General features: G+C 42.7%; 2 protein-coding genes across 5 annotated transcripts; one reads left to right on the top strand and one right to left on the bottom strand.

The window, feature by feature from the left end:
- The first annotated feature begins 17,109 nt into the window (after positions 1 to 17,109).
- Positions 17,110 to 22,162, top strand: s1pr3b (sphingosine-1-phosphate receptor 3b). The gene is made up of 2 exons (XM_072661815.1): positions 17,110 to 17,309; positions 19,298 to 22,162. Exon 2 carries the CDS (start codon positions 19,488 to 19,490, stop codon positions 20,571 to 20,573), a length of 1,086 nt encoding a protein of 361 aa, XP_072517916.1. The 5' UTR covers positions 17,110 to 17,309; positions 19,298 to 19,487; the 3' UTR covers positions 20,574 to 22,162.
- Positions 22,163 to 26,069: 3,907 nt separating this feature from the next.
- Positions 26,070 to 68,477, bottom strand: shc3 (SHC (Src homology 2 domain containing) transforming protein 3). Of its 4 annotated transcripts, XM_072661343.1 has the most exons (14): positions 68,280 to 68,477; positions 66,927 to 68,075; positions 65,595 to 66,512; positions 54,663 to 54,733; positions 49,637 to 49,700; positions 46,274 to 46,393; positions 45,910 to 45,963; positions 43,706 to 43,757; positions 40,488 to 40,617; positions 39,498 to 39,645; positions 38,246 to 38,300; positions 36,176 to 36,370; positions 34,200 to 34,507; positions 26,070 to 33,197 (listed from the first exon to the last, which is right to left on the bottom strand). In XM_072661343.1, exons 3-14 carry the CDS (start codon positions 66,237 to 66,239, stop codon positions 33,066 to 33,068), a joined length of 1,974 nt encoding a protein of 657 aa, XP_072517444.1. In that variant the 5' UTR covers positions 66,240 to 66,512; positions 66,927 to 68,075; positions 68,280 to 68,477; the 3' UTR covers positions 26,070 to 33,065. The 4 variants fall into 4 exon arrangements, with proteins under 4 accessions (XP_072517444.1, XP_072517442.1, XP_072517445.1 ...); XM_072661341.1 differs by having other exon boundaries at positions 65,595 to 68,075; XM_072661344.1 differs by lacking the exon at positions 66,927 to 68,075 and having other exon boundaries at positions 65,595 to 66,509.
- Positions 68,478 to 72,089: the final 3,612 nt, after the last annotated feature.

Below are 72,089 nucleotides of genomic sequence, written 5' to 3'. Positions count from 1 at the left end.
TCCAAATTCTAGTTGCTTTTTACCTTCATTAACTTCAGTTAACTCAAGTTAAGTCTGCACATTGATTTCATGGTAAAAATCATAGGATTCGCTATAAATGTGCTAATATCTTCTGCTTTTCATTTAGATTTGCTTTTTTTTTTTCTTTAATTTACCTCTGTTCACAAATAATTTACGGTAAAGTACGCTATTATTATTTACAGCACACTGTAATCTCTGTAGTCTCAATGACTGTGTATTATATGAATAATATCCAGTAATTCAGTATATTGATGATACTGATGATTCATATTTTTAGTTAATTAAGTATATAAAGTAATGATTAAGTCAATCCTGATGCCTTAAGTCTCTCCTACATGGTGAGGAATATGGTTTATTAAAATACCAATGGTATCAGATCCCATGTCGGATTAGATATGCCAGGTTTATGTTAGAGATGCACTGATCCGGCTTTTTCAGTTCTGATACCGATACGATACCCAAACTTTGCATATCAGTCGATACCCGATACCAGTCCAATACCATTGCCGAATTAATAAACCGTATATCTCACCATGTGGGAGAGACTTAAGGCATCAGGATTGACTTAATCATTACTTTATATAATATAAAAAATTTACACAGATATAAATGTACTAAATTACTATATCATTTATTTATTTATATTTAGTGCAGTCTCACACCAACTAATTAAAGTGAAAGGATCGGTTCTATGGATCAGCCTAATTATCTGATACCTGATCCAGCTAATTTTGTTAATATTGGGACTGATACCCGATCCTAGTATCGGATCAGTGCACCCCTAATTTATGTATCAGTATCATGGAGAATTCTCCAGCCAAACTGAAAGGATTCATGTAAAGGAAGAGATTTTATTTTGTGTTTTTTTGTTTTCTTTCAGTCCCCCAAAGTACATTTCAGTAAACTGCTTGTCATCAGTCCAGATGCCAAGTGCTTCTAACAAAGAACACACGCAACCGAGGGAAGGTTCCCCAGCTAGAGAGCATCCTCTGAGGAAACTACATGACAATACATCACAGGCCCAACCCAGACCTCCAGAACAGCATGCAGCAGACAGCAGGCACAGTCTGCTCAAACACGGCCGTATAGGAAACCCCTCTCACAATGCACTTTGTCTGCTTATCCACACACACACACACACACACACACACACACACACACACACACACACACACACACACTTACTTTAGACTCAAACTCATGGTCGCTTTTGCAGACCTGGTGGCTTTTGGTCAGAGGTAGAGCGGAAAACAGGATTCCTTTGAGATTAATTACAGACTGACAGACGGTTTCCCACGGCAACTGGGACCAGAGATCATTCAGCACCACGTATTGTTCCAGCAAATCATCTGCAAAGGTTCCTCACCCAAGAACAATGCCTTCTGTAGGAGGACATTGCGTCTGTGAGAAGGTGGTGACTCATTATTGTATGGTATTTTTAGAGTTTTTGAGATGACACACATCATACAGCAAAAATGATGGACCAAGGAAGGTGACAAAAGTATTGGGACACCTGCTTATTTACTGTTGTTTCTGAATCCAAGGTTTTTAAAAAGCGTTTCTCCTGCTTTTGTTGAGGTAACTCTCTCTACTGTCCAGAGAAGAAGACTTTCTACTAGATTTCGGAGGAGCATTGATGTGAGGATTTGATTGCATTCAGCAACAAGAGCGTTAGTGAGTTATGGATGTTGGATTATCACCACTCCACAAAACCTAACTGATACTCTCATTCTGGCTCATCCTAATCCTAATCCTAACCTCAACCCAAAAACATAATCCTTACCCTCATCCTGGCCCTAATCCTAACCTTAACCTCAACCCAAAACCTAATCCTAACCCTCATGCTGGCCTTACCTAATCCTAACCTCAACCCAAAAACATAATCCTTACCCTCATCCTGGCCCTAATCCTAACCTTAACCTCAACCCAAAACCTAACCCTCATCCTGGTTCTAATCCGAACCTTAACATTAGCCTAAAGACTAACCCTAACCTTCATCTTGGCCCTAATCCTAACCTTAACCTCAACTCAAAACCTAATCCTAACCTTCATCCTGGCCCTAATCCTAACCTTAACCTCAACCCAAAAACATAATCCTTACTCTCATCCTGGCCCTAATCCTAACCTTAACCTCAGCCTAAAACCTAACCCTAACCCTCATCCTGGCCCTAATCCTAACCTTAACCTCAGCCTAAAACCTAACCCTAACCCTCATCCTGGCCCTAATCCTAACCTTAACCTCAACCCAAAACTTAATCCTAACCCTCATGCTGGCCTTATCCTAATCCTAACCTCAACCCAAAATCCTAATCCTTACCCTCATCCTGGCCCTAATCCTAACCTTAACCTCAGCCTAAAACCCAACCCTAACCCTCATCCTGGCCCTAATCCTAACCTTTACCTCAGCCTAAATTCTCTGAAATTTCGGAGGGGCATTGATGTGAGGATTTGATTGCATTCAGCAACATGAGCGTTAGTGAGTTCTGGATGTTGGATTATCACCACTCCGCCTCATCAACCCAAACTTATCCCAAAGGTAGTTCCTGGAGCACCATCCATGATTCCAGAGAGCACAGCTCCACTGCTCCACAGCTCAATGCTGGGGGGCTTTACACCCCTCTAGCCCACAACTGGCATTAGGCAGCATGGTGCCAATAGATGTGTGTTTGGTTTATCTGCTACAGAGAGTCCTATTCTATTGGCAGTGCTTTTCTACAGGGGCTAGACAAGCTGTGCCAGGAATGCCAGGAAGGTAGCTGAATGCATTCACTATAGAAGGGTTGTCCAGAAACATTTGTCCAATACTGAGAGATGGAGGTAATCTAACTAAACTCACACAACTGGGTTATCATTTATAAAGATGTAGAAATATGTAGAATTAGAAGCAGGAGCAGAACATCAGCTGCAGATGATCAGAACATGGTTGGAGAGGATTATTCTGGAGGAGTCTGGAGTCTTATTTAAACCTCAGACGTTTAGTCTGGTCTGATCTTGATTGATGGTTGTGGAAGTGAGGGGTGAAGAAGATCACCATCATGGCCAGATCCAGGGAGCTCTCTGAGGCCTTCAGAAAGAAGGGTGGAGATACAGAGGAGTCTGGGAAGGGGTTTAAGAAGATCTCAGAACTGTCCACAATGGAACAACTGACCAACATGGTGAGGTCAGGCCGAGGTCTGCCCAAGAGCAGAACCTCAAGATGAGTAAAGAGGCCTCCAACAGTCCTAAAATATCATCATGGTAGCAGGTAGATCTCACCACTGTTGATCAGAAAGAGACCAAACCAGTTAGATCTTAAATGGGAGGTGTGTCTCAGGCCAAGAGAACACCGAGACTAAGACCAGGACTAAGTGCTCTGGACTTATGTGATTTATTTGTCCATAACCCAAGCAGGCCGTTTGGCGGTGTGGTCAGAAGGTGTTCCATGTCCACCAGTGTGTAATCACGGCTGACTGTGTTTGTGTGGTGGGACTGTGTAAGTGTAAGTTCAGGGTGGGCCAGAGTCTAAGAATTACAGCTCTGACAGAATCATTTACAGCAAACGTACACCACAGCACCCACCCTCTGCTTCACACACAGACACAATGAGAAACAGCCGTCAACTTCCTCTCACTGTGGCTTCCGTGAAAGCTGTGCCTTAATCTTCACACATAGCCCTGATCTATAAACGTGGGCACAAATACAGACTCCAAAAAGCCCAGTAAAATATGGCTGCTACTGTTATAGCTACACTATACGGACAAAAGTATTGAGACACCTGTTCATTCACTGTGTATTCCGAATTCAAGGATATTAGTAGCTGTCTTAATCTGTCCACAAAGGAAGGCACTTTCTACTAGGTTTTGGAGGGTTTGATTGCATTCAGCAACAAGAGCTAAAGTTAATGGGCTCAGGATGTTGAATGAGCACCACCCCACCTGATTCCGAACTCTCCAATTAATCTCAAAAGTCCTGGATGGAACACCAACTCAATGCAAACCACAAACACCTAATCCTAACCCTCATTCTGGCACTAATCCTGACCTTAACCTCAACCCAAAGCCTAACCATCATCCTGGCCCTAATCCTGACCTTAACCTCAGCCTAAAATGGTTCAGTGTACCAGGCCCTAGACTGGAGCAATATCCAGAAATCCAAACCAAACTGAACCAAGTGTGAAACCACTGCCTTCAAAGTCCTATTTTATGTGACTTTGCTGTTCAGACCACAGGTAATCTGTCCTAGGATGACGAGAAGGCAGAATTGGTCTTCATTCAGGATGATCCTAGGCTGGGTTCACACAGGCAGCTCAAATCTGATTTGCATGCGTGTCTGATTGCAGCTTTAAAACTCATCAGATTCTCTTTTAGATCCAGAATAAAGTCCTGATCCTCATCAGGAACGAAGGTGCCATCCTGTCTGTCGCTCTGAGGAAAGCACCAGTACCATTACCAGGCACCAGTAGCCTTAGTGTTTCTTATGAAACATGTACGAGGGCTGACACACAGCCTGCAATAACTGAGATCAGAGTTACGATAAGAGGCCAGCGGATGTTACTGAGCAACATTTCCTCAGAATATTATATATCACAAGATTTCAATATTTAATCCAACAGCCCTCTAAACACACATACTATACTGTAGGAAAAGCCCTCTGGACTCCAACAACGTGGGAGAAAAGGCTACGGGCTCTTAACTTGCCTGTTTCAGGGAAATGAGCTTATTAGGCATGTTTTTATTACACATTATTAGTTTATTACACATTTATAAATGTATATTTTTGTATATAAGGACGTGCAGCTAGCATTTTAACTCATAATTATCTAAATTAATTGCTGAATACTGTCATCTTAACTTTCAATAGAAGTCAATGTAACAAGATTTTATTCATTAAGTCATTTTAAAGCATTTCTATTGGTCCAGATTTCCATTATGTCAGAGAATTCCACCCTTCCTCTCTAGAGAGTCGCCCAGGTGTTCGTTCAGTCTCTCGACTACTACTGCAGCTCTCTTCTGGCTGCTCTCCCTCTGCTCACCATCAGACCCCTGCAGCTGATCCAGAACACAGAAGTACGGGTCGGATCGGGTGGGTTCGTCTTTAACGCTTCTAAGTTCAGCCATGTTCCTCCTCCTCTGCTGCTGAGTTCTCTCTTCACTGTAGCTTCCTGTAGCTGCTGCCCAGGTCATCAGATTCAGACCCCTGACTCTGGCCTACAAAGCCAAGACTGGACCAGCCAGCCCCTCCGTACTTGATGGCGATGGTCAAAAGCCTGATCTGCACTGAGAGCCCTTCCAGCTTCAAGTACGGCTCGGCTCGACCTGCCATCCTTTAAGATCCACGGAAGAAGAGCGTCCAGACTGTTTTCTGTCCTGCACCAAAGTGGTGGAACGAACTTCCCCTGGGTGTCCGAAGAGCAACCAACAGTCCAGCGCTCACTGTCTTCAAACCCAGACTGAAGACCCTCCTCTTCTGAGAGTACTCAGGCGAAGAGAAGAGTATTATGGTCTCCTTACTGACTTGTGTTTAGTAGAGTCTAAGATTAGAGGATCTTTGGGATTCTAGAAGTCACTCTGGAGAAGAGCGTCTGCTATATGTTTTTAAAGTTATTGTAAATGTCAAAAAGTGACATTTACATTAATTTCAATCATCAATTGAAGGTTTTTTGTGCAAGAGTGACGGGTTTACTCATTGTTCGTGTGCATTTCTGAAAAAATAGATTGACCCAATGTTGACAGCATTACAACTGAAAGCAATTGCCTGTAGCTCAAGGAAGTCCCCCATTAATCATACTGTCCATGAGGTAATGTACAATTCCAGCCACGCAGGTCAAGACCAACCACATACTAAAGTCATATATGGTCAGATACTGAACACACATTCACACAGAGATTCTCTCGACACTAAAATAATGAAAAAGTAATAAAACCTCTCAAATGGGGAAATATGTAAATGAGTTCATCCTCTACAGAGACACATTTCTGCACAGGTTGATACTTTATTACTGTTTATTTACTGAATTAAACAGATTTAAAACAAAAAAGGGCTCTATTTTAGCGACCTTTTTAGGTGAGCTGTCAACCGCCCACCATGCAGCTTGATTTAGGGGGCGTGTCGGTGTGTCTTTGCTATGGTAACAACGGGAAAAGTTCACCTTGTGTGGCTTGAAACATGCAAAAGTCATGTACTCCTAGTCTCCTAATGAATCATGGGTGTGTTTGTTTTGGGCGTAACGTGCAGTAATAAACTAATCAGCATGTCTCTCGCCGCCGCTCCCTTTAAGAGCCAGGTGCGGTCAGACTGACCTTGCCGGGTTGCTATTTCAGTGGTGTAAAGCGTGGGGGGGTTGTACGAGAGTCGGGCTGCACGCGCCTGTGTTGACAATTCACTGTCGAGATAGCAACGAACGTCTGACTGTTGATGAACATCTGCCTGGGTTGTGTTCAGTCAGTGGAGCTCCTGCTGTGTTTTCTGTTGCCAAGACAACAGCAATACGCCAGAAACTGACCTGAACACCTTTCATTTCGAGATCACTAACTTTTCCCATCGACCGCAAACTTTCCCCATCGTTACCATAGCAAAGACTCACCGACATGCCCCCTAAATCAAGCTGCATGGTGCAGTGTTGACGGCCCGCCTAAAAAGATTGCTAAAATATGGCCACAAAAGTTACGCACTCAGATGAATGACACCTTTGGGGTGGAGCACGACATTGCTTTTAATGAGTGTCGATCTGTGTAGTTGAAACTGCGGCGTTCTGTGACCAAGGAGCCTTGTGCAGATGTGTGTCTATGATAATTTAAGATAATAAATTATTTAACCATCAGAGGTATGAAAATATGAGACACTTGGCTCGTACAGGTTAGGTTGAAGACCCCTACTATAAGGCCCGGTGTTATGGTGTATGGATAATCATACAAATCTGTTCTTCATTAGAAATGGATGGACTGACGCCAATAGAGCATTAAGAATAATGTCTTTAAAATAAATCAATACCATTTTGGTAAACAGGCAGGAGGAGACTACATCTGCAGAAGCTCCTTCACGTGTCCTGTTTAAGTGGACTGAACGCTATGATCTGAATACAAGCCACACATTATGTCTCGCTCTCTCACCGTCAGCAGGGAGAACGGGGGGCCTGAGGGCAGAAACCACCAACCTTTTTCCGTCTTCATTTCCTTTGCTATTCTTATACACACGCACACACGCACACGCACACGCACACGCACACGCACACACGCACACACGCACACACACACGCACGCATGCAGGAAACTTATGCAGGTACATTAAAATGGTAATCAATAGTCATCTGGGTGTACAGGCCATTTCCTATCAGTAAGAGCACTACATAGCATCGTACAGCACAGTCCCCTAGACCTTAATGCGATAAACACACCTTTAAGAATCCTCGTATAGCGTCTATTCACTAATGCATTACCCACACTATATGGACAAAAGTATTGGGACACCTGCTCATTCATTGTTTCCTTTGAAATCAAGGATATTTTAATAAAAAAAGAGCTGCTCCTGCCTTTGTTGGAGCGACTGTCTCTACTGTCCAGGGAAGAAGATTTTCTTAGATTTTGATTAGGAGCATTGCTGTGAGGATTTGATTGCATTCATCAACAAGAGCTGAGCTTAGTGAGGTCAGGATTTAGTCTGGTTTGCTCTTAATTGATGGTGGAAGGCCAGAAGATCATGGCCTTCAGAAAGAAGGGTGTAGATGCAGAGGAGTCTGGAAAGGGGTTTGAGAAGATCTTAGAACTGTTAGAAATCAGCCACCGTTCCACTGTCCACTTAATCAGTTACAAGTGGAGAGGTCAGGACGTCTCCAGCAGATCCACGAGATGAGAAAAGAAGAGACCAACAGTCCACGTACAGCATCTACCATCAGAAAGAGACCAAAGAGACTTTCTACTAGAGCTGTGAGGATTTGACTGCATTCAGAGACAGAAGTGGAAGTGAGGTCAGGATGATGGATGATGATCTCAACTCCAACTCATCCACAACTTACCAACTCCTCATCCCAGAAGTATTGGATGGAGCTCCACCATCATCCATCACTCCAGAGAACACAGTTCTTCCACTGCTCCACAGCTCCTCAATGCTGGGGGGCTTTATACCCCTCTACTAGCCCACGCCTGGCATTAGGCAGCATGGTGCCAATAGGCTCATGTTTGCTCTATTTGCTGCCCTTCTTTACAGGGACAAGACTAGCTGTGTGTGTGCATTTGCACATCTGTGTCAGCAATGGGTGCAAATGAGTGCAGGTACAGGTGGGAGCAGGAGGTTTCTCTGAAACCTCAAGAAAATGGTCATTATGGGTTAAGCGCCCTGACTGGTTCACTAGCTCATGGAGTATGTTGCTGAGTAGACTACGCTCTAATAACATGACATTAGAACCCCCAATTTTCTTCCATTTAACCAGTAGAAATGTTGGTTCTCTAAACTTTACTGGAGTAATTATTGATTTTTCAGACTTTTTACTTCTACTTCTCACATTTTCCCCCAATTATCTGAACTTTCTCCTCCTTACATTTTAAAAACAGCCTCGTTCCTCCTATTTCATCTCCCTTAGTTTTCATTCCGGCTCGTCATCAATAAAAACCCTCTCCAGATAAATTTCTCCATCCGGAAAGTGTGAGTCTGATCCTGATTGGATGAGAAGTATAAACAGACTCCATTCTGACTCCCTATTGGTTTATAAGAGATCATCACACCTGCACACGTCCCGTCACTCTCCAGCAGCTCACAGCAGACGTCTGTAGTCTAGTATGAAGACTGTGTCCGTGGCAGAGACTCAAGAGAGCTGCAGTGAAACGTCCCGACTGAGCCCCACATTTACATTCCAATAAAGCTTATTGATCACACGCCTCTGAAGTCTGACTTTCTGCAGCTTTACAGAACTTCTAGACAACGACTCCTCATATTTTCCTCCATGAAGCTCATGTTGATGCTCAGTAGAGCACAGAGACGCTCCTTTAATAGAGCTGATATTACTGAAATGCTTCATTTTCAATGGGCAGATCTGCAGCTGAAACAGGAGCCTAGTGCAGCCCAACATTTTTAACATCAACATTTTAATAGATCATTCTCCTCATTATGACTTTTAGAGAAATGGGGTTTTGGGGGGGGGGGTAGTGCACTATAGACCCCTGTGGTGAGGCCTAAGCTTTCAGCCTTTGTTTTACTTCCATTACTTTTACTTTTCTACTTGAAGTCGTTCTGAAACCAGTACTTTTACACTTTTACTGGAGTGAAAAGCTTCAGTTGATACTTCAGCTTCTATAGAAGTCTTTTAAACCCTCGTATCTCCACTCACTTCTACCTGAGGAATGAATGGAAATACTAACTGACAGAGAATAAGCGACCCTGAGCTGCAATGTAGTCATTTTCACAAAGAACAACACTCTTGCACAACCCACCCAGTACCAGAATCCATTCCCAAGCAAGGCCATGATGTTCTGAAGGCCTAAAGAAGTGATAATGATGGAGAAGGTTGGTATTTTTGGTGCTGAATCTTTGCTGAATCTACCCCTCTGAAGCAGCACCTGGTTAATGAAAGAGCCTTACTCAACCATCCAGGTGGGAGCAGGAGGTTTCACCTGAGGGGTAGTTATGGGTTTGGTGGTCTGTCTAAGGGCACCACCAGGAGTAGCTTATCGGTTCACTAGCTCACAGACTAGGATGCTGAGTACACTATGCTCTAATAACGTGACATTAGAACCTTCCTGGAATATCCTATGGAATATTTTACACACCAAACATCAGACGACATTCAAGCAAACAAACACCGACCCTGACATCAGCAAAAACCCCCCGCTCATTTATTAGTGCCTCACGTCACACGTGCTGGAAGCAGTGGATGGAGCTACAGTAAAAGAAAAAAGGCCTCCTGAGGGACAGGCACAGGCCGGCAGACAGCAAGCGTCCGCTGTCTCGGACCGCTCTCTTTTAAAACACGGTCAATAAGAGTCCCATGGCGCAAGACTAAGAGATTAATGGACTGAACATCAAACACTAACAGTAACCGTCTCGCCAGAGTGCGAGTGTGCTCTGAGTGTAAGAGAAGAAATGATGGACAGACTGAGACTGCTCTGGTACAGCTGTGTCAGCTGTGTCCAAGGCTCCTAATATTAGCTAAATTATCATAGCAGGAGGGGGGGGGGGGGACACCCATGAAAACCTAGGTATTTTTAGCATATTTAAACATCTGGACGTTTGATCTCCATGTGAGCGCATATTGTGGTCTGCTCTTGGGATGACCTGGCCATGTTGGTCAGCTGCTCCACTTGTAAATTGAATCGGCTTCGAGAGTGGAAGGTCTGATTTCTAACAGTTCGGAGATCTTCTCAAACCCCTTCCCAGACTCCTCTGCATCTCCACCCTTCTTTCTGAAGGCCTCAGAGAGCTCTCTGGATGTGGTCATGATGGTGAGCAGACCAAAGTTAGGCCAAGTGTCTTCTAACCCCATTTTTTCTAACCAATTTGGAAGGTCAATCACCCAATCCCTGTTACTGTGAACTCTCCCCATCACTAGCAGTGCCCCAACACTAGGAGAGTGTCTCCGCCTCTTTTCCAACTGCCACTAAAGCAGCATCGCGGGAGGAAGTGGCATCAGAGAGAGCGAGGCCGGTTGTGCTCTCCCTGACTCCGGCTGCTGATGGCAAGCAGCACGACCCGGGATTCCGACCAGCGATCCTCAGATCATAATGGCAGCGCCTTCGTCCACTGGACCACTCAGAGCCCCTATCCGATGTTTTTAACATGACCCGACAATCATCTGAACAGCTCACACTTCCAGCTCCCTGTAAAAAAGCCACGTAATTCGGCCACGCCCACTTCTTTGGTTTCTTTAAACTTCGCTTTTAATCCTTTTATTACTTTGACACTGCAGCAGCGCCCTCCTGTGGCCACATTCTTCTAAGTGGGCTTATATTGGACGAAAGCGCTCCCACTATGATCTGAGGGTCGCTGGTTCAAATCCCGAGTCATGCTGCTGGTCATCAGCAGCCGGAGTCAGAGAGAGCACAACTGACCATGCACTCTTAGGAGTGGGCTGATGGCACCCTCCTCCCCCACATCACTTCTAGCATGATGTTGGTCAGCACAGGCGTCCGTTAGCTGTTGTATCGGAGCTGGGGATCTGCACTGGCTACGTAGCGATGCTACCTGCATCAGGGGCAGTTGGAAAATAGGCGGTGGCTGGCTTTGCAGGTGTCGGAGGAGACGTGTGCTAGTCTTCACCCGTCTAGTGTTGGGGGTATTGCTACCGATAAGGGGATGGGGTGATTGGCCTGTCAAATTGGGTAGAAACCTTTCGTGAGGTGTGTGAGTTTAGTTAGATGACCATCAAACGTCCAGATGTTTAATTATCTTCAGAAAGACAAAGGATTTCATGGAATGTCCTCATTCTGTCACATGACCATACAGGACAGGGTTGAAAAGAAAGGAAGGGAGAAGGAATACCAAGGTTACAGATGGGGGTCATTTATTTACGACAAGTGTCCATTTCTCCATCCCTGTGCACTACATTATTAACGCCTGTCTGAAAGAGCTTGTGGCCACTGTGGCGACCCCTGGTTCGATTCCAGGACCAGAGCAATTAAAAGGCTGAAGCCACAGCAGCTTAAAAGCCCACCAGGTCCTGACCCAGGCTTCTAATGAGCTGTAATCAGCTGGAAGACCTCCAGAGTGCTTGCTCAGTCAGAGCTCCACAGTCTGGCCTGAGACAGTAAAGCATGACGAGATTCACAGCCACGCTGATTAAAGCCAGAACGAAGAAATAAGTACGGAGCGGAAAAAGCAGCCATGTGATGTCGGAAAGTTTGAATTAGAGAGCGAGGGGAGCGCTGAGGCCTGTGGCAATCTCACAGTCCCTGGAGGACTGATTTTCCATGAGACACACAGAGAGAGAGAGAGAGAGAGAGAGAGGGAGAGAGGGAGAGAGAGCTCGTTCTGAAACTGGCTCAGTATGTCATTATTGCAAATGGAGCACGGTTTGCATGGATATAAACAGCATGGGGTTCATGTGGAGTTTAGTCTAGCAGCAGAGCCCAACCAGAGGAGCAGAGTTGTCTCTTTTTATGATTATTATTTCAGCTGAATTACAGGGCAGGGCTTTCGCCAGATGAAGTTGTGGTCAAACATGAAGAGACCCCCCACCCCCAGTTCCAGGATTTGATGGACTAATACATCCAGCACATGTGAAACCACTGTATTAACCACTGCGGAGGGAGAAACCCAAGGAAGATGGTCAGTGACTGAATGAGGTAGAGCTCAAATAACGTCAAAATGAGCCAGAAAGGCCTGGAAACGGGCAGAGTTGAGCGTTATAGGAGCCAGAACTGACAAACTCAAAAACCTGTTAGCTACCAATCCTGAGGCAGCCGTGCATTGCATGAAGTGATCCAGCCTATGGTCCAGCAGCTTCAGGTAATGTTCAAATCAACCATCAGGATCCATCAGAACATGAGATCTCACTGATTCTGAGCATGGCGTAATTGTTGGCATCAGAAGGGCTGGTTTGAGTATTCCTAGAACTTCTTGAGATTTTGATAAGAGAGGTCCACAGTGAATGGTCAGACTGGTTGGAGCCGACAGAAAGGCTACAGGAACTCAGATAAACACTCAGTACAACTGTGGAGAGCAGAAATGCATTACCACCACCTCCAACCTTGAGGAGGATACCGAGCTACAACAGCAGAAGACCACGTCAGGTTCAGAAGGCCACTTCTGTCAGCCAAGAACAGAAAGCTGAGGCTGCAGTGGCTCAGAACAGGCTCACCAGCACTGGACACACAGCTGAAGACTGGAGAAGAGAAGCGTAGCCTGGTCTGATGGGTCTGATGATGATTTCTGTTCTGTGAGGGTTACAGGTGGGGCCTACATCATTTCACAGCCTTGTGTGAACAGCCCAGGCCAGTGGAGGTGGTGTAATGATGTGGAGAAGGTTTTCGTGGCGGACTTTGAGCCTGTTCATGCCAATCGATCATTAATTGCATCCCTTAAATATCAGCTATTAAATTGAAATGCTGTAGGACTGCCTTTAAGCTTATATGAAGGAAAATAATGATCAATGTGAGTAAGGCTAAGACTAAGTCTCACCGCATGTTCCTTTCCCAGAAAGCACATAACTGCCAGGACATGGAGTGTCCACCTGCTACATTAGCCTGGCTTGAATCTTCACAAATCATCAGGATATGACAGTTAGAGGATCAATGCATTTGCACTGGAAGGAATCCTGATCGAAGCATTGATTCAATGAATAAATCATTACACTTCCACAGGCAATGCAAGACTTGGCATGGTTTGCATGGTTTGCATGAGAGGCTGGAACCACTGGAGTTAAATATGTACCTTTGAGTGGAGACGGAAACCTAGGTCTAAGGAGTCTCTTCAGACCACGGCTGAAGGAACTGTGCGACTCTTCAGGGAACATTTGGTCGATTCCAAGGACATTTAAATTAGCGAGACCCAAGCTGGAGTGTGGGTTGTGATGACAGGCGACCGCAACGTCAATTTGATGTAAAATAGTGACGCCGGCTGATGCTGATACTTTGCTGGTTTTAAGGGTTTTAAGGGTTCTGAGTGGTTCAGAGGTCTAACGCACTGCCACTATGGCCTGGGGTCGCAACTTTGAAAACCCATGCCAGGCTGCTTTACCATCAGCAGCCGGAGCCTGAGAGAGCACAATTGGCTGAGCTCTCTCCAGGTGGGTAGATGGCGCTCTCTCCCCGCTTCATCACTCTTATGTGATGTTGGCTGGTACAGGCGTCTGTTGACTGCAGCGGTGGAGCTGGGGACATGACGCTTTTCCTCATTGCAGGTATCAGAGGAGACATGTGTTAAGTCCTCAGTAGCATCGCTAGTACTAGGGGGCGCAACGGACGGGTGGGTTCAACCAAATCTTTACGAAATCTTTACGAAGGGAAAAATTCGCCAAACATTTGATAAAAAAGAGAAAGTACACAAAACCCAACCCAACATCTTCCAAACATCCTATGCTGACGCCATATTGACATAAAATTCCAACATTTATAGTGACCAAATCACAATGGTCTATCTAATGTTGGAGCTTAATGTTGCTTTTTTAATGGATACCTGACTTTGATTTTCAACCAAAATTCAACATCTGCTCAATGTTAGGGTTTTGACATCAACCCAATTAAATTCTCAATAAAAATTTAACATCTACGCAACATTAGGGTTTTGACATCAACCCAATTAAATTTTCAATAAAAATTCAACATCTACACAATGTTAGAGTTTTGACATCAACCCAATTAAATTTTCAATAAAAATTTAACATCTAAGCAACGTTAGGGTTTTGACATCAACCCAATTAAATTTTCAATAAACATTCAACGTCTGACCAATGTCTTTCTGATGTCATATTGATGTAAAATACCAACATTTAATTGTGACGGTTGGTCAGCAAAACCCATCGTCTGCTAAACTTCATAATCTTAACATTTACACGATGTGAAATTCTAACGTTATTAGACGTGGTTTTAAGTCATGTTGTGAGGTAACTAAAACTCAACGTCTGTCTAAAGTTGGAGCTCGATGTTAAGCGAATGTTTTTTGATGGATATGGAACTTCCATTTCCAACATCTGTAAAAAGTTGGGTTTTGACATCATACCGATTTTCATTTCATTGACCATCTGATGTCATATTGATGTAAAATACAAAGATTTATTGTGAGGTATGGCAACCAAAACCCAACGTCTGCTAAACATCATTATGTTAACGTCCACACAATGTGAAATTCTAATTCTGTTAGATGGATGCTAGAGCATTAGTAGGTGGTTGCTTTGACATTTTAAGTAGTTGCTAGGGTGTTGCTAAGCAGTGTTACAAGCTGATTGCTATAGCCTTTTAGGTGGTTGCTAGGGTGTGGCTGAATGGAAATGCGTATGTTTTAATGTTTATGATCATAGCTGCATGGTTTGTGAGGTAATTAACTTCATCACAACCTCACTCACACCCACACACACACACACACACACACACTACTCTACAACTTAGGCCTACTTGAAACCCCACTAACCACAACACCCCAACCACGGGTGGACGTCTGTGTCCCCAGTGTCCTCTTTCTTGAATAATATGGACACCCTCCTAACAAAGAACTGGAATACTGATTTTCCATTAACACAGCACTGTTAGCAGCGTGTACTGACATGCTAGAGCACCATACACACATTCCACTCACCAGTGTACCACCTCAAAGTGTGGTACCACACACACACACACACTCATTCATGGCAAACAAAGGCAAGAAACCGTCTCAGCATGTTTAATCAGAAACAGAAATCACATGCTGTTTTAATAAACACTAAAAGCTGATTTTCGGAAGAGTGATCGCTCAGCCAAAGCACTTCCCTGGAAGCAGCAATGCACTGACCACCCCAGAGTCCAGACCTCAACATTACTGAAAGTGTTGGATTAGGGTAGGTGGCGCTCTCTCCCCTCATCACTCTTAAGCGATATTGGGTGGCCCATGCTGATGCGGCGGAGCTATGGGCTTTTTCCGGTGTGTGTGTCGGCAGCCCGGCGATGCTGCATTGGTTCAAAAGGAGGTGGTGGCTGGGGTTACATGAATCGGAAGAGTGCCCCCTAGTGTCGGGAGCATTGCACTGAAGGTTGAGAAGGTTGGGGTCAGAGGAATACTGACCGATAAGAGACATACAGCTATAAAGTCTTCACATCTGAACATGACCAGAACATATGAACATTTTAGTCTCCAACTAAAACCCAACTGACTTCTAAGAACTTGTGGAGGTCTGGAAGAACACATACGGGGGTCACCAGGGTCAGTGATGGGACCAGGAAGGGTTAAACATAGGCCTAGAAGGTCTAGATGGGCTGTAACAATGGGGTCCATTTGGGAAAACCCACTCAGAGCTTGTGCCCATCTGGAACCCACCTAGCCCACGTCCAGCCACCTATGTGAGCCCTACAGGGCCCCTGCAGAAACCTTGAAAGCGTGTCTACTGAGAGGTAAAGGTGGGCGCTGATAGTAGATCCAGATGCTGAGGCTTAAGTAAATGTGTCTGCATTTGGGTCTGACGCACAACACAGCTCTTGATTTAATACTTGTCATAAATGTCATGATGATGTAGTGTTTCTAGAAGGTACGCTTCCTTTTTTAGAGCTTCAAGCTGTAACATGAATTTCCGCTGCTCTGGCTCCTCACACTTCCCGTAACGAGAGTTAGCATAAAAGCCTCTTTACTACAGAAGTGTATCAGAATTGCTCATCAACGTCCTGATGATGTCCACTTCTGAGGAAACCTAGTCACCACTGATTACCTCCCACACCTGCCACTCCCAAAAATACTGGATGGAGCTCCACCACCATCCATCATTCCAGAGAACACAGCTCCTCCACAGCTCAATGCTGGGGGCTTTATTATACCCCTCTAACCTATGTTCATGGAGCCATAAGTACACTATATGTCCAAATGTTTGTGGACACCCCTTCTAAGAAATGCATTCAGCTACTTTAAGCTGCACCCATTGCTGACACAGATGCGTGTCTAGTCCCTGTAGAGAAGAAGTACTGCCAATAGAATAGGACTCTCTGGAGAAGATAATAAACATAATGAACCTGTTGGCACCATGCTGGCGTGGCCTAGTAGAGGCAGCATTGAGCTGTGGAGCAGTGGAAGAAGTGTTCTCTGGAATGATGGAGGGTGGTGAAGCTCCACCCAGTACTTTTTGGATGAGCTGGGAATGGTGGAGGTGCTGAATTGATCAATCCTCACAGCAATGCTCCTCCTCCAAAATCTAGAAAGCCTTCTTTCTTCCCTGGACAGATAAGCAGGATCAGCTCTTTTAAATACCCTCGACTTTACAAGCCAAAGTGTGTGTGAGTGAGTGAGTGAGCGAGCCGGCGTCCCAATACTTTTGTCCATCTATGTCTGCAGCAACAACTGCAGTGGTTAGGAGGGGTGTCCACAAACATTTGGACACATGGTGTATACTATCCACTAGCAGTGCAGGAGGAGGAACAAGTGCAGCAGCCAATCATAGCGCAGGGGGGCGGGGGTTGTACGGAATACGGGTGGGGAAGGAAACAGGGCCAGAGACGGTATTGCTAGAAGGTTGCTGTGGAAGTGGGACAGTCCAGTTCAGCCCGTCTTTCCCTGGAAATGTGGACATCAGGGCGCATGCAGTGGCTTTTACACGTGTACTGGGGACCTGTCTGCCTTTGCTGAAGTGAAGAAAAGTTGCAGGATGAACTTAAGAGCCTCCAGGTTCTATGAGATCAGCTAGAAGACTGAAGAATTTGGGGATTTAGATGGTAAGTGGTGGGAAGAGCATGGCTTTAACCCTTTACACTGCATATTTTACTGAGAATGCCACAGACAGACAGTTATTAATGGAAAAGCTTCTCAAATACAGTGGATTTCATGCATACTTCATATTTGAATACTTTTCTAGACTTGATAAAGCTGCTTATTGGATGAGTTTACATTATTAGATACACTAATGTAGAGATTATACAGAATTTATATGGATATTACACTGTTAGGTACAGTTATGGATGCTCTAAAACATGGGCTGAATCCCAAACGGCTCTCCACTGGACACACAGTGTACTATTTAGTCCAGTGGTCCCCAACCCTGCTCCCGAAGAGCCGTCTTCTCACTTTGAACCCAACCCTGATCCATCTATTCGCTGAATGGAGTGTGTTAGATGGGGTTGCTCTCCAGGATTGAAAGATAGATAGATATATACATTTAGCAGCCAGTAGCAATTGCACAATACAGCACAGTAATGCAATACAATAATTACAATAACCAACACTGCACCAACCAGAATTGAAAGGCAGTGACTGACATAGACTGCTCTCCAGGATTGAAGACCACTCCTTTAGAAGGTCTATAGATGTTTTTATGCCCAGGATGTTTTGTGCCGTGTCTCCATTTGAGATCCAGCTGTACACTCTTAACAATAAATGGTGCTACAAGTGGTTCCTTAACCCATTAGAGCCTGTATGGAAGCCCACATTTCATCATTCTCAGAAAAAAAGAGCATTACTGACAGAATTAGCATGAGTTTAATTGGCCCCAGGATAGAGCCATGTGGGACACCACTAGATATACTAAACTAAATGGTTACCAAATAATTTACAATAGATTCTGCATTAGGGTTTATGGCTGAACCTTACACCTAAGGTTCCAGAGCTTAAGCAATGCCGCTGAAGAACCACTTTAGGTTTAAGAAGTTTAGAAGAACCATGCTTGTTGTAGAAATGTTAGTGTAAAGATCATTATAAAGGATATAAAGGATGTAAAGGACGTCTTGGGACGTCTTTTAGGACGCAGTTCAAATGGATGTCTGTAGTGATGTAAGACTTGGACTGAATCCTAAATGGTCTCCAACCCTGACCCTGAAGAGCTATATGATCTTCTCACATACTTTGGATCCAACCAACCTAATCCAAGTCCTTGATTGGCTGTTTTGTCCCACATAGTACAGATCATTTTGAGATCCAGCATTATACTCTTAAAAATAAACGATCCTAGAAATGGATCTTTGAGCGATGCCATTGAAGAACCACTTTTGGTTCCACAAAGAACCATGATTATAATAGAGATGAGTGAGGAAATGGTTCTTCACATAAACACACACATCTTTATTACAAGCATGGTTCTTTAAGAAAGCTGTAAGAGTCCAAATGGATGTCGAAAGACTTGGACCGAATCCCAGTTGCCTCTCCATTGGATGTATACAGTAGTGTATTATTTGGATCAGCAGTCTCCAACCAAGATCTTGGAGAGCTACCTTCCCTCAGCCTTTGGATCCAACCCTGATCCAACTAATTACTGCCTTCCATGTAGATCCCTTGGCTTGTAACAGACATTTCACTTGGTTCTTCAAGGTTCTTCACATGCATACATCATACATCTTTGTTACAAACCTCAGAGTACCATACGTAGCATCCTTATATTTAAGTGTAGAAGCTAGCTGTGATTTGGATTGGTCCAGGACCCAGGTCCTCAAATCTGGACCTTCAGTTTGCAGTCCTGGATTTTATATTTTTGCTGGAAGTTTTTGCTGGTAACAGTCCAGGATTGGAGCTTGGATTCAAGGTCCAGATTTGAAGGCCTGAGTCCTAGACTAACGTCTAGCTTCTACACTTAAAAATAATAGTATTTTGAGTGATAGCATTCAAGGTCCAGATCTGAAGACCCCTGCTCTGGGACATTATCATCCTATGTAAAGGTGGGTCTGCGCTCAGTGGCTGTAAATGTGAGGTAAAATAAGCTTTTTCTCTTCATCAGGGAAAGATGTTCTCCTACCAACCTCTCAGCCTGGACGGTGTGCTCCTCGCTGACAATGATGGGATGAAGTAGAAACACCGTGAATCTCCAAAACACAAACAAAGCCAAGGTTGCTCACCTGGAGCTTGGCTTCTTCCTGTTAAACCATCTCCTGCACTGCGCTGCCCCCTGCTGGAGCCACACTGCAGCAATGATAAACCTACACATTTACAAACACTACAACTACACAGGAAAGCTGAGCAATCGCAACGAGACCGCCAGAGGCACCTTAGACCCTGAGAAGGTGGCCTTTCTGGTTATATGCAGCTTCATCGTCCTGGAGAATTTGATAGTTCTTATAGCAATATGGAAAAACCACAAATTCCACAACCGCATGTACTTCTTCATCGGCAATCTAGCACTGTGCGACCTGCTGGCCGGAGTCGCCTACACAGTGAACCTGCTGATGTCAGGGGAGAGGACTCTACACCTGTCCCCAGGTGAGTGGTTCATCCGGGAGGGGAGCATGTTCGTGGCGCTGGGGGCTTCCATCTTCAGTCTGCTGGCTATAGCCATCGAGAGGCATCTCACCATGATCAAGATGAGGCCTTATGACGCCAGTAAGAACTACAGGGTGTTCCTGCTCATAGGAACATGCTGGCTGATAGCAGTAGCTCTGGGAGCGCTGCCTATTCTGGGCTGGAACTGCCTGGACAACCTGCCGGACTGCTCCACTATTTTACCCCTCTATACGAAGAAGTACGTGGCCTTCTGTATCAGCATCTTCATGGCTTTGCTGCTGGCCATCTCGGTGCTGTACGCCCGCATTTACATCCTGGTGAAGTCCAGCGGCCGCAAGGTGACGAAGCACAGTAACTCGGAGCGATCCATGGCCCTGCTGCGCACCGTCAGCATTGTAGTTGGGGTCTTCATCGCCTGCTGGACGCCCATCTTCATCCTCCTCCTCATTGATGTGGCCTGCGGGCCCAGGCACTGCAGCAGCATCCTTCTCAAGGCTGACTGGTTCATCGCGCTGGCCGTGCTGAACTCTGGTATGAACCCTGTGATCTACACCCTGGCCAGCAGGGAGATGCGGCGGGCGTTTTTCGGGCTGGTGTGCGGATGTTTGGTCAAACAGGGCCCCGGAGGCCCCAGGCCGAACGGGGATGGCAGCAGGAGTAAGTTGAGCTCCAGCCAGAGCCAGAAACCAGCCGAAGAGCAGGAGCAGAGCCCCCAAATCATCGTCAGTCATACTTCACAGCGGAAGCCGGACTGCAGCCATGGAGGGGAGTGCTGAGGACTCCAGGTGAACTGAGAGTCCTGGAAATACTCCAATACTGCCATTTAAGTGAGAACTTTGCACACTGTAGTAGACTGTCTATTGTATTTTGTCATGGAGCTGGGTCTCATCTTCAGACGATGAAGCAACAAAAGTAGATCCTGGATGTATCTAGATCCTGTTACCCTCATTTCAGTGGTATAAACCAAAATACTCAATAATACTGGAGTAAGAAAGGAGGGGAGGGGGGGTCTCCCGTAATTGCCAATCTCATGTAGAGCTTGATTGTCCACACAAAATGCAACAATAGATGGTGCAGAAGCAACCAGGCTTTAAAATGGACTAAAGGTTGCCGCTACCAAGTGTAGTACCAATAATGCTTAGAAGGAGGCGTCAAAACACTCCTCACTGACTGAGTACCAAAGGCCTAGTCTTCGACTAACAGGCCAAGGGCCATGGCTCGCGAGTTCGAATCCCGAGCCATGCCACTTTGCCATCGGCAGCCGGAGTCTGAGAGAGCACAATTGGCCTTGCTCTCTCCCGGTGGGTAGATGGCGCTCTCTCCCATCGTCACCTTTAAGCAATGTTGGCCGGCACAGGCATCTGTTAGTTGGTTGGTTGGTGGTGATGGGGACCCTGTGCTTTCCTCCAATCGTGTCGGCTGCTCAGTGATGTTGCAAAAGAGGCGGAGACGTGTGTTAAGTGAAAAAGGGTAAGCTAAAAAAAATTATAAGCTAATTTCTTATTTAAATACAGTATTGAGAATTCAATTATTTGCCAAATTGCAGTATTAAAAACCACACTTTCCACAGCTCTGAAAGGCCTGAATTAAGGTTCGGGTCAGCAAAAAACTCAGCTGTTGATCCACCAACGTATGTGTTTACACAGCAGTGATTCATGTAAGAAGCTCTCCATTGTCTCTGTGCCTATAAAAGTATTCACCCCCTGGGGTATTTTTTTTTAGAAATGGAATCATGGTCAATGTAATGTGGCTTTTTTACAAGGTGGCCTTCCTCAGTAGTCTCCAGCTCCTAACTGAACTCCAGGGGATCTATCCAGGAGGTTCATCCTCTGACCTCCATACTCTTCAATACGCTTCTCTCTGAGTTGTGGGAGTGTTCTTCGGTCTTCATGGCGTCTTCATTTGTAGGCAGGAGTGCTGATTAAGCAGTGACTTCCAGGAGCTTCCAGACAGGCGTATTCATACTACAGTCACTTGAGACAGTCACTCCGTTACACTACCTGTGAGACTAGTAGCACCAGCTGCCTGCTGGACCTCCGCCTGTTGAAGTGGGCCAGTCAATATTGTTAATAAGGGGGTCAGTATTTCACCCACATCAAAAACACCTTGAGGAACTTCAAAGATCCTATAGAACCTTAATTCAAAGGTCTGGTTCTTTGAGGATTTCATACTGAGGAATCCCAAAGGTTCTACGGGCACCTCCAAGAGCGTTGAGGAACGTTAGAGGTTGTTCTATTAACTACTCGTTTTTTATTTCCTCTGTTAAAAGACAAGATACTACGGAACATTTGGAGGAAACTTTTAAGAAAAGCTCTTTATGGTACTTTAAGAGGTTTCTCCACCGTTCAAGAATCAACAGTGGAGAAACAAATGGAAAAACCTTAAAACGATGAAGGAACCTCTTAAGGTGCCATTAGGAACCTCTAAGAAAAGCTTCTTAAGGTACCTTAAGAGGTTCCTCCACTGTTTCAAATTGAAGAACCTCCAAACGGTGAAGGAACCTTCTAAGGTGCCATAAGAAACCTTCAAGAAAAGCTCCTTACGGTACCTTAAAAGGTTCCTCCACAGTTTCAAATTGAAGAACCTCCAAACGTTCCTCAAGGATCTTGTCCTTAAACAGAGGTAATAATAAATAAGCAGCTCTTTTAGGAACTCCAACATTCAGTGCTCTTAGAGGGGCCCATAGGAACCTTTGGGATTCTGCAGTATGAAATCCTTAAAGAATCAGGATCTTTAGTTTAGTGAATTTAAGTTCTCTTACTGATATAAACTTTTGCAAAGGCTTTCATCCATTTCTATTGACCCTGTTTCCATTTATTAAAGTTTTTAAAGGGGAAAACATCCAAGGGGGTGAATACTTTTAATGGACAGTCTGAACGAGATGTATCAATATCGGTAAATTGATATTTTTGAAAACACTATCTAGGACTTAGTCTTCTGCCTCCAGTCTGGTCTTCTCAACAAATTGAGTCGGGCCGAGGAACCTCTTGGAGTACTCTGGGAGCAGGGTTTCCTGGAACCTCCAGGCAAGAGTTCCTCCTCAACACCGTCCTGCTCTGGAAAAACTGCTCCTGGATGAATTCTAACGTTCCTGCCCATGAGCAGTTCCATCACCACAGAGAGCTGGCAAAGACCTCGAAAGGGTGGAGGGGATGCGGGAGCGGGGGCCTCCATTTCCCGGCTCCTTCTCTCCGTTTGGTCTCCGGTTTAGTAAATGACACGGTAGCTTAAACCGACTGGACATACTTCACAAAACTGGAGCCATGGCAGCACTGGCTGTTTGCAGCTGAGCATGAAGCGAAAATCCAAACAGAGCTCCTGACTATATTTAAGCTTCTGAAAAGTCAGTTACACTGAGAGCGAGAGAGACACGGTGGGTTTGCGTTGCTCACACAGTCGTGGGCTTTTTTCAGACCACTCCACAGTTCCCAGTAGGTTGTTTATGGCCACTTGAAGCGCACTAATGTACTGTATGTGTTCCCTCAGCGTTCAGTGTTTCTGTTATTATAGCCATGTAAGCATGATCTACATGTCAGTGTTGTCTGTAGTGATGGATTTAGGAACTCTGCTATGATGTGAGGTATGCCTGCATGATTATGACTTTATAAAAAAAAGAAAAAAAAAGAAAGACGTTCTCCAGTCTTATTCAAGTACATGGTTCATGTTCTGGCTGGTAAAGTGCTTATCTGAGGTCAGGCTCTACAGTAAATGCACAGTGTGGACTGGCCGGTACATCTGGTATAAAGGGTTCTGGTAAAACGTAGGCCGCTGAGTACAGTTAAACAAATGCAGCCGTGTCCAGTAAAGATCTGGCTCCCTCTGCTGGACATAATCACACAGTGCAGGGATTGGATTTTAAATTCAGTTAATTTTGTTAGCAAAACCCGTCTTGAGGAACTTCAAAGATCCTGTAGAACCTTCATTCAAAGGTCTGGTTCTTTGAGGATTTCATACTGAGGAATCCCAAAGGGTCTACAGGTACCTCTGTTAAAGGACAAGATACTACTGAACACATGGAGGAAACCTTTAAGAAAAGCTCCTTAAGGTGCCTTAAGAGGTTTCTCCAAACGGTGGAGGAACCTCTTAAGGTGCCATTAGGAATCTTTAAGAAAAGCTCCTTAAGGTGCCTTAAGAGGTTTCTCCAAACGGTGGAGGAACCTCTTAAGGTACCGTAAAGAGCTTTTCTTAAAGGTTCCGTATGGCACCTTAAGAGGTTCCTCCATCGTTGAAGAACCAATGGTGGAAAAAATTGAACAACCTCCAAACGGTGAAGGAACCTCTTAAGGTGCCATAAGGAACCTCTAATAAAAGCTCCTTAAGGTACTCTAAGAGGTTCCTCCACCATTTTAAATTAAAGAACCTCCAATTGGTGGAGGAACCTTTTTAGGTGCCATAAGGAACCTTCAAGAAAAGCTCCTTAAGGTTCCTCCACTGTTTCAAATTGAAGAACCTCCAAACGGTGAAGGAACCTCTCAAGGTGCCACAAGGAACCTCTAAGAAAAGCTCCGTACGTTACCTTAAGAGGTTCCTCCAGTTTTTAAATTGAAGAACCTCCAAATGGTGAAGGAACCTCTTAAGGTGCCATAAGAAACCTTAGTTCAAAGAAGAACCTCTCAGCTCTTATAGGAACTCCAACACTCTTCAGAGGTCTTAGAGGGGCTCATAGGAACCTTTGGGATTACTCAGTATGAAATCCTTAAAGAACCAGAACTTAAGGGTTCCTACAGGATCTTTAGTTTAGTGAATTTAGATGTCAAAGTATGAAGATCTTCCTAAAGTTCTCTCATTGATATAAACTTTAGGCCTTAATCCGTAACAGTGGGTTCTTCTAAGTACCTTTCCTTGAGGGTTCCTTAAAGCACCTTCCACAGTTTGAGTTCTTGGAGGAACGTCCAAGAGGTTTTGTAAGGAGTTACTCATTTTTTGGGGGGGGGAGGAGCCTCATAAGGTGCTCCAAGGAACCTTCAAGGATTTTTTTTCTCTCATAGAAATGAATGTAATTATTAAAACTACAATTTTACAAGTCTTTGTTTTCTGCCATTCAAAGCGAGGGCCAGGAAGGATATACTAGTTGCGTCCTCCAAATTGCTCTGGACGTAGGCCGCCTTTCTAGGCTGGATACAAAGGGTCCTTCACTTCGGCACACCTTCTAGGCCGAGAAATGGAGCCTAGCCTTTATATATAAGATCATACAGAATATGAGAAGCAGATCATCATTTTTATGAGGCAGCAGTGTCCCGTGACCTCTGCCAACAACGGGCCTGTCTATAGACAATTGAAACAGTTCAATTAATAAGCTGTTTCGGCACCAGAAGGTCACTGGTTCAATCCCCAGGACTGAACTGTTCACAGACTGCTCAGGTTCAACCTTTCATTGGTAGCACCAATAAGAGTTTCAGAGGAGGAAGAGCTCCAGATAAGAGCTTTAGACAAATGCTGGAGATGTAAGAAGTTCGGTAATACCCCACTCGCCCTACGCTCTGAAAAATAGGGTGCTACACAAGGTTCTTGGAACAATACCATGGAACCAAAAATGGTTCCTCCATGACATCGCTCAAAGAACCTTTTGTAGTACCTTTATTGTTCTTAAGGCTGTACTTACTGTCAATCTGTTCACATTCAGAGCTCTTACACTTGAATCATGTTACACAGTATGGTACACCATATGGACAAAAGTATTGGGACACTTCTCTTGCTTCACTTTTCTTCTGAAATCAAGGCTATTAAAGTTAGAGTTTCTCTGTCCAGAGAAGAAGGTTTTCTGCTAGATTTTGGAGGAGGAGCATTGCTGTGAGGGTTTGGTTGCATTCAGTGACAAGAGCGTTAATGAGGTCAGGATGTTGGACGATCACCACCCCACCTCATCAGCCCCAACTCTGTAGCTCATTCTAAAAAAAAAACAGAAGTCCAAACAGTATTAGATGAAGAACCTTCATTACACTTCTCCACAGCTCAATGCTGCTGGGGCAATAGGGTCATTGTGTTTAGTCCTTTTCTATTGGCAGTACTTTTCTACAGGCACAAGACAAGCTGTGCATTTGCCACAACTATCTATGTCAGCAATGGGTGCAGCTTAAAGTAGCTGAATGCAAAAAAGGGGTGTCCACAAACATTTGGACACACAGTGTAGGAGAATGTAGGGTGTAGGGTGATGTTGCTATGTCCTACTATGGTTTATGCCTTCACTACGAATGCTGGTATGCACCACTGTACTCCTTCAGCTTGTCCTGAAACGGGACGGAGAACACCACACACACACACACACACACACACACATTCACCATTTTATTGCCAACAGTCATACAGAATAATGATAACCCATACAACCAAAGATTAACTCTGTAAACATTGGTTTGGACTTCCTCGCATGTTTGATTTCCGTTACCCATTCCATTCCAGCCAGGTCTGAATGTGGTGCTATGGACTACGTGGTGGCGGCTGTGAGACGAAAAAGGAAACCGAACGGGAGCCGTACGCGAACGTATCTCAGGCAGCAATATGTCAGCAAACTCAGCTCTCCACGGAGGGTACTACCCGCGTCCGCGGAGAGCTTCTGGCTATTGCACTTTAAAGAGATTAAAGACCATTGGTACAAATAAAAGGCACATTTTCATGAACAGAAAGCTGGCAAATCTATGATCGTACTTTGGGCTTCTGGGAAAGGCCTGTTATTTAAAGTAACGTCTTAATATGTGGTTATCTGATAGCTGGGACTAGTAGTGAGAATCTGTAAGAGCATCTTCAGCATGGTGAAACTCTTATCTGTCTCCAAAGAAAACCTAAAACCTGACACCGCTCATGAAGGTTCACTGTAACCTCGTCTACTACAGCAGATTTAAAGGGAGCTGATATTGCCAACTACTTAAACTCTATGCAGGACTTTGCAGGTCTAAAAAAAAACTAGTCGCTGCAATTTTGCACTAATTTTAATTGGTCTAAAAATACATACAGCTACGATTAAGTCCTGTGATGTGGTAATATATCACATATGCAGTAAAATATACATATCTTTCTGATTCCACTGGCTGGTAAATATGCCACCTGGTCATTTCATGCGAGTAGTAGCTGAATTGTATCCTAATGAGATTTTAGCTGAGTGCATTTACACTTGGCAGTCAAATGCGATTGCTGTGTGGGACGGAATATGCAAATTTGTTCATTGAGCAGTAGTTATTAGTGGTTTTTCGGTTGTACTAGGAGGGGTTTCAGTTGTACTAGGAGGGGTTTTGGATGTCCTGGAAGGGTTTTTGGGTGTACTGGGAGGGATTTGGGGTGTACTGGGAGGGATTTTAGTTGTGCTGGGAGGAGTTTGGGAGTACTGGGAGGGGTTTTGGTTGTGCTGGGAGGGGTTTCACTTGTATTGGGAGGGGTTTTGGTTGTACTAGGAGGGGTTTTGGTTGTACTGGGAGGGGTTTCGGTTGTACTAGGAGGGGTTTCGGTTGTACTGGGAGGGGTTTCGGTTGTACTAGGAGGGGTTTTGGTTGTACTGGGAGGGGTTTCGGTTGTACTAGGAGGGGTTTTGGTTGTACTATGGAAGGGTTTCGGTTGTACTAGGAGGGTTTTTGAATGTCCTGGAAGGGGTTTAGAGTGTACTGGGAGGGGTTTCTGTTGTATTGGGGTTTTTTTGGTTGTACTAGGAGGGGTTTCGGTTGTACTGAGAGGGGTTTCGGTTGTGCTGGGAGGGATTTCACTTGTACTGGGAGAGTTTGTGTTGTACTAGGAGGGGTTTTGGTTGTCATGAAAGTCATGAAGTTTTGGTTGTACTAGGAGGGGTTTCGGTTGTACTGGGAGGGGTTTTGGTTGTACTGGGAGGGGTTTCTGTTGTAATGGGAGGGGTTTTGGTTGTACTGGGAGGGGTTGTGGTTGTTCTGGGAGGGGTTTTGTTCATCCGGGAGGAGTTTGGTTGTACTGGGAGGGGTTTCACTCGTACTGGGAGGGGTTTCGGTCATACTAGGAGGGGTTTCGGTTGTACTAGGTGGGGTTTTGGGAGTACTGGGACGGGTTTGGGGTGTACTGGGAGGGGTTTCGGTTGTGCTGGGAGGGGTTTGGGTTCTACTGGTGGGGGGGGTTGGTTGTGGAATGCATCTGAAAATGCATTTACCCTGCTATAACATGGCTCAAAAGCATCTCAGACCACTTTCTGAAGACCCCATCTACACCTGGTCACTTCATATGACTAATTTGGCAGTCAAATGTGATTGCTGTGTCGGATGGAATATGCAAATCTGCTCATTATTAGTGTTTTTTTGGGTTGTACTGGGAGCAGTATTGTACTGGGAGCAGTTCAAATGCGTCTCAGACCACTTCCTGAGCACCCTGTTTACACCTGGTCTGAGTTTTGAGTATCAGGATTAGATCTGGATCAGGCTAAACCACATAAAAATGCAAGTGTAAACACATCTGTCCCTCCAAGATGCATTCCATAACCAAAACCCCTCCCAGTACAACTGAAACTCCTGCCAGTACAATCGATTGCCACTGCAACAAGCAAATTAGCATATTTGTCCCACACAGCAATCAGATTTCAGTCTGACTGACCAGAGACGCACATGACTACCCAGTGTGAACACATGCAGCTAAAATCTAAATCAGGATACAGTCCAGATACCAGTCACAGGAGATGGCCAGGTGTAGACGGGGTCTAAGTGGTTTGAGTGATTTCAGATCTGTATCTGGTTTAAATGAGTCTAGGCTTTGTTCACACTTGTATTATTATTTTTTTTTTTTTGTGGCTCGGCCTGATCCAGATATAATCCAGATTAAATACTCAAGATGCATGAACTGACCAGGTGTAAACAGGGTGGTAGATTTTGAGTTTCTGGACTAGAACTATCCAATAAGTGTGTGAGATTTATGGGTGGTAGGGACTTAAAAATATCTTCCGTAAGTCTTTTGTTCGGGGAAGAATAAAGAAAACTACAGTAATAAATGCATATAGAGGCCGGAAATGAGGCCGGTTTATCAACCAAATGTGTGAAAACAGATCTTTCCTCTTTAGACCGTTCCCTGTAGAGCCAAACCACTCATTCATAACTCATAACGGAAAGCTCAATTTCTCTCAGGCTTTGCTACCAGTGTTTTGCGTGTTTTATGTGAAAAATATATCAATACATCAATATTTAGTGTCCAGTGTGTGATTCAGAAATGATCACAATATATTCAATAGGTACTTAAGAAGTGATAAGAACAATCTTTTCTTAAATCTACTCTCCAGCTTATATGAAAATAACCATTTTGCCTATGCAAGTACTAGGGTTGCAGTATAAGTACCATAAGCCTACTGATTCACACTGATAAATGCAGTTATCACAAATTTATCTGAAGCTTCTTCATGGGTAATATACGGTTGCTAATTCTATGTATTTCCATTTCCGTACGATTCGTTTCTATCTACATGTAATTGCATAGGTAAGCGGTTAGTTTCATAAGTTGGGTTATACTGTGAAGGCTAAGGAACATTCTCTGACTTTTTGGGAAAAGTCAGAACTAGCAGGTGCACTTTCGTGACGTTTGTGATTTTTACTTTGGAAAGACTCGTCAAGTAGTGCGGTTCAGTTTTCCTCAGCATGAGGACGCACACTATGAAAACCCATAACCGTCTCTGATCCATCGTTGGCACTGTGCATAAAACCTATAGGCGTGCATCCCCGACCACAGCGCTCGAAGTGGTGCCGGCAGAGAAGTAAGAAACGAGGAGGCCGGTCACTGGACCAAATACGAATGAGAGAAAGAAAGAGTGTTCTCGTAACAATAAAGTCCCGCCCATGTACAAAAAGAGCCAATCAGCTCCCCTGGTGGGAAGCGCATACCCGTTTTCTCCAATTACCCAACCCATATGTATTGTCCCCCCCACCCCCCATCACACGCAACACTCCCGACACTAGTGAGACGAGAACTGCCGCCGATGTGACGTCACCAGTCAACCTACTCGCCGTGTATCCCGGCTCTGACGCACCGGCTAGCGGACGCCAGTGAGGGCCGGCGCCACACTACAGTGATGTGGGGGGAGAGCGGCATCTACCCACCCTGGAGAGAGCAAGGCCAATTGTGCGCTCTCTCTCTCGAGGCCCCCGGCTGCCGATGGCTAGCAGCGTGATCGGGATAGGAACAAACAACCCTCTGATCACAGTGACAGCGCCTTAGTCTGCTGGAGCACCCGGGGCCCCATTTTTGTGCATTTTTGAGACGAACACTACAAACGATTCATGAGGTTTTTGTCAGATTTTAAAATTTAATTTCAAATTTTGGTACAGTGATCTGACCTTCAGTTTCCAGCATTTTGGTCTCTCCCTGTTCAAAGAGATAGATAGGAGCCTTGGGGCCGGATTCACAAAAGTGTCCTAAGAAAGAAATTCTTCCAAGATGCTTAAAAAAATGTAAGATAATCTGTTTTTCTTCGTAAATCTTTTTAAGAATTCTATGATTTGTCTTCATAACTTTACTTAAAGCAATATTATGTGAGAACTGGTGTTTCTTGCTCCTGGGCACCCCCTATAGCTGGGAAGTGTAATTGGCATTTTGAGCCGCCACTAAAGGACACACATTTCTGGACATGCTGAAAGGTACGGAAAGTTATTTTTTACGTAACTATGACTCGGATTACGCAGCGCTACGCAGGTCTTGTGCGTTGTCCTGCCCACAAATACATACAGCCGTTTTGTGGCGTGCTGAGCCCGAAGTAGCAACGGTAATGGTGCTACACTCACATTCCCAATTTGTTACTGCCAAGTAACCCACCCATTCGTACCCCTTTAAATGGGTTAAGGACTCCAAATACTTCTCGAATTGCAGCCGATGAGGCATCGCCAGGCAGCCTACATGGTCTGAGGAAAGTTCCAGGTCCCCAGCTCCAACGCACCACCTAACAGATGCCTATGCCGGCCAACATCAATTAGAGTTTAAGGGGAGAGAGCGCCATCTACCTACCTGGAGAGAGCATGGCCAATTGTGCTCTCGCAGATGGCAAAGCAGCATGGCTCAGGATTCAAACTGCCGACCCCTGGGCCATAGTGGTAGCGCATTAGAGCCCATCAGAGCCCATTAGAATGATTTTGGAGCTTCTACTTTCATATAAAATGCTACAAATTCTAAAAACTAAATATTGGTTCTTAACCTTACGACAGCCCTACAACTGTCTTAGACTGTAAGAGGTCAGAAGGTAAGCCTCTAAAATGTCACTTCTATCTTCGTTTACTGATAATTATCCTCCATTTTGCTCTGTAAGATCGGCACAGATTCAAGAGGTGTTCTGAATACTAAATTCTGGGAGGAGGAACATGCCTGAAGCCCCACCTACCAATCTACTGTCTTACTGTCCTACCAATCTACTGTCCTACTGTCCTACCAATCCACTGTCCTTTAAATACCATCTCTACTTAGTTCACGTGTCTATGACAAATTCTTCACGACCCTCCACCACCCCGTCACCTCCCTTTAACTCCACCTTCTCTCATTCCTGCCTCCACTTATCAGAGGGCAGGGATAGCTTCCTACCACCAAGCAGAAGCCATCCCAGTTATCTCCCCTCCCATCAGTCTCCTCCAAATCATCATGCTGAAGGCATGGTCCGGACTAACTAACTGTTTTCTGTAATACTGGAAAATGAAAAATGCTATCTCGCACCCTTTATGATCCCCAATAATAAAAACAAAGGGCGAAATTAAAAAATTAAGCCTTTAATAAGAGAATGTTTGGGAACTTTTTGGGAGATCTGCTGGAGATCTGCATTGAGGAACATTGTGTTTATCTTAAGATCCTTCATAAGTGTTTGCGTAGGAAAGCTTTTGTGAATCCAGCCCCTGGTCCTTCGTGACTGGAAATAACTGCCCGGTGGTGGCAAAGCTGGCCAAGGAGCGAACAGACTTTCCTATGAGGACTTTGGCACCGACCCACTTCGAGCACTGCTCTTCCACATACAGACGATCTGATCTAAGCACCCGATTCACTAAAGTCATTAGCATGCGCTGAGTTTCTCAGACTGCCCTGAATCTGAAGTTCCAGATGTTCCTCTAAAATCGCCTACAAATGTCAATAGGCACTAATTACCTTAGTAAATCTGGGCTTGAGCGTTGCTTGTGCTATCCACTTGTATAGTTTCATAGAAATTATGATAATAATAATAATAATAGTAATAATAATAATCAGAATATCAATGTATTTTTGTGTTTTTTAAGCCCACAATCAAGCCATGAAAGCCAGAAATGATAGAAACATCCATGGTATAAAATAAGCCCTGAACATATTAACTACACACCTTTTACAAGTTTAAAGGAACCAAATTCAATAAATATCCGGAAAAGCATAAATATTTTACAGTGTGAGCATACACAAGCACCTCTCATAAGGCCTTGAGGGCTACCGACGATGACCACAAGAACAAGTTTTTCAAATCATGCGAGTGCGGTGCCACAGATTCAACATCATAGAAAAGTGTCAGTACTTTAAAGCAGTGTGTGTTTCTCTGTGTGTGTGTGTGTGTGTGTGTGTGTGTGTTTGTGTGTATGTGTGTGTGTGTGTGAGAGAGAGGAGACAGAGAGAGAGAGAGGAGAGAGAGAGAGACTACTGTTAAAGCGAACACATTGATATCTTCCTCCATAAAAGCAGCAGCAGACCCATCAGTGATTTGATTGGACGCCTGTCTCAAATCGAATGACCTGTCTGACGCACTAGCTGCGGTTACGCTTAAAGAACGATTCCTAAAATAGTTCAATATAAACAACTTTTTTTTCTCAAATATTTGTTTCTCGTCTAACTCTTACCAACGAACGTGTAAATCCGGTTGTGCTTGATAGACAAAACTAAAACTTTTTAGGTTATTCTAAAATACTTTTTTTTCTTTTTTTTGTGAAATCTCATCCCTCCTGGAGGTTGATTCGCTTGTCATCTAAACTACATTTGCCTTTTTAAGTTTAAAACACCAAATCAACATATATGTCCAAATGCACCTATGTCTTCTCAAAAAATATAGAATTTCAGTCATCACAGCAAAATAAGTAGAACAGTTCTATAAATCAGCTGTCGTCTTCACATCCACGGATCTTTCTCACACAGTCCCAAGTGATCAGACAAGGACCTCGCCGCTGCCGGAACTGACTGGCCACTCTCCATCCGCTCTGGTCTTTTCTCTCGCTCGCGACCGCCGTTCGACCGCCAACAATCACCGTCATCCACCGCGCTCTCGTTACTCATCTTCAAGTATCAGGTTTTCTGGGCTTTTTCGGGGTGACCCTGTTCCCCTCCCCCCATCCTGCGGGCTTGGGGGGAGGCCGTCACTGCTGTTTTCGTGCGACGGGCTGCTTCAAGCACAGTTCGCTCCCCGCCGAGACGATCGGCAGGTTGTTGTCACGGTGATGGCCAATCAGGTGGCTGATGCTCTCGAATATGTGATCTTTAGTTCGTACCTTTTGAAGACAGAGATTCATTCAGAGTGAGTCACACAGTTGACCGAAGCACTGATGATGGACAAAAGTATTGGGACAAGGCTATTGAAGCTATTGAAGAGTTTCTCCTGCTTTTGTTGGAGTGACTGTCTCTACTGTACAGGGAAGAAGGCTTTCTACTAGATTTTGGAGGAGAAGCATTGCTGTGAGGATTTGATTGCATTAAGAGTTTTAGTTAGTGAGGTCAGGATGTTGGATGATGATCATCCCCAATGCACCATCCATCATTCCAGAGAATACAGCTCTTCCACTGCTACACAGCTCAATACTGGGGGGCTTTACACCCCTCTCCTAGCCCACGCCTGGCATTAGGCAGCATGGTGCCAATAGGTTCATGTATTCATTGAATGCATTCATTAGAAGGGGTGTCCATAACCCCCATATGGACAGACAGTGTAACAGAACTGGGGTCAGTTATTTAGATAGTCTACTAACCTGACTCCTGATTGGCTGCTTTCTATGATAGCTGTTATGTGGGAAAGCTGCATGGAGTATTATGTGATGGATGTGTGAATAAATATAACACTGTTTATCAGCTCAGTAAAACACTAAAAGTGGTGGAGGTTCTCCATCACTGTGTTCATCCTTAGAACATCTCCAAAGTTCTCCTCATGGAGTCTAGTATTATTTAGAGTTCTCCTCAGATCAACACCTGGTTTGGTGGTAAATCAGGGCTTAATGATGGTGCTGCTGCTGATGGAGTTGAACACATCCTCCACGCTGTGCTGGCTGGACTGGGAGGGGGGCGTCCAGGAGAACCCTGGAGGAACCGAGCTCTGTTCTTCAGACTAGCTCACCGACAAGATCTCACTACTTTCTTTCTTCAGAATGAGAAGCTCTTGTTTCTCCTTTTTACTGGATTTATGTTCAGCTGCTTTATCTGTTCTGATGAGATCTGGAGCTTCTACAGTAAAACTCTCTCACTGCTGAAAGACGGGGGGTAGAATGATGACCACTACTCACCGTGCCCTCTGGATCCACCAACAGCAGGTGCTTGGCCAGTCCGTTGTGCATCCCCGTCAGCACGTATGAGCCCGGGTTGGTGGTGCTTTTCCGCACCAGGAAGTCCCCGTCATTAAGCAGCAGCTTCTCGGCCTGGCGTCGGCTCATCTCGCCATGATACCAGGCCTGGCCCTCCAGTTCCTCCAGGGCCCGTAAAGCTGCTGAGCGAACCAGCAGGGGGCTGGAGTTATCCACCGAAGCCACCTTATGCAGACCCGACGCTGAAGCCGCAGATGGAGACTGCGTCAGGATTGCATCTTCAAATGGTTCTGCAGAACAACATGAGGAACATGAATGAGATGTTTCTCTGAGCTTTGCTATGGGAATGTATGCATAAAAATATATAAAAAGTTTGTGGACGCTAACTGAAATCTATTGAAAAGCAGTCTGTCCCTTTGTCAGCCTCTGCTCTTCTGACAAAGCTTCACACTAGTTTTTGGAGCATTACTGTACTGTTACTGTAGGTACTGATGTACTGATGTTGGATGATTACTTCTGGTGCTCCAACTCATCCCAAAAGTCCTGGATGGAGCTCCATCCATCATTCTAGAGAACACAGTTCACAGTTCTCACTTTTTACTAGGGATGCACTGATCCGATATTAGAATCGGGTATCAGTACCGATATTAACAAAATATATCGGGTATCAGAAATTAGGCTGATCCATGGAACCAATCCTTTCACTTTAATTAGTTGGTGTAAGACTGCACTAAATGTCCAAATCAATAAATGACAAATGGCAATTTGTCAACCCTAATGCCTTAAGTCTCTCCCACATTAGGTTAGGTATATGGTTTATTAATACAGCAATGGTATCGGATCGGTCTCTGGTATCGACCGATTTGCAAATTTTATGTATCGGTATCGTTATCGATACTGAAAAAGCCGGATCGGTGCATCCCTACTTTTTATCCCTCTAGCCCAAGATTGGCATTATACCATATAACCTTAATTAATTAACTGTAACTTTTGTGCATAAGTAACTGTATCCTTAATCATATTAATATTTCCTGCAGCTTTACATTTACATTATGTGTATTATGTATACTAAGACTGAATTACTTGGAATCAATAGTACTGAAGTAATTTACTGTAGGTGTTAAGGTGAAAGTATCTCTCTCTCTCGCTCTCTCTCTCTTTATATATATATATATAAATAAAATGTATAACACACATATACACACAAGAGCTGGGTGCTGAAATTCCATACAGTTGTTAAATCTGACACAAGGCTTTGTCCTAATAGTCTTAAAAAGAGTAAACACACTGAACTTCCAACTGAAGTGTAACTCTAGGGGAGTGGCTTCTCTAACACCTAGCCCTGCCCCTTCATCAACTATCCCAGGTGTTTCTAGTCTAGCACTGTGTATGAGTAGTCCTTGGCTTTATGAGCAGCAACTTGGTCCTTCTGTGGTTTGTGTTTCTAATTTTGTGTTCAGTTCAATTTCGGTTCTTGTTTCAGTAAACATCTGCCCATGCTTGCATCCTGCCTTACATCCTAAATAAGAGTCGATTGGCATATTTCGGCATTGTTTCCTGCACACTGTGTTCGTTCAAACATCTCCTCATTCAAAGTTCTCCTAATGGGAGTCACCTACTTTCTTTCTTCAGAATGAGAAGCTCTTGTTTCTCCTTTTTACTGGATTTATCTTCAGCTGCTTTATCTGTTCTGAGGAGATCTGGAGCTTCTACAGTAGAACTCTCTCACTGCTGGGAGAAATGCCTTTAAACATTGTGCTCAGGTGCCCACCACCTCTGTTCAGTACTGCTCATACTCGTACTCCTTCCTTGCTCTCACTTCAGGCCTCCCTTAATTGTGGCAGCAATTTCTATGGATCCAGAACTTCTGGAGTCATGACGGCGTAGCTGTGCAGATGGATGTGTCCTGCTGTATCTAACCCATGCATCTCCACCCTATAAATCTTAGTCAGTCTCACTCATGTCGAAGAGGTCTTTCCTGGGGCTGTCTTTGGCCGCAGAAGACGCGCATGTCTCAGAGGCTGCGTCTGCTTCCCCCTGCAGTGCCGCCAGAACCTGTGTATCGATGTGCTGCGTGTTCACATACGTGGGAACCTCTCCTGGCTTACAGCTCTGACCTTTGACTTCAGGCAGACTGTATATGTCACAAGACCCTAGGCAAGAAGGCAGATATTAGCATACATGTGTGGATTATGGAATATTTAACCGTTAGAACAAGAGATGATCAGGGATCAGGCATATTTTAAAGGTTTGGGTATTGATTAGTTGAAGCCCGATCCAGTTCCAATTCAGCGTCCTCAGGGTGCCATTAATGGACATTATTCTCTAACATTATTGGCAGGGAGGAGCGTTTAGAGTCCGGAACAGAACATTATGACCACCCTTTGCTCGGATTACACTAGCAGGACATCATGGCATGGACTGTATTAGGTTGCTGGAAGGTGTTCATTATAGAGGTTATCTGCTCCACAGTGGGGCGTCGATTGCTCTGTACCATTCAATGGAGCTGTCGCTCCTCTCTGGCATCAATGCCCCGTGGGGCACCACTGTTATGCCATCGGGAGGCGCTCACTCAATGTGTGAGTGTCTATTCTTGGTATACCTTTACTAGAGCGGCTCTAGAACCAAAATGCAAAAATGCCAAAGTGCCAAAGTGCTACCACCCTTCGCCCAGCACCCTATTATCATGTCTTCTTGGACCTCAGTCAAATCTCGTCCTTTACCCATGACCAAACGTGCTCGCTTATTTACATATGCAGTAAACCCAGTAAATACAGTTACACTGTGACAACGTTGAGACAACCTACTGATTTGATGTGTTCATCATATATTTATTATATAGAGACAATTTTACCCAACGATGAAATGAAAATAAGGGACGCCCACCACGGGCCAGCCTACAAACATTTTTCATCTAGGAAATTTATATATTTATATAGATTTGTTCTTTAAATGGTCATTTATAATATTAATATTAGCTAATACTACTGAATATTAAATAATTGATCATTAATTCGACTTTAAAAACTCAACATCCATCAATCAAACCACAACAGTCTACTAAAATAAGCTTCGCTCATTTTACAATTTGCCGTGTAGTCATCTCCACTGACGCTGTCCAGCCGAGGATGTGCCTCCTCCCTCTCACGTCTGTACTGGACATACGAAACAAAACTGGTTCAATGCGGGACGCAACATTTAAGAGCCAAATAAAGGACGATTCTGTATTTTACGAGGCGGGTGGCAACCCTAGATGAGGTCGAGACGACGTTGTTGAGAAAACGTCGTAAGAATGTAGATACTGTAACAACATTGTGTGTTTGGTGGGAAATCCGATCATGTGGATGTCTGTACCAGGCGTCCCAGGCTCTGTTCATTCCAAACCAGGGGTGGTTATAATGTTTTGATATGACTGTGTATCTAAGCACTGAACAGGCTAACGCTAATGCTAATACACACACACGCTACAGAAACCCCAATCACACACACACAGCACATTCTCCCACTATAAACGAGTTATTACACATCAGTAGACCAATAACACAGATACCAGTCCAGAGTGTGTATCACTACACACACACACACACACACACACACACACACACACACAGGAAGAGATCAGACTGCAGTGCTGTAAAGGAGCTGGGAGCTGATTGGTCAGGGAGGAGATCAGACTGGATTATCAGATATTAAACACTATAAAACATCATTTTAAGATTTTAAGTCTCGACTAAACTAAATCAGTCAGTCCAGAAAGTCTGATTATAGAATCTGATCCTGAAAATAAAGGATTTTACTGAAGCTGTTAATCAGCAGCTCGTCTGATCTAAACTGTGGAGCTGGATTATTATTCATACGCACAGAGATCAGAGCGGATTGGTATCGGCTGATACTCGGCTTTAAGAGACTCGGATCGGGGGGCAAAATAGTTAGAGCCCATTTAACTGTTTCTGTTGTTCATATTAAAATATCTAAAATTCAACCCCACCTCAACCGTGAAAACAGGAGACAGGAGGAAAAGCTCTCACCTTGCTGAATGAGTATAGGCCTGCCCTGGTAGTATGTCTGGTCTACTCCGACCCCCTGCGATAAAAGAGAATCAGCAGAGAGAGCTTATGAGTCATCCCTAGTAATAAAGCAGCTACGCCGCATCACTGCAACTGCAGGCTGCCATGCTAATGTACTGCAAACAAGACCTTATGTAAGACCAGAGTCACCACATGCAAAATGTATACAAGGGTCCTTTCCCAAGTGGACAAGTGACCCGAGTGCATTAAAGGTGTTAAAGAATATCAAAATACACTAATACAAATGATGGTAAGGCTGTGCAATGTGACCAAAATTTCATATCCTGAAATACCCTGTATGGACATAAGTATTGGGACACCTACTTATTCACAGTTTCTTCTGAAATCAAGACATACTGTTGCAAAGCTCAAAATAAATAAACAACAGAGCATATATATAATATTTTTTCTGTCCTGCACCAAAGTGGTGGAACAAACTTGTTTACATACGTAAAACAATGTACAGCTAGGGGAAAAACTGTAGAGACCGCCCTACATGATCAGTTTCTCTGGTTTTACTATTTATAGGCAGTGTGTTTAAGGGAAATTAACATTTGCGTTATATTTCATAAACCATGGACATTTTCCTCTAAATTCCAAATAAAAATATTTACTATTTAGAGCATTTATTTATTTGCAGAAATGACAACTGCTCAAATCAGCTGCTCAAATAATACAAATAAATGATAATAATAATTATAATAATAGAAGTTATTATTCAGATTTAAACACAGTACTAATATCTGAACTTTGAGAGCATTCAGAAATCACTATGGTGAAATAATAATAACCTTGACCCTAATCTTTTACATTACTGTTGGGACTTCATAGTCATAGTCATAGTCTGCAGATTCAGCTAACTCAGCTTTGATTGATGAAACGGCTGGGATAAAAATGCTGCCGTACACGTAGAGATGCAGATTTAAGAAAACAAATCATGCAGTCTCTTAATTTTTTTCAGAGCTGTATATCATCATATGGCACAGCCCTAATCCCGGACCACTATCTCAAGATCAATCGATTCAAAAAATGATCATCATTTTAAAGTGGAGTGAATCAGGTAACATCAGCACCATCAAGCTTCTCTGGGTCAATACACAAAACAAGAAGCATGAGGGATAATATCACTATGAAGGCAGTTCCAGTGGTGGCATTTGGAATAACTCTGAACGTTGTTAGAAAACCGTGAAACTTTGATTTTTTGGAATTTGACCTGGCTGCTGTCTGCCGTCTGATTGGCTAGTCGTGCATCAATGAAGCCACCAGGCGGGGGCATCTTTCCAGGGATGTTGTTGTAATAGGGATGGTCGGGAGGCTCCTCCCCTTCCTCAGTCCATGAAGGTTCTTCCACACTTAGCACCCTGGCAGGTAGACAAGGGGGGGGGTAGTAGAGAGAGAGACAGAGAGAGAGAGAGAGAGAGAGAGAGAGAGAGCGAGTTGCTTTGAGTCTATAGCTGTCACACTATATAGCAGCAGAGTAGTGTGTTTACCTGTCGTGTTTACCTGTCGTGTACAGCAGTAGAGAGTAGCGTGTTTACCTGTCGTGTACAGCAGTAGAGAGTAGTGTGTTTACCTGTCGTGTTTACCTGTCGTGTACAGCAGTAGAGAGTAGCGTGTTTACCTGTCGTGTACAGCAGTAGAGAGTAGCGTGTTTACCTGTCGTGTACAGCAGTAGAGAGTAGTGTGTTTACCTGTCGTGTACAGCAGTAGAGAGTAGCGTGTTTACCTGTCGTGTACAGCAGTAGAGAGTAGCGTGTTTACCTGTCGTGTTTACCTGTTGTTGTTTACCTGTCGTGTACAGCAGCAGAGAGTAGTGTGTTTACCTGTCGTGTACAGCAGTAGAGAGTAGTGTGTTTACCTGTAGTGTTTACCTGTCGTGTACAGCAGTAGAGAGTAGTGTGTTTACCTGTCGTGTTTACCTGTCGTGTACAGCAGTAGAGAGTAGTGTGTTTACCTGTCGTGTACAGCAGTAGAGAGTAGTGTGTTTACCTGTCGTGTTTACCTGTCGTGTACAGCAGTAGAGAGTAGTGTGTTTACCTGTCGTGTACAGCAGTAGAGAGTAGTGTGTTTACCTGTCGTGTTTACCTGTCGTGTACAGCAGCAGAGAGTAGTGTGTTTACCTGTCGTGTACAGCAGCAGAGAGTAGTGTGTTTACCTGTCGTGTTTACCTGTCGTGTACAGCAGTAGAGAGTAGTGTGTTTACCTGTCGTGTATAGCAGAGAGCTTGCTGGAGGGACACTGAAGATACTGCTGGAAGCGCAGGTCAAACGCTTGCCCTATCGTACTGATCACATCCTGGGCCAAACCATCCGAACACTCCAAAATGTGGCATGCTACAAAACACAAAACACACAGATCATGTACAAACACACACACACACACACACACACAGTCACAGATACACACAACCGATCCACGTACACACACACACACAGTCGCACAGCCAGAGACACCCACACAAGAAGATTAGATATCAGCAGAAAGCCAGAAAACGGAAGAGGATTTGCTGACTCATTCTCCACACCGCACCCGTTATCGGATATTCCCCATAACATCACCAGAAATGCTTTCTGGAGCACAGAGAACCTTTGCAGAACGTGGCCTCTGCCCATACAGGACGCTGAAGACACGCGGAACGGAAAAAAAAGAGACAGCAGCAGCAGATATTGATTTTCTAACAAAGCTAAATACAGCCTAACCGGATCAATAATCCTGTGTTTTCGAATGCAGAGTTGCACATTATAGAGGCGGTGACGGAGGTCAGAGAGTGGCCAGCACAGTGCAAAATGGCCCCATTCACAAAAGTAGGTGAGATATTCGAGGTATGTGGTTTACACAGTGTTTTACCTCGTCTTACCTGATTCAAAAACCTCTTATTGTCCCCTTCTTATTGTAAATGATTTAAAATCTGCCCCCAGTAGTGGGTGGGCTGCATGTCCACACTTGGACTGGAGCTTTCTGTGAGCTTCCATACTTCCATGCTTCCTTTATTATTGGATGCACTGTTCACATCTCCCCATATGTTTTTTTATTCAACAAGAATTTCCAGAACATGCTAAATATGCTAAAAATATTGTCAAACATATTGAAAAAATACATTATTATCAGCAGATTCTTCAAAACTGCTACTGAAGTACCTTTGCATATTTATTCAAAATGTGCTGCACTTCATTCAATCAAACAGAACCAATTACACTGTAATGAAATGCAGTCAGTCAGCTGGTCAGTGTCTTTAAGCATTGACAATAGCCACTATACGTTCAGATGAGTGCATTGTGGGTCAAGAGAGAGAGTCAAGAGGCGACGATGGTGGTGGTTTTGAAGCATGTTGGGACGACTGCAGTGCTCAGAGAGATGTTGAAGATGTCTGTAAAAACATCTGCTAGCTGTTCTGCACATTCTCTGAGCACTCTGCCAGGAATGCTGGCTGGTCCAGGAGCTTCTGAGGAGAGTTCTGTGCTTCACCACTGATTTCCCGGATCGATTCAATTCCGATTCACAAGGTCCCAATTCAATTCGATTTCTGATTCAATTCAATATTGATTCTTTTAGGGATATTTCAGTTACAGTATGTTTTGTTTGAATATGAAGAGATTTACTCTACTCTACTCTACTCTACATTGTAAATGTATGATGAACACTTAACCTACCACTTTTAAAACTGTTAAAAAACTTTTAAGAGCTGTCTGTCATGATAGCTGGATCAGCTAGATCACTGGCCATGTGATTGGATTCAAGTGCCCTTGTCTGTAAAACATGAGTCATGAGTCTCCATTCGTAGTCGATATAGTGAACCGTAATTGTTAGGTACGAATCCATTGCTCTGGATGTCCAGCTATCACAGGCGGGTCTCTGACGACTGAAGTGGGGTTGGGGGTGGGGCGGATATGCTAATTTTAAAGATCGATCATTCAAATGAAGATCAATTTGAATCAAAAAATGTATTTTCGTAACGTACCCCAAGTGCATTTGTGTATCACAATAACAGAAATTACCACGATGCGATAAAATATTGTCATATTGGCCACCCCCAAGTTACACCCATCATTTGCTTCATGTTTTCTCCATATTTTTAGAGGATACCGACCTTTCTCCACCCAACACACTTCAACCTTAGTAAAGATAATAAAAAAAATAAGTTAAACAAAACAAAACCTGAACAAAAACTAAAAGCATTGCATACTACGACACGACCCTCTGGGAACCTGGGAATCTGGTAGTCAGCCAGGCACAGAGACAGAGACTTCAAAGGGACCTTCATTAACTCCACCTGTCACCGACACCAAACCGTAAGAAGCTCTACTGAGGGACGGGTTTCCTCGCTCCTGGCTTTTTTCTTTGCCGTACGTTCACCGGTCCCTTGCTTAGAGTCTCTGCTTCCTATTCCCCTTTCCCCTGTGAGGGCTAAACTAGCCTTTATGCTTCACCTGGGGCTTATACTCGTCCTGATCGGCCCCAGGTGCGCAGCATTAGGGCAGTGCGCATGGCACCATGGGGGCTGGCCCACAGATCCACTGCCTCTTCACCGCCACAGTACACGTACATACACACCAGTCAAATCCAGTTGAATTTTCCATACACATATGTTTAAATGTATTTGTATGGCAAGTATGGCAAATTTGTTATCAGGGGATTAAAATATATATATTTTTAAAGTGTTAGTCGCTCCTCTTATGAAGTATTTTTTGGTTTTGGGCACTGAAGTGGTCTCTTAACCTAATGAGACCCTGCTTTCTCATATGGGGACATCACATTTCTGCTTCTCTGCACCATGGCACTTTATTTTTTAAAGCTTTCACCTTTGGTCTCATTTGAGGACATTGTTTTTTGCAAAAACGACTTTCTGTACAAAAACTAAAAAATGTAGTTTTTATACTTGTTCGGTATAAAAAAAGGAGAAATTAAAAATGCACACCAAGCAAAAGTCTGGGTCTCAGGAGGTAAAAAATCCCTAAATACTGCAATTTCAGCCCTAGGTTCTTAGATCAAATGTCTTATTTAAAATTTTAAATGTATAGGATGAAAAACCCCTCGGCTTAAAACACAATTCATATGTTTAAAGGGATTATCATTGATTTGTCCAGTCAGAATGTGTCAGAATGCAGGTGTTTGCTAGTTTTGTCAGATCACAGTCTTTTTATTTAAAAATCATGGTAATAAATGAAAAAGACATTAAAAGCTTAACTGCTTTCTTATTATTTAAATAATATTATATTATATTACACATTTATCTGTAGGATAGATGTTTTATAGAGTGAATCCATCTAGCAGAGCACTAGTATGAAGTTTTAACCAAATCCACAAAAAGAATCTGGTATCTGAAGTGGATCGAGCTTTAAAAGCCGGTACCTGATCCAATAAAAATGCCTGGATCAGCCCCATTCTCAGTAAAAACACACATAGAGAGGGAAAACAACTGACCTCTCCTGTTCACCGGATCCTTCGCTACGTAAGCAACGTAATCCGTCGTGTCCTGCAAACAGAGCACAGATAAGATACACTGAATTTTACACCCAGACACTTTGAACTGTACAGATACAGCTATTTAATGTGGCTAATTTTGGGTCGACTACACACAGGAATGTGATTTATTTACCAGTGATTCCACCAGATTTCACCAGAGTGCATGACCACTTGACCACTTGCTCACAGTGTGTAGAATAGGCTCAATATTATTATGTTACTTTAACCCAATTTTATCTTTCAGAATTTATATAATTTTTAGTATGTGACAACACAGACCTTTTCTTCTATGGATGAACATATTTATTTATTTATTTATTTATTTAAAAGATTTAAATGTTTCCCACAAACAATAGCCAACAGTCTTATAATTACATAAACATGTTTACCACGTTATAAAAATGTCAACAAAATCAATTAAAAAGTTTTTTGTTCAAAAAGGTTTTGGTTTACTTTTCTTGTTAATTACATGATTATGATGAAAATAAATAAATAAAAAAGGAAAAAAATATATGTACCATAACCTTTTTTGAAACGATTTTTATTTGAATTAATCATTATAATTATTGATGTAGTATGTCAATAGCATGGACAAAAAAAATACTGTTTAAGCATTAAAAGTGGTTTAAATTAAATTAATGATATAAGCATGTTATAACATATACTATAAGTATTTATAATTATATTTCAATTAATTATTATAGATATGATGTAGAATGTCAATAGCGTGGATTTATATATAAATTTGACAACACAAGTATACCATAATATTTGTTCAACTTTATTACATTATACTATATTTATTTATTATGTCAATATATGTTTTTAAACAAAATATATATACAAATATATTTCCCCCCTTATAATTATTTAATTTAACAGCAAATATGCTATAGCTATTTATATTTATATTTCAGTTAATTATTATAATTACTGATGTAGAATGTAAATAGCGTGGACTAAAAATGACTGTTTAAGCATTAGAAGTGGTTAAGGCTGTTATAAGCTTTAATGTATATTGAAAACTCGGTTAAACTTGTGTGATTTGGTTCTACATTAAAAGATGAACAATAGCCAACAGCCCTATAATTACATAATTACATAAATATGTTTACTACTGCATTATAAAAGTGTCAATAAAATAAATTAAAATATTTTTTAAAAAGTTATATATATATTTTTTTATATATATATGTATAACTCTCTCTCTCTCTCTCTCTATATATATATATATATATATATATATATACATTTTACAACAAAAGTATACCATAACATTTGTTTAACTACATTATACTACATTTATATATTATGTCAATATATATTTTTAAACAACATATTTTTTTCCCTTATAATTATTTAATTTAACAACAAATATATACTATAAATAATTAATAAATTAATTAATTATTATAATTACTGATGTAGAATGTCAATAGCATGGACTAAACATTACTGTTTAAGCATTAAATGTGGTAAAAGCTGTTATATTGAAAACTAAGCTGATTAGGTTCCACATTAAAGTATGAAGAATGAAATTCGTGTTGATGTAATATTTTGTCTGTGTGTCTTGGTGAGCTGGACCTTCACCAGGAGTATCCGTGAAAAACCCCTCGGCTTAAAACACAATTCATATGTTTAAAGGGATTATAATTGATTTGTCCAGTCAGAATGTGTCAGAATGCAGGTGTTTGCTAGTTTTGTCAGATCACAGTCTTTTTATTTAAAAATCGTGGTAATAAATGAAAAAGACATTAAAAGCTTAACTGCTTTCTTATTATTTAAATAATATTATATTATATTATATGTTTATCTGTAGGATAGATAAAGAGTGAATCCATCTAGCAGAGCACTAGTATGCAGTTTTAACCAAATCCACAAAAAGAATCTGGTATCTGTAGTGGATCGAGCTTTAAAAGCCGGTACCTGATCCAGGTACCTGGTAAAAGCTGTTATATTGAAAACTAAGCTGATTTGGTTCCACATTAAAGTATGAAGAATGAAATTCGTGTTGATGTAATATTTTGTCTGTGTGTCTTGGTGAGCTGGACCTTCAACAGGAGTATCCGAATAGCCCTCCCTTATTGCCCTCGGTCAGGAAAAACAGCACTGAAATAAGCGCTCAGACAGGGTTTATGTGTAAACAGTTTTTAGCTCCTTACCGGATCTCCACCGGAAGCAAAGGATATCGACTGCATATGGTGATTGGCTATTATCTAGAGGAGAACACAGGAAAGAGTTATTGATCTTTCGGCTGAGAGCAAGAAGAAATGTGCATCATTCTTATTGTTATAAATAAATAAATAAATAAACCAGTAGCCTGAACTGTTGCTCAGTGATTGTATGTACAGGAAATGGCAGAGTAATATGAACTGATGGTGCTGGCTGGATCATAACGAACTGAACTGAAGCTTAATATTTTACTTTTTAATATTTGTTAAAGATTCACACTTTAAAAATTACAAATATGTCTATGTACCACAGGTGCATAAGAGTGTGTGTGTGTGTGTGTATGTGTGTGTGTACCTGTTTGGAGTCAGGGGTCATTAAGTTCAAGCTGCTGATGGAGATGTTGAGGTTGATGCTCATGCCAGCAAACTGCAGGTTACTCTTCCCTAAAATACTAGACAGAGCTTTGGAGGGGGGCTAAAGTTGGAGACGTGGGGGGTGGAGAGAGAGAGGGAGAGACACAGAGTTATACAATGTACAAGCTTATTAGTGCAGCCGCAAACGCAGACGCAAGCGCGGGCGGCTTCGGCCTACGCAGACTGGGCTTTGGGAGCATTTCATAACACATCTGCATTCTGAGCGCTGCCACAAGGGGGCGCTACAGCAGCAGCCAGCGTGCTTTTTCCAGTTAAGAGTTTAATTAGTCCTCTATCGCCCCCCCTGAGGTACTGAGTGTTGAGTTTGCACAGCAGGGCCATGCGCTTGCAGAGCTTTGGCCGGGCGACGGTATTTGGGTTCGCGCCCTTGCCTTGGGTACGTGTCCGGCCTAAGGTAGCTTTCACACCTCCTTTGTTTGGTTCGGACCTTCAGGTGCCTCGAACCACGGCCCAGACCAACATTTGGCTCGACCAAAACAAAGATCGTCTCTCTGCCCGGATCCGAACGCCAAAATGCCAAGTAAAGGGCCAGAGGGCTGTAAAGCCCCCAGCACTGAGCTGTTCATTTGGGACGAGTTGGAGCAGCAAAACTAATCTTCCAACATCAGTACTTCACCTCACTGGTGCTTATGTGTGGCTGAATGCAATCAAACCCCACATGCAGCATCATTCCAATGTCTAGTGTAAAGCCTTCTCAGAAGAGTCTAGGATGTTGCTGTAGAAAAGGGGCCAAACTCCCTGTTAGTACCCTCGATTTCCTAAGAAACACTGGAGGTTGAGGAGGTGTCTACAAACTTTTGGCCGCATAGTGTAGCTAGTGTAGAGTCTTTAGGGGTTAGATTTTTCCAACTTCTCATCTGCCCGTATGCAGCAAGAGTATGAGGACCACGGCACTGATGTAACTCCTCACAGGTCTTCAGTGATGAATATAAACACACACACTCTCACACACACACACACACACACACACACACAGAGCATGGCTAGCTGAGCTGATTACCGATCCTCAGCACAAAATGAGTCACAGTTCTACCAGTGTGTATCGTGGGCTGTGTGTACACCCACACACACACACTGTACCACATCTCCTTCCCTCTCTTCCACAATCCCTCCCTCTCCCTCTCTCTCTCTCTCTCCCTCTCTCTCTCTCTCTCTCTCTCTCTCTCGCTCTGGCATTTCCCCTGTTTCTCTCATTTCTCTCCAAACCGTCTCCTGCCTCATCTCCTCCCTCTGCTCCAGTCGCTTACTCTGTGTTTTCCACCTCCACCTACGTGATGCTTCCATACCACATACATACCACACCCCCTCTCCAACTCTCCATCCCTTACCCCACGCACCCGTACTCCTGGACGGACTAGGTGCTGTGTACGATACGCATCACAATACTGGGGTTACAGTTCGATATACTAACGATATTATATATAAGGAGGAAATATTAGGGGTGTCTGAAAATATCGATATATAAAAGTAGTACAATATTATGTTCAGGAATACTGTATCCATTTTTAAAAACACAGTATTGATTATTAATGAATAGTTTAGATGTAAACATTGGTGGCAGGCAGTTATATAGTGTCCAGTAGTGTTTAAACCTCAACCACTAGAGGGCAGTATTGTACTGGGGTCTTCAGATCCCACTGTTCTGATTGGATAAAAAGTTAACAATTCCTTTATTCTGATTTTATGCAGACAATGGTTTGTTTTATAATATATATATTTTTAGAACTATATATTAATATATAAGTATATCATATATACATTTATAAATGCATATAACACATAATATATAACATTTTAAACAATATATAACATTTTCAAAATAATAAATATTGTCTTTATTGCAATATATTGAATCATAACCCCTGCATTGAGATACGAATCATTGCCAGGTTCTTGCCAATAAACAGCTCTACCATATTTTGTGATTTTTTTTGTATAAAAACATTATCAGCATTAAATCTGAGAAAAAAAGTTAAAAATTTGTTTTCTATATGATGTATTATATGTATATAAAATCTATTCTAAAATATTGAATATACATATATTAATAATATTAGAGATTTTATGTATTAAATATATATATAAAACACCAACATTCATAAAAAAATCACCATCATCTGCAAAAGATTTGCAAAAAAAGTAGATTTTATGTTTTATAAATGATGTATTATATGTATATAAAATCTATTCTAAAATATTAAATATACATATATTAATAATATTAGAGATTTTATGTATTTTATATATATATATAAAACACCAACATTCGTAAAAACAATTAGATTTTATGTTTTATAAATGATGTATTATATGTATATAAAAATATATTATCCAATATTAAATATACATATATTAGTATTATATATACTATGTATATACCATCTAAATATCAATATGTATATATATATATTATAAAACACTCCAATATTGAAAAACAAAAAGTAGATTTAGTTTTTCTTTACAAATAGTTTTATATATGATGAATTATATGCATAGAAAAACTAAAATTTATAATATATTAAATGTACATATATTTTTAATATTATAGATAATATATATATATATATATATATATATATATATATATATAATCGAAATATTATTTTTAAAAATTATACATTATAAAACACACCAATATAACAAAAAACACTGTAATCTGCATAAAATTTGAGAAAAATTCTCAATTCTCAAAAATTCTGCTTCTGCTGCTGCTGCTGCTGCTGCTGCCTTCTCTCCAGACTGACTGCTCTGTCATGGAGCCACCTGGTTGTGCCATTCTCCCGCCGACAGCTTCCCTCGTCCCCCCTGATAAGGCTGATCCCTGCATAGACTCTCTCTAAAACCATTACTACTAACACTCTAACTACTCATTCACACAAAAACCTTGTATCTCCAAAACAGCAGCTTTACAGGAGGAGGAAAAACCTTCTGACCAGAGGAGGACGGTTCCTCTCAGGGTTCTTACTCTCACTCTGAGGGTGTTTTTCCGGCACTGTTGCTTGCTGCTGGCTGCTCACCTGGGACTCGGACCCAGATCTCTCTGTGAAGCTGCCTCGTGACAACATCTGTTGTTAAAAGCGCTGCATAAATAAACTTGGCCGTGAACTACATCAGGCCTCCTGTAACGTCACTAGGTTTTTTATGGTTTTATTAATGTGTTTTTCATCTAAATTCGACCCGAATCTTCTATTTGAAGTCTTTAATGTTATTAAATTTAGATGTTAAGCAGTCTGTAATAAAAATAAGTGGAGCTGTTTATTATTAGGACTGTTCCTGCTTTTACCTTTCTCTTGCGCAGCGCTCCTTTGGCACCTGGTACTGCCTCACACACCAGACTGATGGCCTCCCTGAGAAAAGAGAGATAGATAGAGAGAGAGAGAGAGAGAGAGGTAGAAAGATGAGTTCAGATGCCCGATCGCCCAACAGTATCATTCCTAGTACACCTCATTTACATAACTGTAGGAAAGGTTTGCTGAAATAAGCTTTTATAAAAAATATATGGGAAACAAATCCTAGCTTTCCTCAGACAGAAATGAGAGGCACTAATGCTTTATTAAATGATTCATAATGTAGGAGGAATTTGATTGACAGTTTGATTGATGGATTAACAGTTGATTGATTGACTACTATTATTATTATCATTACAATCAATAACCACCGTTCTTTTCATTATCCTTATCATCTCTATTATGATTATATTAGTTATATTAGATTATGATTATTTTGCACACCTGAGCAGTACAGCACTCTTATGCGGTGGTTCAGTGACTTATCAATAATTTATCAATAGTTCTGATCAGAGGAGGACGGGTCAGGTCCCCCTTGTGAGCCTTGGTTCCTCCCAAGGTTTCTTCCTCCAGCTCTGAGGGAGGCTTTCCTGGAGGTCACTGTGGTCTTTGGCTGCTCACTGGGGGTCTTAGGTTTTCTTAGGCTGTCTTTCTATTGATTACTGATTCCTGTATATTTGCTTTGTGACAATATCAGTTATAAAAAAGTGCAATACAAATAAAACTGAATTAAATTAATTAATTCGATTGATTGAATTCAAAAGAATGATTATTAAAAGGAAAAATCAATAACCAGTGATGGGTGACACTGCTATACTTATATATCACAAAATCAGGAGACGCAATTTATATTCATGTTATGACCACATGCCTCCTATAGTAAGTGCTGGATATGTCCAAATATTTGTGGACACCCATTGCTGACACAGATGGCTAGTCACTGTAAAGTACTGCTAATAGATTAGGGCTCTCTGGAGTAAATAAACCAAACATGACCCTATTGGCTCCATGCTGCCTAATAATACCAGGCGTGGGCTAGAGGGGTATAAAGCCCCCCAGCATTGAGGAGCTGTGGAGCAGTGGAAGAACTGTGCTCTCTGGAATGATGGTGGTGGAGCTCCATCCAGTACTTTTAAGATGAGTTGGGGATGATGGGTTGGGGTGGTGATTATCATCCAACATCCTGACCTTACTAATGTTGTTGTTATTGAGTACAATCAAATCCTCACAACAGTGCTTCTCCAAATTCTAGTAGAAAGCCTTCTTCTCTGGACAGCAGAGACAGTTACTCCAACAAAAGCAGTAGAAACTCAATTTAATCCCCTTGATTTTGAAATAAACAATAAATGAGCAGGTGTCCCAATACTTTTGTCCAAATGGCGTACCTTGTTTCATTGCACTTTTCAGTCAACAATCAGGTACTGAAAATACTGACACACAGACTCGCCCATTTATGTATATCGGCATAGATGTTGCATTGATCAGCCATAACATTAGAACCACCTGTCTAATGACATGTAGGTCAGCCTCGTGCCTCCAAACCTGCTCTGACCATTTGAGGCATGGACCTTTGAAGGTATCCTGTGGAATCAATGTGGCACCAACATACAACCAGCAGATCATCTAAGTCCTGTATGTTGTGAGGTGGGCGGGGCCTCCATGAGCATCAATGAGCCTTGGGCACCCTGTCGCCGGCTCACTGGTTGTCCTTCCTTGAAGCACTTTTGATAGGTAGTTACTGACCACTGCATACTGGGAACACTCCACAAGACCTGCCTGATGTTTTGGAGATGTTCTGACCCAGTCATCGGGTTCGGTTCTTGTCAAAGTGTCTCAGATTCTTACGCAGATTCTTACCCTCCTTCATCACCTTCAAGACCTGACTGTTCTTCACTCGCTGCCTAATATGTAGATCCACCGCTTGACAGGAGCCACGCAGATTGTGGGCAGTTGTTTGTGGGCTGCTTTTAGGAGAGGAGAAAAGACGCTGCTCGGTGCTGCATGTGTGAACAATGAGTTCTGTGTGTCTGACAGTGAAAAGTATCGGGACAGTCAGCACTCGGGCTTTGATTTGGCTTTAAAGAAAATCTATAAATAGTGCTTCACCTCCAAGTGTGCTGAATGGAGAGTATTAACGTGTGTGTGTGTGTGTGTGTGTGTGTGCAAGCTGAGTGGTGAACAGGAAGTCAGGTGGAAAAGTGAATGTGACATGCCATATTCGCTGTCACTAGTCTCTCTCTCTCTCTCTCTCTCTCTCAGCCCACGCGAGTGTGCGCTCGATAAACAACCAGCGTCCACTGGGATCTATCAGGCCTTCTCCTAACTAATGTTATGCAATGAGTCATGCATGCACATGGACGAGCTGGATTCGCATTCCCATTCCACCAAGCTGAGCGGACGCTATCAGACTCATGAAAACATGGTGTTAAGACCCAGTTATACAATTAAACTCCACCTAATGACTCATGACAAATGTCCAAACCACTCTTTTATATGAATTACGGTAATACCGTCTACCACAGTATCTCATCAACATTTTAGTCAATATTGCCATTCCTTTAGAGCGCAACACTGTCAATTTAATGGCAGGTATTATTATTTAATTCAATTTATTTTTAGGTTAAACTGGCCAGATTTGTCTGCCACAACATTAGTACCACTGACAGATGAAGTAAAGCACTGGTTCTTCATCTACAGCGGCTCCTGTCAAGGAGTGGAGATACTATGTGATGTTCCCATTCCACCAAGCTGAACGGACGCTATCAGACTCAATGAAAACATGATATTAAGACCCAGTTATACAATCAAACTCATGACAATTGTCCAAACCACTCTTTTATATGAATTACGGTAATACCGTCTACCACAGTATTTACAAAGCTGATGGTATCTCATCAGCATTTTAGTCAACATTGCAATTCGTGGTTAAATTAAACTCATGGTTTAATATTTATTGAATTAAAAATATTTTTTTTTAAATTACGCTGTACAATGTTTTGATAATAATAACAACAACAATAATAATAATAACTGGGATTAAAATCCTTTGGAGCGCAACATCGTCAATTTATTGGCAGAGATTATTATTTATTATTAATTATTTGGCTTATTAATGAATTACTTTTTAGGTTGAACTGACCAATTTCTCAGCCACAACATTAGTACCACTGACAGATGAAGTAAAGCACTGGTTCTTCATCTACAGCGGCTCCTGTCAAGGAGTGGAGATACTATGTGATGTTCCCGTTCCACCAAGCTCCCGTTCCACCTACTGACTCATGATAATTGTCCAAACCACTCTTTTATATGAAAGAGCCACAATATGTACAAATGTTGACGGGATCTCAAAATGACGCCAAATAAGCTCATTCATTCCCCCAAATGCATATAAGAGAGTCACAGGGTGGTGGGCGCTGTGGGAGCTGAGGATGGATGATGTCATGCTCTGAAAACAAGTGGAAAGAAAGTTACTGGTGGGCTGAGAATCAAGGAGAAAACAGTGGAAAACACCCCTAAGGCCGTTCCCTCGACTCCGTGCTCTCAGATATGAGGCTTCATCCTCTAAACAGGTGTGATCTGAGCCTCGGTTAGCTGGAACACGGCCTGTGCTGTGGTGTTTATCCTGCTAGCGAGCTCATCTAGGTCTAGATAGCCGGGTCCAAACCCAGCAGAACCGGACTCTTATTTCTCCTTTCTGTTCCTCCAGTCGCTCGAACTTCGCTCCTCTCAGACACCAGTATTCATGGTCGACACTGTGTCGAAGCTCAGCAGTTAGTCAGCAGCAGCTGCTCTGGGCTGCCTGATAGACCGTGGAGCTGTAGCCGAGCTAGCTAAGCAAAGGCTAGCTTAGCGAGTGGCTACAGATCTGAAACCACAGGAAGAATTCAAGTCAGCTTGAATTTAAGTCAGCTTGAATTTAAGTCAGCTTGAATTTAAGTCAGCTTAGTCCTAGACGTTTATACGTGAGGTTTCTGTCAGACAGACTTAATGTGTTCTGTGGTGAGGAGACGGATATCCTGCTAACTAAGCTAATGCTAACCAGCTTCAATCTCCTGATTCAGAGCAGTTTAGCATCAGCAGTTGTTCTTAGACTGATGGTTTAATATTTATTGAATTAAAAATATTTTTAAAAATTGACGCTGTACAATGTTTCGATAATAATAATAATAATAATAATAACTGGGATATAAATCTCACACGACATTGCCATTCTATTGAAGCGCAACATCGTCAATTTAATGGCAGAGATTATTATTCAATTCAAATTATTTGGTTTATTATTTAATAATTATTTTATTGATTTTTCAGCCACAACATTAAAACCACTGACAGGTGAAGCGAATAACACCGGTTCTCTTCATCTACAGCAGCTCCTGTCAAAGGGTGGATCTACATATTAGGCAGCAGTGAGTGAACCGTCAGTTCTTGAAGGTGATGAAGGTGCTGAAGCAGGAAAAATGGACAACCGTAAGAATCTGAGACACTTTGACAAGAACCAGACTGTTAAGTTCTAGATAACTGGGTCAGAACCCAGATCTCCAAATCATCAGCAAGCAGGTCTTGTGGGGTGTTCCCAGTATGCAGTGGTCAGAACCTACCAAAAGTGAGCGCTCCAAGGAAAGACAACCGTTGAGCCGACAAAAGGGTCATGGACGCCCAAGGCTCACTGATGCTCATGAAGGCCCCGCCCACCTTACAACTTACAGGACTTATAGGATCTGCTGCCAACATGTTGGTGCCAGATCCCACAGGACGCCTTCAGAGGCCTCAAATATCCAGACCTGTTGTGATGGCACAAGGGGGGCTACTTAATATTGGGCAGTTGGTACAAATATTATGGCTGACGGGTGAAATGAACTGCGTTTAAGCGCAAATGCTAAGCACACATAGACCCACCGCTCAAGTTTTTAGGTTTAGCTGCAGGTGTCAGATTAGCGTTGGCAAAAACGTGGTGAATCACTGAAGAGTGTTAGAAACACCTGAGAGTGTTAAGAGTGTCGGCTGATTGTGGAGGAGTCCTACCTTGTTATTTGGGATCTCGTGGTGAAGTCAAGAGATCTCATGGACCGAAGAACCTCTATGCAGCCCAGATACTGTAAGAAGAGATGAGGAACATGGTTAGAACCTGTGTTATTATTTTTAATATCCCAGACTGCACATGATATGATCTGCACAAACTAATAGAAGTCCAATCCTGCACTGTAATACTTCACAGTAATACTTCATGTAATGGGGTAGTGGAGGCTCAGCGGTTAGAGCTCCGAGCTATTGATGACAGGGTTGTGGGTTCCATTCCCAGGCTCGGCAAGCTGCCGCTGTTGGGCCCTTGGAAAAAGATCCTTCACCCTCTTTGCTTGCCAGGCGCTGGAGTTGGCTGCCCAACGCTGTGTGTTCACAACCACAGATGGGTCAAATGCGGAGGACACATTCCGCTGTACATAGGGCAGTGACAAATACGAGCACCTTTACCTCACCTTTTACTCTACCTTTAAATAAAGTTATACACTGTCTGTAGTTAAAGACTTTCTATAAAACAAGAAGAGGCTGAATTAAAAAGACTGATGGAAAAATGGGTATATTTTTCAATATTTTAATTAGGGCTGGCCGGTATGGTCAAAATATTATATCACGATATTTAAAGACTCCAAAGAGTCCTATTCTATTGGCAGTACTTCTCTACAAAGACTAAACAAGCTGTGTGTGTGTGCATTTGCACATCTGTTTCAGCAATAGCTGCTTGAACTTAAAGTAGCTGAATGCTTTCATTAATGTGTCATTTTGGAAACAGTGAATGTGTGTGTATATATATATATATATATATATACAGTTTATATGCACTGGATTTCTTTGACTAAGGTTTTATGTTGTCGTGGTCAAAAACCTCAACATCAAATTATAATGAAATATTATTGTAATAATTTTAATTATAATTAAATCATCCAAAATGATCTTTTAACATTGACTGACATTGAAAGATTTCTACATTTTATATCGCAGTTACAGAGTATAAACCATGGATAAAACCAAAAAAGGGACAAAAACAGAGATACAAAAAAAATATAAATAAATATATATAGAATATATATAAATATATGTAAATAAATATACATAAATAAATATATATTTATAAATTGTAGATTTTTATATTCTGTCCAAAATGTCAGGGAGAATGGACCAATAGAAATGCTCCAAAATTACTCTGAAAACAAATCTTTATAAAGTTTAAAATCAAGTTTTTACCCCCTTCTTCTTTAAATGTATATAAATATTTTTGATAGATATATGTTTTTAGACATAAAGTGACAAAATTGGACAGTTGTTTTTAATAGTGTCCAAATGTAATTTGTATACATACATTTTTCTACATTTTATACTATACTATTTATATAATATCATTAGAAGGGCTGTCCACAAATATTTGGACATATAGTGTATGTCTGTGAATATTATGATATTATATTGCTACTTCAAAGATACCGAAAAAAATACCAAAGATGCCATGAAATAAGTAAGGACTTCAGATCAGCGGTCATGTTCATGATAGATAGAGGCCTACAGGGGTTGGTTTCTGGGTCATGTGACCGGCTGTGGGATTAAGAGTGAGTCAGGAATACGTGACAGAGGAGAGAGAGAGAGAGAACACTGCTTAGAGTAACACTGAAAAAACACTCATATTATTAGGTGTTAGAAATTGACCTTAAATGCAAATATAACGGGGATTAGTGTTGTCCCAGTCCTGGACCAATCACGTTCACCCACACACACACACACACACACACACACACACACACACAAGTGTAAGTGAGTGTGTAGGAGAGGGAACATGCGGATTACACACTGAGAACAGTTTGTCAGATCGCACGTTCGGGTTGACTACGCCATGTGCCCGGTGCGATGATGAATAACACATACTGAACGCCACCTTCAGCATTACATAACCAGGAACAGCCAGTCCGCGCTGACCTCTGGGACTGGATCCTGACCGTGACGTGCTCAGGTTTAAAGAGCTGAGGCTGTGTTGGGCTGAGAAACTTTCGCAGTTTTGAGCCAGACTGTCCTCAAAGCAGTGAAACGCCCACTCCTCTGACGTCACACACAGGACAGCTTGTCCAGAAAAGGAAACCGGCAGCGGGTGATGCAGGTCCCCCCTGTCCTCACTCACGCTCACCCTGCTCTACTGTTTTTCCACCGATATGCATCATATACATCAGCTGGTCTGAGTGTGAGGAGCTGGAGAAGGAGCTGCAGGCTGAGCAGTGAGGGAGTGGAGCTCGTTTCGGTGACGTAGCTTTGGTGGAAGGAGGTCCTAACATTAAACACATTAATTAATGCTGCACCCGCACCTCAATTTATTCATTTATTACTTTATCTTATTTCACCATAACACACGACCTCCACTGTTTATATATCACTGTATTAATAATTCTGAATGAATCGACCAATAGAAATGCTCCAAATTACTTGGCACAAACTCCAAGAAACTATTTTACTATTTTACATTGACTTCCATTCAAAGTTCAGAGCAGTTTTGCCTTCTCCTGTAAAGTCAACACTTTGGAGATACATGTTTTTCATTGGACAGTGACAATATATAAATATACAGTGCATCCGGAAAGTATTCACAGCGCTTCACTTTTTCCACATTTTGTTAGGTTACAGCCTTATTCCAAATTGTATTAAATTAATCTCTTTCCTCAAAATTCTACACAAAATACCCCATTATGACCATGTGAAAAAAGTTTTCTTGAGAGTTCTGAAAATTTATTAAAAATAAAAAACTAAGAAATCACATTTACGTAAGTATTCACAACCTTCGCCATGAAGCTCAAAATTGAGCTCAGGTGCATCCTGTTTCCACTGATCATCCTTGAGATGTTTCTACAGCTTAAATGGAGTCCCCCTATGGTAAATCCAGTTGATTGGACATGATTTGGAAAGGCACACACCTGTCTATATAAGGTCCCACAGTTGACTGCATGTCAGAGCGCAAACACCAAGCATGAAGTCAAAGGAATTGTCTGTAGACCTCCGAGACAAAATAGTCTCGAGGCACAAATCTGGGGAAGGATACAGAAACATTTCTGCTGCTTTGAAGGTCCCAATGAGCACAGTGGCCTCCATCATCCGTAAATGGAAGAAGTTTGGAACCACCAGGACTCTTCCTAGAGCTGGCCGGCCATCTAAATTGAGCGATCGGGGGAGAAGGGCCTTGGTCAGGGAGGTGACCAAGAACCCGATGGTCACTCTGTCAGAGCTCCAGCGTTCCTCCGTGGAGAGAGGAGAACCTTGCAGAAGGACAACCATCTCTGCAGCAATCCACCAATCAGGCCTGTATGGCAGAGTGGCCAGGCGAAAGCCACTCCTTAGTAAAAGGCACAAGGCAGCCCGTCTGGAATTTGCCAAAAGGCACCTGAAGGACTCTCAGACCATGAGAAACAAAATTCTCTGGTCTGATGAGACAAAGATTGAACTCTTTGGTGTGAATGCCAGGCGTCATGTTTGGAGGAAACCAGGCACTGCTCATCACGAGGCCAATACCATCCCTACAGTCAAGCATGGTGGTGGCAGCATCATGCTATGGGGATGTTTTTCAGCAGCAGGAACTGCCAGACTAGTCAGGATAGAGGGAAAGATGAATGCAGCAATGTACAGAGACATCCTGGATGAAAACCTACTCCATAGCGCTCTTGACCTCAGACTGGGGCGACGGTTCATTTTTCAGCAGGACAACGATCCGAAGCACACAGCCAAGATCTCAAAGGAGTGGCTTCAGGACCACTCTGTGAATGTCCTGGAGTGGCCCAGCCAGAGCCCAGACTTGAATCCGATTGAACATCTCTGGAGAGATCTGAAAATGGCTGTGCACAGACGTCTCCCATCCAACCTGATGGAGCTTCAGAGGTACTGCAAAGAAGAATGGGCAAAACTGCCTAAAGAGAGGTGTGCCAAGCTTGTGGCATCATATTCAAAAAGACTTGAGGCTGTAGTTGCTGCCAAGGGTGGTTCTACAAAGTATTAAGCAAAGGCTGTGAATACTTATGTAAATATGATTTCTTTGTTTTTTAATTTTAATAAATTTTCAGAACTCTCAAGAAAACTTTTTTCACATGGTCATAATGGGGTATTTTGTGTAGAATTTTGAGGAAAGAGATTAATTTAATACAATTTGGAATAAGGCTGTAACCTAACAAAATGTGGAAAAAGTGAAGCGCTGTGAATACTTTCCGGATGCACTGTATATAAATATATACATATATATATATATAATATATATATATATATATATATATATATATATATATATATATATATATACACACACACATTGTGACTTGTAATAACATCTTTGTACCTTTACTTTCTTTGAAAGTTAAGACATTTGACTAGGTGTTTTTTTTTTTTTAGATATTGTCGTGGTTATTGAAAAAACTTGTAACTCCATTACTGCCATTTTCCATTTTCTCCATAATGTAAACCTGTGAGTTGCACTTTATATTGTATTAGAAATTAGAAATTCTCCAAAATTACTAGAAAAAAAATATTTTTACAGACAAAAATGGAGATATATGTTTTTCATTGGACAGCAAAAATTATATATATGTATATATATTTGAAATTATTGAAATACGTTATTGTCAAATATTGTCAAATATAGCAAAAAATATATTTATATACATACATATACATTTTAAAATTATTGAAATATGTTATTGTCATGCAAAACCCTTTTATTTGCATTTTTGCAATTTTTCACTTTTTGACATAAAGTCATTCTTTATAAGAAATCCAAATGATTTTTTGTACATATATTTTCTTTGTTTTAGACACATATTATTTATTATTTATATAATATCTGCACACACATCTGCTCACTTTTTACATTACATTTACATTTACAGCATTTGTCTGACGCTCTTATCCAGAGAGCTCTTCCATGTGAATCATGCTGCACAGGCAGGAGAATGTAGCGTTAGGGGTCCCACACAAGAACTCTTAGTGGTGTAGAATGGTGGGCTTGCCCAGCTGGTGAATCAAACCCAAGTCAGTCAGCCATGGAGAGGGTGGTGTTGTTACCCACTATGCTACACCAACCTCGTTTTTATCGTTTGTCTAATGTTTGGCTTATTTATATCCTGACCTCTCGGTTAACAGCAGCAGGCAAAAAATAAACCTCACAAAACATCTGAAATGTGATGGAGACCAAAGAGAAATGCCGGCTCGTATCTGTTCCTAATTTAGACCTAAAACGACTTTCTTCTTCCTTCTTCACTGGATTCTGGATGAGGACAATGATTCATGTAGGTTGGGAGATGCTGAAAATGACATGCCCTACATTTCTGCTTCTGTACTGCGGACCAATCTGAAACGGTAAACACTCACACTCCCGAACATCAGCTCATGATCAGCGAAAACACAGATATTTAGAATATTTGGATCCATTTCTGTTTAAAGAACCAATGAGAACCCACTGATTTCCATATTTGTTACATTAAGCAGTCACTTTTATTTTCTACACGATATTGACAAAAGTATTGGGACACCTGTGAGTTCTTTGCTTCTTCTGAAATCAAGGCTTTTAAAAAGAGTTTCTCCTGCTTTTGTTGGAGTAGCTGTCTCTACTGTCCAGGGAAGAAGGCTTGCTAGTATATTTTTTTTGGTGGAGCATTGCATTCAGCGACAAGAGCATTAATGAGGTCAGGATGTTGCATAATTATCAACCCACCTCATCCCCAACTCCCCAACTCATCCCAAAAGGCAGCAATGGGTGCAACCTAACTCCTTAAACCCTTTACATTTGTCCACACTTCAACTGTCACCCTCATAACGGCAATTCTCTCTGAATTATCATCAGTTTCATATGCCCTATTATGGAACCCTGTGGGACCCCACAAAATATGCTAAAGTGTTACCAAATAATTTGAAAAGTACCAAAGTACCTGATGGTTCGATAGGTTAAAGTAGTGTGTGATACAATGGGGCTAAACCTTGTGTCTCATTTAAATAAATAAAAATTAATAATGTTTAATTTTGGGCATTTACATCGTTGTACTTCAGTCAGCGTATACGTAAAAGTTTGTGGACACCCCTTCTAATGAATGCATTCAGCTACTTTAAGTTGTATTTGTGCACATGGTCATACACAGCTTGTCTAGTCCCTGTAGAGAAGTACTGCCAATAGAATAGGACCCTCTGGAGCAGATAAACCAAGCATAACCCTGTTGGCACCATGCTGCCTAATGCCAGGCATGGCTTAGAGGGGTATAAAGCCTCCCAGCATTGAGCTGTGGAGCAGTGGAAGAGTTGTGTTCTCTGGAATGATGGTTGGTGGTGCTCCATCAAATACTTTGGGATGAGTTGGGGAGTTGGGGATGAAGTAGGGTGGTTATCATCCAACATCCTGAACTCACTAACGCTCTTGTGGCTGAATGCAATCAAATCGTCACAGCAATGCTGCTTCAAAATCCAGCAGAAAGCCTTCTTCCCTGGACAGTAGAGACTCGAACAAAAGCAGGATCAACTCTTTTTAATTCCCTTGATTTAAGAAGAAACAATGAATGAGCAAGTGTCCCAATACTTTTGTCCATGCAGTGTATGATTCACTAATTTAGTCGTACTACCCGCCCCTCCCTACTGGAAAGGTACAATCCATCAGTAATTGTACTTGTCAGTAACTCAGTAAACAGGGGCAGTTACTACCCACCTCTGATCAGGGGTCTGCCTGAGATATGTCTGTCATTCAAAGGCACTTTTCTGTTTTCCGCGAGTGGCGTACGTAACCAGCGCACGCTCTCTGTGTCTGCTTTCCTTCACTTCTTACACCAGCATCGCACTTCTGCATGACTCACCTGAACACAGCAATGACTCACCTGACCTGTCTCGCTCTAACCTGAACACTCACTGCATCAATGAGATGAATGAACGAATGAACGAATCACGTGTCTCATTTCCTTGCGAACACAGCGAATGATTCACCCTGCGAGTCTCCCAGCCCCCCCAAGCATGACAGCAAAGGCTGCTAATAACCCCTGCTGCTCTTAGTGTTGCAGCAGGAATCTATATATATGTGTGTGTGTGTGTGTGTATGGCAGTATATCGTGTATCTCCATTTTTGTCATTTTTCTGAAATTGTATTATATTTGAATAATCAGATTATTAGCAGTGGTTCAGTAGAATCTCTCTCTCTCTCTCTCTCTCTATATATATATATATATATATATATATATAGATCTCTAATATAAGATCTCTCTCTCTCTCTCTCTATATATATATATATATATATATATATATATATATATGATTTTGAATGGAAGTCTATGTATAAATATTTCTTTCTATATATATATATATATATATATATATATATATATATATATATGCACAATCACTACATCATAGGATATTTTTTATATCGCACTCTAAACTCTAAAATAATATATATATAGATAGATAGATAGATAGATATAGATATAGATATAATGGTGACTTTACAGAAGAAGGCAAAACTGTTCTTATCTCTTAATGGAAGATAATGTGAAATAAGAATTTATTGCAAGTAATTTTGAGCATTTCTATTGACCCTTTCAACTAGAATTATTTATATAGATATATATATTTAACACACTGAAATGCTTTACAGCCTTATATAGTCACTGCAATGGGACATCCTTACTGTTCTTGTAGGGCTTTAAAAAACAGAGCCATCACAGAGCTGTACACAAAATAAGAGGTGCAGGTAAACAGTGGGACAGAAACAGCAGAGTGCTGCATAGATTATCCATCAAAACCGTGCCTAGAAATGACTAAACCTAGACGTACCGATGGGGGGGGGGGGGTTATGAGCTACAGTCCTCAATGAAGGAAGACACTGTGCTTTGTAAAGCGTGTACCAATGTGACACTAAGATATTTTAACATCATACTTTGCTTACATGTTGATTTTATACATATATGCAGATTTAAATCGATTTATTTTCCTCAAAAAGACAATAACGTTCTTTACCAGAGTTTAAAACTAGAGCCTTTTTTCTAACGCGCGGGGCCCTAACATTTCGCCCATTGTGTGAATGTGTGTCAAAAACAGCGTCCGGTCGATCTCAGTCGCTGTCCTTTTAGTGCAGTGTAGCGTGAGGTGTACGGTTAAGCACATGGGCCAGCGACAACACACAATTTAGTCAATACATGGTGGGGTCAGTGTGGAAAAGAGACCCCCCCCCACCCACCATGCAAACACTCAGACACACATACACACACACACTCACAAAAACACCACCAGCTCTATCTCACTTCTTTGGAGATCATTCATACACATCCCTACAGAGTTTAGCTGGATATAAATTCAGGCAATAATAAATAATAATATAATTTTACACGTCTAACTGTTGAAGAAAACGATTTTCTGCTAGATTTTGGGGGAGCACTGCTGGGGGGTTTTATACCTGTCTAGCCCACGCTTGGCATTAGGCAGCATGGTGCCAAAAGATTCAGCATTGTTTATATGCTCCAGAGGGTCCTAATCTATTGGCAGTACTTTTCTACAGGGACTAGGCAAGCTGTGTGTGTGTGTGTGCATTTGCACATCTGTGTCAGCAATGGGTGCAGCTTAAAGTAGCTGAATGCACTCATTATGAACATATAATGTATATGAATGCCACCGTCAGCTGAAAGTTGCCAAATATTACATATCAAATATTGTTATAATAATTTAATAATATAATAATCATAGTGAAAGCGCTTTACCTTCAGTTTGTATCTACCTTTCTTTGTTTGTATGAAGAAACTCACAGTCTAAAATAAGGCAAATATCACAGCACGTCTTTCCTCATTGTTTTTGATTTCTGTTCAAAAGTCATAAATTACTGCCGTTATTTGCATCATTTTCACCGATACTGCTAAAACTGTGGGTTGTCCTCTGGCCAACCGATTTTACGGCCCTTTTAGAGACACTGCCTTCAGCCTCAAAAATAAAATAATAAGAAAGAAAGACTCTAACATCCTACTTCTCTCCCAGCCTCTCCCTCTCTCCATCTCTCTCTCTCTCTGTGTCTCCATGTCGAGTGTACAGAGCTCCAGCACTGAGGCTGTAGCAGTGGGTGATTCACACTGGAAAAAAAGCAACAAGGGTATGAAGCATGAATCATCCTGTAGAAATCGAAGTCACCTTTACCTCAGCGCATCTCTAATCACACATTACATGATGAAGCGATGAAGCCACAGAGACGGCGCGGAGCAGGAGAACGGACAGTGTGTTTAAAAAAATGTGTTTGGACTCAAACACTGGGATGAGAGCGCGTTCCATATGTTTAACATGAACATGGGCGTGCTGTGTACTGCCGAGCTTCGATACCTACACATTTATTAACGGGAAAGGCTCAGGAGTTTTGCATGGTTAAATAAATGCTGAAGCTTGGACTGAAGCAACATCTGGCACTGAGCATTGTTTATATATATAGACATATACATATAATTTATAGGATCCCTCCTTTCTTTTCCTGCTTTTTTGCTGTTGTAGAATGTCATTTATCACTAGCTGGTTGTTTGTATAGGTATATAAAATCTAATGAATAATTAATCACAGAAAAAAAATCTTATTTAAAGTAGCCACAAAATAAAACAATTTAAAATTACTCAAAATATAATTTTAGTGCTTTTAGCTTCATTCATTTTACTACATTACTCTGATGCTGATAGTCTAAAAGACAAAAATACGACGCCATTAAAACACAACTGCTCTGCACTGACTCACTATGGATACCATCAGCAGCCCTCAGTAGCACCATACATCCCAAAACTGCCTTTTCAATAACAGTGTCCTGCCTGGAGAAGCAAAAACAACCTCACGTTTAGCTTTTAAAACCAACAACTGATCCCATAACATCTCACTGATTTGAAATCAAACATGCCCATTGAGAAAAACTGAAGATGAAGATCATTTCCTGGAGGAACAACGGCCATTCAAATATCTGCCCCGATCAAAGATGGCACCGCCTCCACTCCGTAGGTAAAACAACCTAATAACAGCTAGATTAAAAAAATCCACCTTATTAATTACTTCAATATCGAACTGGCTGTAGATAATTTGCTGAATATTTTAATACAAGGTGTTTAACTGAGCTTTTCTTGGAGGAATATTTTCTTCTGGTGATATTATGATGCTCTAAATCACCCACAAACCATACAGCTAGTATTTCTGCTGCAGTGCCATGCTCATATGAAACTACAAAAACAACCCTTTTAACGCTTTTTATATGCTCTGCCACAGCCTTTGTGTGTTGTATGACCATAACTGATGTGAGAGCAACTGTACTACCTGAACTCCGGTCGCCGTGGTTACAATATTTGCATCCCGCTTCCGCTTGATGAGATAAACTTGGCGTTCGTTTGAATAGATCAGCTCTGGTGGCAAAAAATAGTCTGTTACGTGGACTATCTGGTCATTGAGTGCTTATGATAGAGAGATAGATACATAGATAAACAGGCAGAGAGGGAGAGAGAGAGGAAGCTATAGCCAATAGCACTGAAGGCAGAAGAAGATCAAACCTGAGCCTGATGTTTGTCTCCAAGCACTGATTTCAGTATGTATACATGCTCAGGTAATAGCCTGCTGAATCATCCTCATTCTGGCCAGCATCGTCTTTGTTGTTTCCACCTCGTAAAGGTACTTTTGCCTGCCTGAGCCGGTGCTTTTCCACTGAGCACCTTCTCCACTGCCTGCATTATTTAATGCCTGCTTTCAGCCCTCGCCATTCTCAGCACTCTGGCTGAATCAAAACAAGCGAGACGCTGCCTCTTCGCTACCCTTTCTTCTCCATCCCTCGCTCATTAGTTGCACAAACGTCCAACTGAAGGTTTGGACGGGAGGTTATTAGAGACGCATGCAACAGAAAAGAAAGCAGGGAAGGGGGATTTAGGGAAGATAAAAGAGGGTAAAGAGAGACAGACAGAACAGAACCCTCACCTTCACAACGTACGTCACTCCGGGTCCGGATATCTTTTCACTGGAGTGCAGCCATCCTCGAGAGGGCTTATTCACCAGCCCCGCACACCCTCCACCGCTGGCAGCACCCATGCCTCCCACACCGCCAAGGTTCCAGTCGTCCCCCCCTCCAGGCTGAGCCTCCTCCATCCTGCCCTTCTTCCCGGCGGTGCTCATGGAGCCTGGCTCCTGCTGTCCAGAAGCGGCGGAAGCGCACGAGCTGCCCCCAGTGGCCGCCGAGACGAGGCCGGACGATCCCGGGCTGCCCGAACCGCCCCCTCCCCCTCCTCCCCCACCCCCCTGGAGCTTGGACACGGCCAGGTCCTTGACGGCAGATGGGAGGCCCTTGATGCCCAGCAGGCCTCCGCCAGAGTTGGCGAACTTGAGGCCGGAGACCTTGTTGATGAGGGTGCAGAGGGTGGTGCCCGAGTCCTCAGCCGCTGGCGCCGACGACTCGGGGGGCAGCACCTCGGCCGGCGTCGCGTAGGGGGGTGGCTGGTGGCCAGCGGGCGGCGGCGGGGGAGAAGCCGACACCTTGGTGGCGTTCATGGAGAGGCCGTGGAGCAGCTCGTCGACGGACGTCACCGACTCATTCCTAAAGCGGTTGTATTTGGTGCGGTGAAGCATGCCCCTCTGCCTGCCTGCCTACTTACGTACGCACGGGCAGAACCGACGCCAAGCTGACCACTGTCCACTCCTCCAGCATGCTGGGGCCCTAAAAAAAAAGCCTCCCCTACGGCCGACTGACGGAGCTGCACCGAAGTAATCGCCTCCCACCGCTCGATTTCCGATCTGCAGCTACCGATCTGCAGGCACCTGTGGTTGGAGTGGTCTGGTGACTACGGTAGTCGCCTGCCGTTGCTGCTGGTGCTGCTGTTGCCGCCGCTGCTGCTGTTGCTGCTAAGGAGAACAAACGCTATGAAAATCCTACACACCACGCCACCTCGGGGGCCAAAAATACAACACCATGGTGCACGCAATCCATGGAGGCCTACAGACGGTAGAAGGGGAGAAAGACAAAAAAGGAGAGACTGGGAGATGAGGATTGGGGAGATGCTCTTCTTCAGCGATGGAGGTCCAACGATAGAAGAGAAAAGAAGAGCTTCATGAAGGAGATGTCTCCCTCTCTCCCCGCAGCCTGGCGGATCTGTGCACACGCATGACTCACTCGCAGAGAGAGAGAGGGAGAGCGAGAGAGAGAGAGAGAGAGAGAGAGAGAGAGAGAGAGAGAGAGGAACCTTCTCAACAAAAGACTCACTCAACACCGCAGATCACTTCCTGTTGCAGAAAAAAATAAAAAAGCCTCCCACTTACAGCACGCTAGAACCAATCAATTCTCAAATTTCCTCCCAACGATATTTTGTCATCCGCAGGAATGCTTCAGCGTTTAATTCACTCTGAAGGGACGGACATGCGGGATGAAAAAGGCCATCAAGATTTACCACCCAACGGTGAACGACAGGTACCAATGTGTCCTTGCTTGTTGGCTGTCTTCTCAATTTGAGTCAAAACCCACACAAACCGACAACAACTGGTCAGAAATGGTGACGGCGGTCAGGAGAGGAGCACACAACCGCACATGAATGCATAGAACGCAACATAACAACTAATGGCCAAAAGACGGCATACGCACAAGAAAAAGCCTGCGCGCCTCAAATTATGACATTAAATGATATTGTAATGGAGCCGGCGCTAAGATGTCCGTTTCTACGTCCACAGGAGAGAACCAAAGTTGAACTGCTTTCCATGATGACGACCAGTTTTTCAGACACCTGATAGAAAGACGAAGCTCACTGACTCCGAGTGCTGTCTCGTGAAGGCAGGCTGGAATCTCTCATTGATAAAAAAAACAAACCCAAGCCAATCAGCCAGGCTCTGAGGTTTCAGCTGCAGATTACAGACGACAGCCTCAACCACGCTGCTCTGCCTCATTCTAAACTGCGCTTACACCACTGCGTTCTCCATGGTGACCAACCAGGATCGGAATAATTCTCCAAATCCGAACCTAAAGCACACGACATGTCTTTGTTCAGCAGTTGGTCATGTGCATCTGTCCCTACATACTGAAATAAATACAGCAGAAAAACAGCCCTGCAACGCTCTTACTGTTGAAGGCAGAACAGAGGCCGAGCTTTTGTGTTATATATTATCCTGCTGAATAATTAATCACCATACCAAAAGCACAATGCCGAGAAGTGATCAGGCTATAACACAATCCGGCGTCTGAATGAACGGCATGACGAATCAAACGGTCCGATCTCTCTGTGTCTCATTAAGAGGCAGCTAGCAGCGTGAAGCCCACGGTGTTAGTCCGGGAGGAAAAAAAAAAAGAGCCATTCATGTAAAAATGTCCACAGGAGTGTGCACCGGGAGACCGTCAGTCATTCATAAGCTTCCTCTTCTGCTCTTGTCGCTGCAGCATTCGCACTGCAGTCCCTCCCAACGTCTTGCCTTCCTGCCTGCCTGCAAATCAAAAAAAAGAAAAAGAAAGGAGAGAGAGAGAGAGAGAGAGGAGAGAGAGGCAATGAGAGAGTAACAGAGGAAAGAGATACAGAGAGAAAGAGACGGCGCAAGAGAGAGAGAGAGAGAGAGAGCAATAGAGAGGCGGCACGTTCCTGTTCTCTAGAGACAACAGGGATAAAAAAAAATGTAAAAAAAAAAACCCACACACGCAAAAGCAGGGACGTGCTCTCCCTCCCCGACGCTGCCGCGGATGGAGAGGAGGGAAGATTCAGGCTGGAGTAAAGGATGCTGAAGCCAAATCGGACTGGGCCCGGCTGTGAATGGGGCAGCAGGCGAGCGCGGCCTCGATTCTGTGAATGGAGGCAGGCCTCGGCTCCTTCTGCAAGGCAAAATCCCTCTGGATGCAACCTGGCTGGCCAATCAGAGGCAGGCAGGATGACTCATTCAGGGTAGGCAGGCTGAATAGTGGGACGAACCATTCTCCTCTCAGGTGATGGAAGAGACCATTCTCCCAAACGTGCAACACTGCAAAATCACCACAGAGCGTTCTCTAAATAACAACAGCATTAGAGTTATCAGGCTCGACGGCCGCTGTGACGTTTCTGGGCGTTGTTAAAGAGAGGATCATTAAGATTTGCTTGTATTTGGTGGGCATGAGGTAAAAGGAGCAAGTGTAAGCTGACGTACCTCCTTCCTGCCAGCGCTCTCTGGGCTAGTTTTTCTCATTCAGATGTCCTGACTAGGCAGCCACAGTGCGAATGTCACAGAGAAGGCCATTCTGCAAGTATCTCGTAGTTTTCTAAAAAAAACAAAAAAAAACAACATTCAGTATGTAAGTATGTATACATGCTATATGGACAAAAGTATTGGGACACCTGCTCATTCATTACTTCATCCACAATCAAGGGTATTAAAAAGAGCAGGTCCTGCTTTTGTTGGAGAGACTGTATCTACTGTCCAGGGAAGAAGGCTTTCTGGATTTTGAAGGCACGTTGCTATAAGGATTTGATTGCATTCAACGACAAGAGCTGAAGTTAGGGAGGTCAGGATGTTGGATGATGATCACCACCCCACCCCACCTCACCCCCAACTCTCCATCTCATCCCAAAAGTATTGGATGGAGCACCACCACCATCATTCCAGAGAACACAGTTCTTCCACTGCTCCACAGCTCAATGCTGGGGGGCTTTATACCCCTCGACTATCCCACGCCTGGCTTTAGGCAGCATGGTGCCAATAGATTCCTATTCTATTGGCAGTACTTCTCTATAGGGACTAAATAAGCTGTGTCCCCCAAGACACAAGATTCAAACCAGCAATCCTCATGTTATATGTGTCATACAGGTGTCTATACATTGTACTGGTACAATAGACAGTATAACACCTCAGCATATGATTCAGATTTTAATAATTAATTAGGTATAGTAATTCAATAATAATTAATGTAACAAAGAATAGCCAGCGTTGTGTTTACTCCACTCCTGATAAGACTGAGACAAGTACCAAGTAAGACCAAGAACATGCATAAAAACTGAACCACAACAATCATCTATTTACACAAAATTAGGAATATAAAACATTTCACGCTGCAAACCACATTAAGGTCAGCTCTCTCCACCGATGCTGCAATAACACCATTCTAATATCAGATTGCTAAACTTTCGGGTCACTGAAATGCCCCAAGAAACCAGCTGCTAGTGTCATATGGTGATGATAAATCCAATAAAGCTCTTTGTGAAGATTCAGAGCTATAACCTACTTATTCAGAGGACTGTTACCCACCATTCAGAGTGTTAAAGCACTGGCACTCACACAGAATACTACTCACATCAGTTCACTGAGTTCATTTCATTCTTAAGTACACCAGCTTAGCCTGCAAAACCAGCAACTCTGAATTATTTATTTAGACATGTCTGTATGGGCTGTGCTCTTTAGATCTGGGTGGCTGCACTACTCTTCACACTTCAAAGGCTTAATATTGACCTTCTTGATTTTTATTACAGGACGTTTTACATGTTTTATAATTATTATTATAAATAATATGATTGTTTTTGTAGACAAATTAAGGAACACTGATTGGGCTGGATTATACTCTCAACAGGGACTAGATAAGATCTAGTGATAAGATGAATCTGCCACTTGAACCAGATAATCTATGTTATTCACGTCTCCTGTTTTAATGTTATGGCTGATGGGTGTAGACACCTGCAGCAGAGTTCAAAAGGTTTAACTATTGTTTTTTTTACCCAACTTTCCTTCCCAATTTTAGATAGCCAATTACCCAACATGTGATGCTCCTGGGACTCGGAGGGTGAGGACTAACACATGTGCAACACCAGCCATCACCGGTTGGCTTCGATGCAACGTCAACCAACCAACATGTATTTACATTACATTTACGGCATTTAGCTGACGCTCTTATCCAGAGCGACTTACAAGGGTACTCGTATTACAGAGGAGGGCCAATGTAGTGTTAGGAGTCTTGCCCAAGGAGTCTTATTGGTGTAGCGCAGTATAGCCACCCAGACTAGGAATCGAAGCCCAGTCTCCCACATGGTGTGGTAGCTCAGTGGCAGGTAGTGGTGTTATCTGTTGCGCCACACCAACCAACACTCCTAGATCTAATGCATGGACTGGCAGACGCATGTGGTTTTTTTGGTTCTATAAAGCTTGTTTGTAACAGAGAAGTGCAAAGACTGAAACTTGTAAAGACTCTTTACAGTCTGCAAAAGAAGCGGTTCTTCCACGGCATCACTCAGGAAACCTATTGAAGTTTAAGTGTAGTATTGCAATGCCAAGTGACATTTATGGACTTAGTGTTGGACTAAGCTGCAGCATCTATGGTGAATTACATAGTTTTTACAGTTTCTGCTTATATTTATGCTTATTTATATACTTTTGGCTCTTGGGCCCCCCCTACAGGTGAGGAGGGTTTTTCACATTTATTCCTACTAGCGTCCCCTCATGGACAGCTATACACCTGCATTTAGAGACACATGTGGACTGAGGCGGTAGAGTAATACTACAGGATTTGACACTAATATTACTTGGGTTATGCAGTTCTGGAGAGAGGGTGTCCTGAAGCTCCACCAAAGTTCCATAGTGCAGTAGCAGTGTTCTGGCCCGGAGTGGGACCGACGGAGACGCAATTCTCCCTGTTCCAGTCAGTGGAGCATCAACATGATCCTGAAGCTGTTGATTTAAGGTAAAATTAAGTCAACAATTAGGGAAAATGTTCACAGAGATAGGAAGATAGAGGGAGAATAATGAAATGGCCCATGTGTGTGTGTGTGTTTGGTGATGTCCATAGTCGTGACTGAAGTGTGTTAGGTCCACTCCTACACCAACTCATTAAAGTGGCATGCAATGGAGAGGGGTGTCAGAGAAAGAGAGAGATTGAGAGCGAGAGGGAGAGAGAGCTGGGTGGGCGATAAAGACAAAGATGAGGGCTTTTCCCTTTCAACCTCCAAGCATGCAACCACAGTGTAGGGTTATGCAGCAGGTGCACTATGTCCAAATGTTTGTGGACACCCCTTCCAATGAATACATTCAGCCACTTTAAGTTGCACCCATTGCTGACACACACAGCTTGTCTAGTTCCTGTACAGAAGTCGTGCCAATACAATCCTCCAATCCAATAAAACATCCTGACCTTACTAACACATGTCACTGAATCAAATTCTCACAGCAATACTCAATACAAAATTCAGCAGAAAGCCTTCTTTCTTCTTTCTTTCCAGGATCAGCTCTTTTTAATACCCTTGATTTCAGAAGAAACAATAAATGAGCAGGTGTCCCAATACTTTTGTCCATATAGTGTACCTCACTACTTACTGTAGCTCCAGATTATCCAAGATAATAAATGCTAAGACCAGCATGGTACAGATTTTACAGCAAAGCAAGACAAATGGTGAAGCGCAAGAGTCTGAGACCAAGGTAGGACAGGATCATGGGCATCTAAGGCTCATTGATGCTCATGGAAGAAAAAAAAAACACCTCACAACTAACATTAGT

This window comes from Salminus brasiliensis, chromosome 18, assembly GCF_030463535.1.
Source record: "Salminus brasiliensis chromosome 18, fSalBra1.hap2, whole genome shotgun sequence".
Classification (NCBI taxonomy): Eukaryota; Metazoa; Chordata; class Actinopteri; order Characiformes; family Bryconidae; genus Salminus; species Salminus brasiliensis.
This window is presented reverse-complemented; position numbering and strand designations above follow the sequence as displayed.

Excerpts from the sequence above, each read along its gene's own strand:
- shc3 (XM_072661341.1), bottom strand. The coding sequence starts at position 66,239 with ATGCTTCACCGCACCAAATACAACCGCTTTAGGAATGAGTCGGTGACG. Across the intron at positions 54,734-65,594 it reads GAGTGACGTACGTTGTGAAG|TATCTGGGCTGCATAGAGGT; the intron begins GTGAGGGTTCTG and ends CTCTTCTTACAG. Across the intron at positions 36,371-38,245 it reads GCCTATACTCATTCAGCAAG|GGTCTTGTGACATATACAGT; the intron begins GTGAGAGCTTTT and ends CTTCTTGCCTAG.
- s1pr3b (XM_072661815.1), top strand. The coding sequence starts at position 19,488 with ATGATAAACCTACACATTTACAAACACTACAACTACACAGGAAAGCTG.